The sequence below is a fragment of the Aptenodytes patagonicus genome, chromosome 3 (assembly GCF_965638725.1).
Source record: "Aptenodytes patagonicus chromosome 3, bAptPat1.pri.cur, whole genome shotgun sequence".
In the NCBI taxonomy this organism is placed as follows: Eukaryota; Metazoa; Chordata; class Aves; order Sphenisciformes; family Spheniscidae; genus Aptenodytes; species Aptenodytes patagonicus.
Window position 1 is genome coordinate 124585899 of NC_134951.1, and position 72089 is coordinate 124657987.

At 44.9% G+C, this 72089-nt stretch overlaps 1 protein-coding gene across 1 annotated transcript; it reads right to left on the reverse strand.

The window, feature by feature from the left end:
* Nucleotides 1–14887: 14887 nt before the first annotated feature.
* Nucleotides 14888–55062, reverse strand: ISM1 (isthmin 1). Its single transcript, XM_076335596.1, has 7 exons — nt 55053–55062; nt 53868–54388; nt 32058–32294; nt 23393–23660; nt 20190–20333; nt 17318–17407; nt 14888–15652 (listed from the first exon to the last, which is right to left on the reverse strand). The coding sequence occupies exons 1-7, from the start codon at nt 55060–55062 to the stop codon at nt 15135–15137; spliced, it is 1788 nt and encodes a 595-aa protein (XP_076191711.1). The 3' UTR covers nt 14888–15134.
* Between the last annotated feature and the right edge of the window lie 17027 nt (nt 55063–72089).

The following is a 72089-nucleotide window of genomic DNA, read 5'->3' on the forward strand; positions in this document are numbered from 1 at the left end:
CCTCACTGCTCCTGACACTATCGCAGCAGCCATTTCTTCATGTGGATGAGTTGTTCCTGAAAAATGCAGTTGGCACACACCACTCTTATTTTTCACACAAGGAATGCAGGTCTTCCTGTTCCACATATTTTTCTTCAATGAGAGTAGTTATTGTTGTCACTGGGAGGAAAATCCTCTGTCTGTCTGCTAAAATACTTGAGAGGGGGAGATAAAGCATGAAATCTTTTTGTTGTGGCTGAGGATTTCCTCTGCAAGCCTCCACTTCAGTGATTCACTGCTCTTTTCCAAAAGAAATGCAAAGTTGGGATGGGTATTAATTACGATTTGCAGTCCCGGGCTAAATTCTCAGCTGGTGTAACTCAAATGTTCGCTGGCACCTACAAAGGAGATTTAGGCTGGCCTTGGTGGTCAGAGCTCAAGTGTGTGCCACCTCCTCATTCTGCTCAGGGCTCAGGGTTGTGCCGTCATGCAGCCTTGGGAGCGCTGCTCGGTGCCGTTGGCGCTGAGGGGCATTGCCAGGTATGGGGCATCGTTTGTGCCGTCCCCTTCAGTGTTGGCATGGCAAAGCTCAAGGCGTTACCTGGCAAATGCTCTTTGGAAGTCACCTGCCAATCCGTATCACAGCATGGAGTCTGCTTTTGTATTTTTTGTCTTTTAGTGCAAGAAAACTACGCAGCTGATGGAGTCATAATAGATTTTGGCAGGGTTGAAGCAAAAAAATAGAGGCAAGTGTTCTGATTTTTCTCTAAAGTTAGAGCTATTGTTCATCTGGGCAACTTTTTCTGTATGAAATGAAGGCAGAGATCTGTGTTTTGGGGGAGACCACACTGTGGGTAAGTGCAAAGGAATTCTGCCACAGCTTTGCCATGAATTATGTGTTGTCTGAAGGACTTAACAATATCACAAAGTTCGTCAAGAACAGGAACACTCATTTTCCTATCTTTTTCTGCCAGCAAAATGAACAAGCGATTTAGCTTCCTTAAAGAAATTCCATCCGGTAGCTGTGCCAGCTCTGTCTTCCTCATGTTCATGTGCGTTTGCTTTGTTCCTGAGTCCCAGATGGATTTCTGAAAATGGCACAGGGTTGCCAAAATGCATCTGAAGACACATATCATCAGTATGCACAAATTGTAAAGAATGCAGCCCCTGGAGCGATGTGTGATTTCATCAAAAGTGACTTTCCAGCTACACTGAAACCTTTCATGTCTTTTGTGCAATCTGCAATGCTAAAGCAAACAATTCGAGTGCCAGATTGTCATAAGTATCAAATACTTCAACTTATTAAAGGGCCACAATCTCATCAAATCAGAGAAAATGTGAAATCTCAGAAAAGTTTAAGCTGCTATAAATACACCCATAGATATAATCAATTTCTCTCCCCTAGAAAAAAAACCCAAAACACCCAAACACTTTTAAACCTATCAAGGATTTTTAATTAAAGCACCAAGATATACTTGCCAAGCCTTTGGGTTTCTGGAGCCCTTGGGCCACATTTTTTGTGCAGTGCTGTGCTTCTGGTGGTGTCGGTGGAGTTTTTTCGGTGTCTCATCTGGGAAAGAGCGAGGAGATTTTGGATTTCTGATGGAACTGTATAGTGTTATTGCCTATGTTTTGGATATGGCGGCCTATATAATCTTAGGTAATGAAAATAATAAAAAATAACAGAGGAAAAAGTGGATTCTGGAAGAGTTATGGAAATTTTTGGAAAGGGTGGGTTGGCAGTAGGGAGGTGTACTCTGTAGTATACATTGAAACTGAAACCAGTGCAGGAGTTTGTTGGAGCTGGGGTGCACAGGGACAAAAGTTTGTGCACAAAAGTGTACCCTTGCAGAGAAACCCCCACGGGTTCAGGCACCACATTTCGTGGAAAACGAGAAGAGATGAGGAAGTGAGAAAAGAGCAAGAGAGAAAGCGCATGCCTAGGAGAGACAAGAGTAAGGACTTGGTGCAGTAACAACCTCCAGCTACGTAGAGGATGGCCGCGAGGAGAAAGGGAAGGTGTTGCTCTCCACGTCTGTTAGCCATAGAAAAGGGTGCATGGCCACTGAAGCAGAAAGGAAGGAAACTTATGCAAAAACCTGCTGGTGAGAAAGATAGCTTGCTCAGGTGTGGAGCAAAACCTCCATCAGCAGAAACTTCTCAAAATATATGGAACAAATCTCCGCTAGAAACACTGTGTATGACCTGCTTTAAGGCAGGACAAGGGACTGGTCTTCCTTGTGAGGGCTGCTGGAGCCCAATTTTCCTCTCATCAGTAGCACTGCTGCAGCCACTGACTGCTGTCGTGGTGCCTTTTTGTAGTGTCTAAAAGAAGACAACATCTCAACGCAGGGATTTGGATATGGTGCCTGCATTTCCCCCCCTCCCTTTTCCAGGCTTTGGGAACAAATCTTAAATGCTCGCCAAGTTTCAAGACAACAAATTAAGTAGGTCACATCATAACTTTGCCAGCTGATTTATTTTAAAAGGGTAAACCAGTGTTGAATTCCATACAGCCTGATGTCTCTTTCAGCAAAAGCACCATCTCCTTTTCAACTCAGTTTACAGTGTTAGGAGGTCGGTATTTTCATGGCACTTTTCTTCAACTTAAAAGGAGATTTTTGTGAAGACACTTCAGTCACTTTCTTTCTTTCTTCTATGTTTTTTTTTAAACAAATTAGGAAGGTTTTTGTGTTCAAAGGCAGTGCTTATATTCTGGATGGAAACTTCTTTTTTTTCTTGCTGAGGATTTCAGCTGGATCAGCTTCCTGAATTGAATTGCTGAATTAACACCAGGGTGAATGCAAGGGCTGGCAGGAGAGAGACAGTGAGCACATCTGGCTGGAGGCAGGGGGTAAGGAAAAGAGACAGTCTGGGTGAGGAGAACAAAGCCAATCCGACCCCTGGTCGCTTTTCCGAGGGTCTACCTACACCACCAAAGGACCTCACAGCCATGGGGTGGAAACTTGTGAGCGATGGCAACGTAAAGGCACAGCTGTCCCCGGAGCTGATTTTAAGCCATAGCTTTTGTTTTCCTTCCAGACCCTGTGGGGACACGAGCAGGTCCCTCTCTGAGGTCGAGACATCTCTGCCGCAGCAGCAGCAGCAGCACCCGCAGGTGTTTGCTCCCCCTTTCCTCTCCCCTGGTGCTGCTCCACAGGCAGCCTTGTTTTTCCCATGCAAAAGCCTGTTGCTCAGACCCAATGCAGAAAAGAGGTAGGATCCCGTCCTGGCGAAAGGCCGCCCGCCCCGCTGGGGCTCCTGTGGTCGGGCAGGTGTTTGGTCCTGGCAAAGGCTTTGAAATCTGCTGAGTGGGGGGGGATCAGAAAAATGCTGCCCAGCTTGAGCCAGGACATGCTGCAGCCCTTGCTTCTGTATGTTTTGCATCCTGCAGTCGGTGCTGTTTGCAATCTGCTCGCTGGCAAAGGTGTCCCGTGCCAGCAGCTTTTGTTGGTGGAGCTTTAGGGGTGCTAATCCCTGTTCCTCTCCCTTCCCTTTTCCTAATTTATCTTTTAAAAGGAGCTAGGGGACAGGGGCAGCGAGAAGGTGGGTTGGGAGCTGATGTGGCCAGCGAGGCAGGGGGAGACAGCACTGTATCCAAGGGAGGTAGACGGGACTCACAGCTCCCCTTTTTTTGGCAAAATCCTGGCTAGCAACAGAGAGCGCTTTATAGCTGGTGTTGCAGGGGAGGTTGCGTGCCAGTATGTCCCCACCACCGTGTCCGTACCTGCTGTTTGCTTTGTTGCCCTGTGGCTGGTTTGCGGCCAATACCTGCACATGCCATCTGCCTGAGCCCTCTCTGGCATCGGGTGGGAGGTGATGCACGGGGGCTATGCCCCAACCGCCCGCCCATGCCCATCAGAAGGGCTTTGCCAGACCCAAGCAATCCTCCGTGAAGAAAATGCATGTCCTCTGTGCTTTCATCATACGCGTGCTTACACAACTGGCTTTGTGACTCATCCTTTTGGCTTCTGCGATTGCATTTAATAAACTGAAGGCTGAGGTTTCACCCCACAGAGAACAAAGCCCTCCTGGATGCAGGACGGCGTATCATCGAGCCGCCCTGTGAGCAGCACATTCCTGAGAGCCGCTGAGAGCAAACATCTGTGCCGTCTGCACTGTCTGCATGCACCCTGTTTCATACTCTTCGAGGCGTGGAGGATTTGTACGTGTGCTTCTTTGAGGTGTGGAGAGTGTTTAATATGGGCACAGGCTTCTGCCTCACACAACCTGGTGGCTGCTCAGTTTCTGTCTAAACTGATGGTGGAAATGAGACATAATCACTGAAATCTTAGAAAATATCAGTATTAAACCCACTTACGTTCCAGTGATCTTCCCTAGTAGTGCTTATGCCTTTAGAAGTAAGATGGAGATCTATGGGAAAAGTGATTTACAGTCAGTTCCCAGTTTTGCCACAGCCCTTCCTCTCTGACTTTGGCCAGGTTAATTCTCTTGACACCATGAATTTCCCTAAAAATCATGAGGATAATATTAATGTTCACGCTTTAAAGCTGTGGGGAAAATTAGCTTATGAATATTTGTAGTGGCCGAGACTCCTGAGAGGGACTTAGAGAGGTTTTGCGTTGTAGCATAGAAACGTACTGAGTATGGAGAGCAATGCAAACCATACCGGGTTTGGTTGTGGTCCTGCTGCCTACGCCTGCCTGTCCCACCTGAAGGTGTGTAGGGGCTGACTATTGCTCATAAGAAGCATCGGCAGATAATCGATTTTGTTTTTAACATAATGCTCATGAGAGAAAGGCTGTATTAGCGGAAAGGCCCCAGCTCCTTCCCGTTTTGTCTGGAAATTCTGCCCGTGGTGGAGGAATGCTCTCCGGAAGGGGTTATATGAGCTTTGCTATATGGGTATAGTTAAGCTAACAGCTCGTAGTCCCCTGAAGCCCTTTACTTATGTGCCAATAATCTAATGAAGTTTGCATTACCATTGCCTATGGTTATGGGCAAGTTCCTTTGCATGGAAGTACTAAAAAGCCTCATCCATATGTGTTTGTGTGGGATCACCAAGAAGCAGCACAGCCTTTACGTTTGCTCAGGCTTTTAGCTCTTTGTCTAACAGCGCCAGTTACAACTGGCTTTTGCAGTGGGGCTGCTTGTCCATGAGAATTGAACTGGGACCGTCCCAATGGTCCCAGTTAGCCATGGTCTGGTCAACAATGGTGCCGAGATAGCTGATGCTGATAGCTGATTCTCCTGGGGAGAATCTGAAATGGTGCAAAGTGTGCAATGTTTCATCGGCCATTTCCTACTTTTTCCTCCCTCGATGAAATCATCTCACCTCTCTTTCCGAATTTCTTTCATTGCCGGGGCGCAGTGCAGCGTGGGTGTGCAGGTGAGGAGCTCCAGCGCCAGGTGAAGGGAAACAGTGGGTTGTCAGCAGACGTCTGCCCAAGGAGTGAAAGAGCCTGTGGTCCCGGCACGGGACGGGGAGGCCAGGTATTGGGATGCTGTTTTGGTTTTGTTATAGGCTCTTCTGTGACCAACAACAACTCTGAAAACTGCCCTCTATTTCCAATTCTTTGCTTCCTAAACCATTTGCTTTGCAAAACTGTTGCAGAGTTTGATTCACAAAAGTGCTCTGAGGCCTTGGGTGTGAAATATTATGACAAAAGAAGGCATTCCAGCTCTTTATTACATCGCACATTTTAAATCATGGAAAATTGGTCTAAAATACAATAAAATTAGCATAAAAAGGACTGCTTTCCAATTGCCTGTCAGGATCCCTTCAGTCTCATAACTGTTTTCGTGTGAAGCAACGAGTGTAATGCTTGTTGATAGTTGTTTGTTCCCTTGTTGTCTCGAAGTCGCTGGAAGCAATTTACAAGTTACTCTTGCTCAATGTCTAGGAACAGAAGAGAACGGAAAATGTTTACTTATTTCTTTTTGGTAAAGAGTTCATTCCCAAAACAACGGACTGGGCTGAAGATGATTTGAGCCTCGCCGTTGACTTTGGAGGGTGAAGGATCTGGCTCTTTGTATCCCCACCGCTCGCCATAGGTGGCACTGAGCAGAAATGTGGGTGTCGGGCCCATACGCCCATTGCTGTGCCTGCGTGTTTCAATGTTCATTTGTACCATTCCCATTAAGAAGGTTGTTACGGAAAGAGTCATTTTATGGGGGACAGGATCATTTATTGTTTGGTACTATGTGTTGGTAGAGAGTATCTTTCCCTCCAGTGTGCAATACAGTCCCATTCATCTGACCCGCTCCTGCGCTGGCTGGGCCACTGTCCTTTTACTGCCAAAACCAGCATTTTCCTCACCTTGTGCAAATCTGAAGACAGTATTCAAGCACTTTGTGATCAGTCAGGGTTCGTTTTCACACATTATTTTCATGTATGCATGCCTCTTCATTGAATGAGGGATGGCATTTGGAACTGCAGTGCAATGACATAGTTTCTGAGGGCATGTTAAACCGCACTCTCCCTTTGCAACCTGCCGGGGGATGCCGACCTAATGCCTTGGGGAGGAGACGTGATCGTCTCCCAGGGATTGCACGTCTCCCACAGCACTGAAAACATCACAGTTTGTTCTTTTTGACTTCCTGCAGACGGCCTAATTATATGAAAGAGCATCGCTCTCCATTTGGTCAGAAGATGTATTCTTAGCTAAGTTTACCTAATGCTTTCCTGATTTGTGTGGGTTTTGCTCTTTTTTTTTCCCCCCTTGAGCTGGACAACAATGTGATCTTAGTCCAGCAATCAAACATGAAAGAGAGCCCATATGTATAAAGTACCCTCCTCATGCTGGCACTCGTCCAGAAGAGACAAATTGTCTTCATGCAGGAGGTCTGGTTCTGCCTCTTCCCATTAAAAAAAGAAAAATCTGGCATGAGAAGTATCTTGGGATAAGTCAGGGCAATGCAGTGGCCATTGCCAGTGGTGCTGAGCTGCGCTGTCAGACCCGAGAGCTCAGAGATGCAGTGATGCCTCTGCCATGTGTGACCACGTTCCTGCAAAGGCAACACAGGGCAAGTTAGCGGTAGGAGGGGTGCTGTCACTTGTCCCCTGCACCCCAGGGTGAGCAGCAAATGTATTGGCATGGTATCTTTCAGAGGAGGCTTTCATACGGTCCTAGCTGGTTGCAATGGTATTCACTGAAGTCCAGACCTGGCTTTACCTGCAAAACTCAGCCAGTGGGTATTAAAACTGGGAGTGCTGGTACAAAGAAGGGCCCAGCAGCTCTTGGCATTTTTCGGGGTGCAACGATGTGGTAGATGTCATTTAGCTGTGTGTGGGTTGATAACTGCTGCTGTTCTTTTTCTTTGATTTGTTGCCAGACGATGAACCCCTCTGGAGCGCTTTGGCTTTAAAGAGGTCAGAAAGCAGCTATACGCCTGCTGAAAGCGGTGGAAAATTTTGCAGAAGGCAATCTGTGGGAGAAACAGGTGGATATTCTTGGGAGGAAAAAATCTCACAGTTTCTGTCAAATTTGCTGTCCCCTAATTAAGCTCTGGTTAAAGCGACTTTTGCAGCTCACGGTGTAATTACCAGCCTGGAAGTGTCCAACAGACCAGATAGTCCTGTGGAACTCCCTGGCCTTGCAGATCTCCTTTTCTACAGCCAGGTGATAGGGTCTCGTCTCCTTTCTAATGCAGGCCAAAGACCCCCTGACAGTGACTTAGTCATCAAAGCTCAGCTCTCCTTCCATGTGTTCCTTTGGTGCAGGGGAGGCCCAGCTCCTGCGTGGCTGCCTGGGTGCTGTGTCCTTCCCAGGACTGAGATTCAGCTTGGCAGCATTGGATCTTGTCATCTGCTGCACGGCCGAAGTACGTAGCTCTCAGGGCTTCAGACCTTCCTGCTCCCCATCAGTGCTGGTGACGGTCAGACATGGAGCACGTTGCTGCTGTCCTTTTTTCTCACGGACTGAATCCGTGGGGCAGTCCCACCGGCTGCAAAAACAACGCTGTATTTCTAACCAAGCCACCCAACCTAGCAATGACAGATGCGGTTGTGTTTGAGGTTGAGGTTGGGTCAGCATCCTCTCCCACCTCCGGCCTGTGCATCTCTGGTGGCTTCGTGCCTCCTGTCTGTGTGCTAGGAAGACGAGGCCGGGTCTCCCCTTCCTTGTGGGGATAGAGGATGGTTGCAAAGTGACCCGAGCCAATGCCCCTGCTCTGTTGTGCGGCCGGTGGTGCTGGGAGGGGGACAAACCCACTGTCCTGGCTGGTTTATATGGGCATGAGAGAAAGGGGGTTGACCTTTTGAGCAAAAGCCGCATTAAATTACAGGAATACTGACAGCTGTGCCGCTATGGGCAAGGGCAAAACATAGTTATTTGTCAAGGTTAACCACTGCCATCGACCTCTCGCAGACAGCTAAAAGGCTGTGGTGCAGCTACCACTGTGCTGTGGCCTCTGTGAGCATGAGGCCATGTGGGCTGTTAGTCGGGGAAAAAAGGCTCAGTAACTTTTCCTCCCCTTACACCTACCGGCTGTACTTTTTAATTTGGCTCTCCTGGTATTGTGTACCTAGTGGTGATTCAACATGTGGTGAAATAGTTGGGGAATGGGTCTGTGAGTGTATGGACAGGCAAGGGAAGCCCTCAGCCTGCTGGGGACGTAGGCACTGCTTCAGCATTTCCTTTGCTAGGCTCCTTTTCAACACTTGCTTTGTTCCTTCTGACTATCCCCTCTTTGAGGCTGTCCTCCTTCAGGATATCATTACCCACACACTGATTTACATTTTGGTGACCCTTAATGAGGCCACTTTGTAACTCAATGCACTGTTGTTTCCTCTCCACACTGGCCAGAAGTCATTTCCATTCCTGTTACTGCGTCCTCTTTCTCAACCCAAAGAGACTCTTTCTGCTCTACACTCTTTTTCTGTGTGTTTCCCAGGCAGGTTGTAAGATGAGGGTTGTGTAAGAGAACCGATGCATTGAATTCAGGTCACCATTGCCTTCAGATGTGGTTACTGTTGCAGAGGCAGTGTCGGACCTTGCTGTGTCTCTAAGCCATCACTTGCTGGCATGCCTGGAGGGTGCTGGAATAACGGGGACGTTTGCATGTAAAATGAAGCTGTGCTTTTGCCTCCCGGTGGGGGCTCGTTTTGGACGGAGGCGTCGTGCCAGGCTGGATCCCCTGTCCATTTGGGGGGTGACAGGGACCGCGACAGTGCTGGTAAGCTGCTTGATATTTGCCCTCACGCTTCTTTGGCAGGCGGGAGGTGTATGAAGCCAGGCAGTGCCGTGGTTTGACGGTGCTCCCCATTGCCTGCCTGACAGTAAAGGCTGCCGAGGACAGTGGGACACAGGAATCCCTGTGTCTGCATGATCAAGTACGTTTGCACCTTTCCCATCTTCTTACCTGACTCAGAGAGCCCTACTCAGCCAGACAGGGCTTTTCCCAAGGCCAGCTGTGCCCTGGCTCCGTTTTTTGTGGCTGAGCAATGTCCCCTCAAGAGCTGCCCCTGGGAAGTGGGGAAGGGGGATGGCTGCAGCTTGGCTTTGGGGACAAGCTGGGTTAAGCGGCAGGAGCCAGCCCGGAAGATGGTGCTTGGTGTGGGAGCTGGTTCCCAAGCCTTCTCTGCTCCCCAAACTTTCTGACTCACATCCTGCATCTACCACCATGGTGTGCAGATGCTGTCCCTTGCTTCAGGCACGTCTCGGAGTCATACCAGAGCCCTCCTGAAATCCATAGAGTGAAGCACTGTTCCACTCTAAGCGAAGCATTGGTCAGGCCCGTAATAAACAGCAAACTCTGACACTTAACACATGTAATGTTGTTTGCCCAGTTTTAAAAAGGAAGTATTATCTAAGTGCTCCTCTGAAAACTAGAGCCACCCACACTTAGTTTTGTTAGGTTTGGCCGGTTTGACCTGTGTAATATTGCTATCACTTCCAGAATATGATTTTCTGAATCCCTTATAAATTGTGCATTTTGCTGAATGAAAAGCTTCTCTGTATGTTTAAAAAAATCCTCCCCAGCTCCTTGTGGTAGAGAACAAACAAGGAAAAAAAATGTATAACTCCCTAACCTGATAGAAAATTAGCACAGTCATAAAAGGCGTATGTGGCGTTAGCAATGCAGCTGGAAAGGAAAAACGAATAAACCTGCCACTCGGAAAGTAAGAGGCAGAGCCGAAGAATGACTGCTGCCATTTCAGCTTCCCGGCCCTTCTCCCCCCCATGCAAGTGCAAAAAATAGCCTCATCCCCCTGTGCAGGCCTGAAGGAAATGCTCTTCTGTAGGTCTGTTCCTGCAGACACTACACTTGGGAACGTACTGCTATAAAGTGCATGACTAGAGGATATCCTAAATTAATTTACATAGATATATAAATATATGCATGTGTGTGTATTTTGTATGAAATATGAAACCAGTGATTTCTTAGCCAACCCCTTAATTTGTCTGAAGCAGTGCAGGCATAATGGAAACTGCCCACACATTTTTCCATTAAAAGTTACAAAGGGAAGGGAGGGGGGAGCTGGTGATAGAAAAACACACGCTGCCTCAGCTGTCACATAAATGCCATGCAGCCAGGCAGCAACATCCACTCACACCAGTTTGCTGGAAAAAGTGTCATCTTTATTCTGGTGCTTACTGCTGGTCTTCTTCCTGCTCATGCCCTCCCTCCTCAGCCCTCTGGGCTCCGCGTGTATGGAGGGGAGGGACATGGCCGTGCTTGTGCCTGTGCAGGTGCATGCAGTGAGCATAAAGAGATCCGAGCTTGTCCATACCTGTTTTGCAGGCTTCCTCTTCTAGATCAAAAAGAGAGAGCCTTGCCACGCCATTGCCCCTTGCACGGTGTCAGACGATTGTGCGGGTGACTGTATGGAGCCTGCAGAGTAACTTTGTCTGGGTGGGTTACAAACAGGCTCCCTGCCCTGCCAGCTTCTTGACTCTGCTAGGAATGGCACTCGCCAGGTTTCTGTGTGGTCTGTCCAGCCTGAATGTGAGCAGTTTCCTCCAAGGATGGATGAATGCGTGGCTCCGCGCTGCCGGGCCTAAGCCAAGGCAGTGCCGCCCAGCAGGCGCCCACCGCAGCGAGCCATGCTGGCTGCTGGGCGGCTCCGGGGGCGCCTTGATGCAGAAAGCAGGAAGGGGAGCAAGGGGAGGCCTGGGGGAGCACCGGCGGTTCCTCGGCCTCAGGCAGCTCCCTGGGTCATCACCACGTGGTGCAGGTGCTCCCTCGCTGCCTTCCTGCTGCCGGCCAGGGAGACCACCACAGGTAAGAGACTGCGGCATTAGGGCTCTTTGTGGTCTGGCAGGGGCATCCCCTGGCTAAATGGCTCACACATATACTGCAGTCCCCTGCCGTGAAGCAGCAGATTTCTTCAACTGGGAAAGGTTACTTTTCCCTCTCTCCCGCCTTCGACTCGCCTGACCCCACTCAACTGAAAGTGTCAGGTGCATCAGTTATTCATGGCAACCAACCCTACAATCTCAATGAAAATGCTATATATGGAAAAGGCACGCCTATGAACTCACTAGCGTTTTTTGAAAGCATGCGCCGTGTTGACAGTGCTAACCATTTTGCACAGCGAGGGGAGAAAATGCAGCTGGTAACTAATGCAGGACTGTGGGAATTCGTGAATGTATGTTTTTGTTTTTCGCTATATTGTCCTATAATCCATATGCATCACTGCGGGTTATGTTAGTGGAATTTTGCTGCTCAGCAGCTGTCCGGGCAATGTGAAGCCAGGGCCACTCATCCTTCTAACCATCAAAGGTAGGCATTCAATCTGTTTATGGCTACCTCGGGGTACTGCTCCACACATCTTTCTCAGCAGCAGTGCCAGCTTAAGGCGTTGCCATCAACTCGACGCTAAAGCCGTGCGGTAATCCGTATCTGTTGATGGATCGGGGTTAAAAATAACTTGGATGACTTGACTGGTTCATTTTGCTGCACAAACAGCTGTGCTTGCCCAAGAGGAAGGTAGTGCAGAGGAACAAGAGGCCAGGAGGTGAAAACACCCCACTCTGGCTTTGTTGATGAGAAATAGGTGAACGGAACTGCTCGGCTAGAGAGGCTGCTGTAAAGTCTGTATGTTAAGTTTCCTTTTGGGAAGCAGGATGGCTACCGGTGGGGGGGACTCTCTGAGGATTTCTCAGTGTTGAGACCACGAGCCCTGTTTAGTTCTGCTTCTTTCAATCCCCCTCATATCTTTGGTTGGGTCTTCCAATACGCCCATTCTGTGGTAACTTAGAAACATAACAACAGCTTCTTCTAACCACCAACCTGTGCCTAGGAACGTTAAGACCACAAACCCTTCCTCAGGTCTTATTCTAATACGAAGAGCTCTATATTTAAGAGACTGAGCCAAATTTGGCCACGGTAAACTCCTGCACCTTGCGAAGGACTACTACACAAAGTCATTCCAGGTACAATTTTAGTTGTTGGAAAGGCGATAAAGAAAACAGAAAAGAAAAAAAGCAGCCCAGCCCTGAATGGATCATAATTTATTATAAAATAGGACTGACTTTGTTTTTAATAAAGATCGTTGCTTAAGACTGCAGAAGTGCGAATACGCTCTTGATCTGTGCTCCAGGACTCATCCTATGAAAAACCTGGTAGGTCCCTATCAGCGGTTATTAGGCTCCCCCAGAGTTTCTAGCCTTGGCAAATTATGAGTGGTAACACTCAAAACTTTGTGCATCGTTTCATTTATTGGAATAATTTTTCCTCTTCCCTGACTCTTTATTTGTTATGATCAGTATTAATGGTGTAGTAGCATTTCTCACTAGCACCATAATTTACTAATCCATAAACTGCAGGGATGTGTTCTATATTTCAAGAATTGTAACCGGCCTCTCATCGCCCTCCCAGAGAAACCTGAGACTGTTGTTCCCCCCACACTGCTAAGTGAAGCAAAAAGCGGAGCTTTCTCCCCCATGTTGCAGCAAATACCTGTCTTCCCTATTAAATGACTGATCCTGGAGCTGCTTATGCCTTTCATCCATCTGCTGTCAATTTAACTGGCTCCGCTAGCTAGTGGCTCCTTCTTATGACCTTGCAAGAATTTACAAAACCTGGTTTCTATAAAAATTAAGGGGCGATCCCCATGTTTACCCTCTTGCTCAACTAACCATGTTTTGTTACTACCAGTTAGTGCTAGAATATATCCACGTCTCCCCCCACCTCCGACTCAAGCCTGCATCTGGGAAGGTCCGATGACTTGGCCAAGATTTCCAGCTGCGGAAGTTACCTCAGTAGATCAGTTGCTTTTGCATATGTGCAGTAGCTTTGCCTGGACCGTTGTGTTTATGGAAACCTGGAGCAGAAGTACAGCGCTGAGGCTCTGCAGCCTGTCAGACTAGGTCTGGCGGGCCCGGGGCGAGCCTTCGCAGCGTATGCGCCACACGTTTGGTCAGAGCGGGTGTCCAAGGCCCAGGCTCCTTTTTAATCCCCTGATCTGCACCACCTGGGCAGGCCAACACAAGCCTGACACTTCCCAGACTCAGCAGACTTACTTATTATGCTTACACTAATGCTGGGGGGACCGCACACACGTCTGTCTGGGAAGTCGCCCTCAACCGGCACCTGAAAGGCCAACAGAGCTAGAGAAACGATTTACAGTATTTATGTGTGTACGTATATAGCAGAAGGAATTGTCTTTCGTGGCTGTCTTGAATCTTTCAGCTAAGACTGACTACAATGCAAGATCGGCTTTACCGCTGTGTGAGGTTCCACATGCAGTGCACATATGTGTATCAGACCACATAACCCGAAAATAGGCTTTTCTCTAGTAACATTTAGCCTTAGTTTTCCAAAGGAAGACATTGACTTGCAGCAAGACAGCCTTTTACAGGATGGAACTGTAAGTATTTATTTACCCATGGTGTAATTTTTATCTTTCAAAAGGATGCAGGTATCAGCTGCTTAATTACAGGATTATGTATGTAAACTTGCACTTTGTAAAAATTTGGAAGTAAAACCCTTGCCTAACAACAGTCTTATTCTTGGCAATCAAGTTCCATCTACAGAAGCCGTTCATGTTAGAGACATATCCCACGTGTGAGTTATTGTTACAATTCAATAAATACTTTACAAAAATAATGCTAGCTTTTTTTAAAAATTAAGACATTTTAACTCACCAATAGTTCCTCCCAGATAGCTTCCTTAAAGAATAGCTTCTTCTGTAGGACACTGTGCACTCAGCATATGATAAACGGGGGAAAAGGGCTGGTGGCATGCTCTATCTCAGGGAACTTGGAAATGTGTATTCCACCTTTCCTGTTCTTTAAAAGAATAAACTTCTTTTTTCTTAAAAGAAAGAAACAAGCAGATCTAAACACTCTTCATATTAAAAACTGGGAAGTAACTGTGATTTTTTTTTTCTTTTTCCCTTGACATGGTTTCCTTCTCTGGCCTCCCTCCTCCAAAGGCTTACGGCATGCTTAGTTTACAGGTAGCTGCCCTGAAGATCTGCTCCCCAGCATAAGACGTAAGCCCTGACAACTGTAGCTCCGTATCTGAGATGTCTCCAGGAGTGGGCTGTTTGTAACTCTTGCAGAACCACTGCATCGGGACTTTTTCTGCTCCGTAGGAAAACCACAGCTACGTCTCCCTGCAAGCCAGATGGACTGTGAAGACCTGAGCTAGAAGGTAACAGGAAGAATTCCAAGAAAAAATTGCTAGTAACTGTCTATATTCACTTTTGAGTATTACCCTTCCCAAAAAAATATTCTTCCTTTCTGAGATATGACTAGTCATGAAATCAATTATAGAGAAAACTGATGCAGTAGGTGCATTAATCTTGTAAACCATTCCCATATGGAAGAGTACATTCTTCAATCCTATTGTTTATAACAACTTTTAAATATGTGCCCTCCTCAGCTGGGGCCTGATGGTGATGGCAGCTGCCCCCCCCCCTCCCCCCACCTCACACTTATGTTACAGTTGGGGAATAAAATGAAATGCACATTATTAAAGGAACGTTATTGCAGTATAAAATCCTACCAGGACAAGTTTTATGTATGTCTGTATGTAAAAATAGGTGTGTGTGAGATAGAGAGATATGTGTTTATAAATTACACACACTATGAAAAATACTTATGTATTATATTACAACTATATACATTCATTAGAAAGAAACTGATCAACCCCTGTCAAGGAGACAATGCAGCAGCCGTTATCGGTTCTTTGGCATCCAGGAAACGAATGCTATTTTGTGTCTGAAGAGGAAGCAAATCTTCTCAGTATTCCCTTGCTTCTTGAAATTGCTTGTAGTAGTCTTCGTCTGAAGGGTTTTCTGTACACTTCTGCCCATTGTTCGGAGGCCGTGCTTCATTGTATCGGCTCCAGTCACCTTTGCATATAATCCAAGGCAGAATGTCCACTTTGTAATGGAGTTCTGCTGAGAATTCGATGCTGATCAGGTTTGGTGTACCTGCCCCTTTCCCTCTGGTAATCAGCTGCATGTTATCATCATAGCAGCAGTGCTGTGCTGCAAGCGTTGTGCTTTCCAAAGAGAGCATGGAGCGGATGCAGTATCGTGCAGTGGGCTTATAGATCTCCAGTTTTTCCTTCGGACCACTTGCATCTTTCCAGCGAAAGTTTTTCCTCTTAATTCGATCATAGATTTCAGCAGTGCTGTATGCAACTTCTCTGGGGTAGGAGCATGGGCAGCTGGGAAGATCATTGACCACTTTGTGCATATATTTCTTCAAGAACTCGCTTTTGCAGCTCATCCATCTTTCACAGCTATCAGTATCTGTTTAAGGGCAGGAAATGGAAACTTAAGATACATTATGCAGCATCCCAGTTCGTATGATCAGTGACAACAAATGAGTAAAGCCTAACTGTTCAGCACCAGTGCTTTGCTTAAGAAAGAAAGGGCAGTCAAAGCTTGCCTCCCTGCCTGCAATGTGTTAATGTGCTGTCTTGTCAGATAAAGAAATCCCACGTGTGGCTGGCTTTAGAGCCTCAGGCAGTGCCAGTCTGAATATTAGTGCAGCACCATGCCAGTAAGAATCTCTGACATTTCTTCTACCTGGCAAACTCTAATTAAGCTGCCCGTATCCCCAGGCAGCACAAGAGACACTATCATGGGTTTACAAGCGACAGAACTGAAATAGGGAAAGCACACTGATTTGATGCCAGTCTCCAGTTTAAACCCCTAGTCCAGACACCCACCTTGTAAGAATGGCAGATTCAGATGTTGAAGGATTAAGTTTCTCATGACGCTAGAAATACCAAGATCGCAAGCAAGGCCTGGATTACTTTTTCTGAAGCCCTACTTCAGTCTTTCTTTTAACTAACAAATACTTTTTTCTGTTTGGTCTCCATCTTCCCAAAGGGGTATTTCAAGCAGCTGTAGTTCAAACATGGAGACTGACATCTTAGCTGGCAAATGCAGCCAAAAGTGATTCAGATTCTAAAAGGGCATATGTGACATAATATCGGAGTGTCTGTACGTTAGGAGGATTTAATGGCACCAGAGTCATGACTCATAGCTGGGATTAAAGAGGTTTGTAGACTAGTAGCATATTTAATACTGGCACTTTATTATTTTGCAAGAGTCTTGGGAGAATCCAGTTAAACATCTCCTACCTAAAACATTATTTAAGGCATCTGTATCATGCTACGGGCTTTCAAAAAAACCCTGCACATCTTGCTCCACACTTACTTAACAGGACTCTGGAGTAAGGCAAAGACTGGGACCTAAAACTCTTAGAGCAAACATGCTTGCAAGGTATTTACTTAGTGATCTGTGTCCTGTTTTTCTATCTCCTTAAAGAGTCCTATCCCGCTGTCATTAACTATTGTGCTCTACCACCATAGGAGGGAGGTGCTGGATTACATTATTTATCCAATTAGTCCAGCATCCAGTGTCTAAGAGTTGCCACACTATGGTTTCACTGGAGGGATGAAATCAGAACATTATAGAGGTTGGGCTGACAGATTAGTATCAAGTCATGCCCCATAAATTGCTTTGGCTAGCCCCACTGCAGCACACGCAGTTATAAAAGCTATGCATGCTCATAGAAATCATTGTAATATTTTTTTAATGTGACAGCTGTACCTAAAATGCTTTTATAGTATCTTCCATTTGAGGCTATTTCAGCAAAATGCTAGTGTGTGATTTTTTTTCCCCTCCGTTAGTGTGGGGCCTTACAGCTCTTTTCTGAACTAGGACAGAGAATCACCATTTTATAATGGAAGAAGCACAGAAATTTGCTAAGACTTAAGAGGAGAAAGATTCTATGACAGAAGCAAGCTAAGGTTCAGATCATAAATGTAAGCAAGGTAATAAATGGCCATTATTACTGACATTTTTAATGGTAAACTCAAAATCTTGGTCCCGCAGTGAGACTCAAAACAGGAAAATCTAAGGAAGCCTCTTATCTATTACTGAAAGATTGACTAGGCTGCTTACCGACTTCAAACAGTTTGGTAGCGTTGAAGTCTTCACTTCCTGCAAGTAAGCTCACTTCTGTGGCAGCTGTCCGGAAGGTGTCTTCGATCCCTAAGACAAACACGTGTTAGTGGTGGTGGTGTTTTCCTACTAAAACACAACGCAATCAACTGCCTCCCTGCCATCCCCTCCTTCCCCAGTTCTGCAAGGTGCTTCCGTTTGGCAGGGAGGTAATCTGGAGTTGCTGCTGGAAGGAGTGTTCATTTAAAAGTATAATGACCAAGGAATCTGTGGTGTTAGGAAGATAAAGCATTATCTTAGCCCAAAGTTTTCAAGTTTTAGAGCTTAGATTATATTTAAGCAACAAACTGGTCAGTTATGAACCCAGTGCAGGGACAGCAGCGAGGGAACCAATTTTGTTCCTCCTCTTCCCGATGCAAGGCTTGCCAGCTTCTCCCAGGAATTCAGCTAGGAGCTTTGCACACACTTCACCAACAGCCTTTCTGTGACCAGCATCTTCTCCAGAGCATGTACCACAGATGACTGACAGGATAAAAACAAGTGTCCTAATGGAAGCTCTAAAGCCCTGGGTAAAATGGGATGTCTGAAGGAGACGGCCTTTGTGCCACTTTCTACAACAGAGCGACATGCCTGAAGACAGGTGGGTAAGTCCATATCCATATGTGGGACCATTTTTCAGGAAAGACGAGGAAGAATGACGCTATCACAAGAAGACTGGCGCTTGTTGGTCTCTCCCAGTGCTAGGGAGTTGAAAGGTGTAAGTAGGCGAGAGCTAAATAACCTCTCCAATCAATCCTGTCCCCCACCACCTATAGCAATCAAATAAAATATCGGGATCTTGAAATATCAGGATCTTCCAACAACCTCCAGTTAAGTGTTTGCTATCAGTAGAGAGAAACACGGATTGCCAGAAAATGTATTAATTGATCTTGCCAAAGTAAACATCCTTTCGTTGCTGCTTCAGTTTGGCCTACCTACCAGCCTGACGTTTCCCTAGTGTTTCTGTGCCGTGTAGCCTTCAAACAAATGTCTCTTCAAAGAAGCATTTGAACAGGTTTGGGTTTTTTTTTCCCCTCTCCATTGAATTAAAGACCTCCAAAGAGAGCAGAAAGCTCTTTAATATGTGATAACTATATAGTTAGTAATGAAGTCTGTTCACCATCCATCTTCTTGCCAATGAACTTTCTCCTGATCTCCTGAACCGGGGCGTAATAGTGGCTTGCAAAGCTTCAAAACAGCCTCAGGCAGCTTTTCAATAAAATTATCATAGGGTTTCACCTTAACTCCAGCAGTAGATGCAGAATAATAGATACCCAAGTACCCATTACAAGGCAGTAATTCAGTGCTGGAATTATAAGCAGCAGAAGCTGAGCTTTGCCCTTGTAATTTTAAAAATGCCAGCGCAGCCTCAAAGAGTGAATATATTTTGCTTGCTGATCGTTGGGGGTCTGTTATATGACATAATATATTCTTTCAAGTTTGCCACTGTTTGATACTAGCTGGTAATAAATACTGGAGAATATAACTGCGGGCTACATGCTTTCTTCTGGAATTAACCCCTTATTATTGAGGTTTTAGGATGTATGAGAGCATCCAGAAACATTTTTCTCCTGAACTGCCTAGCAGCCATTACCTTGCAATGGATGCACGCATCTATCTGCGAGTGGGAAACTTCTCTCCAACTCTCTCAGCGAGGCTCCCAAGTCTTCTCTCCAGCACTGCTGACGTTTCACTTCCCAGTAAAAAAACCTGACCTCCAGTTTAAGAATTTCTGCCGTTCTGAGTCATGAAGTAAACTTGGTGAAAAGCATACCACGCCAGCATGTATTTTTATTTCTCTCTGGTCTTGGGAAGTAACAAAATTGCACCTATCCCATGCATTGTGGCAACTACTGCATCACTGCATTACAAATGTGCCTAAATCCAAACACGCAGCAGCACTTAAAGAACATCACGGGAAAGTTTTCCACAGCCGCTTTAAATTTTTATGATGTGGGTTTGAGTGCTCAGCCCTGCTTTCACCAAAGCGAAAACTGCACGATGGTAAGGACACCCCCGTCACTGGCATTTAAATGTCAATGACTGTAGGCGGGTAGGAGCTAAGGTAAGGCTCCTTGGCCCTATTTTCTGAATACATTCAAGCCAAAACTGTACTTTCCTTCATCCCATTGCGCACAGCTGTTGCAGGACCAAACCTGCTGGTTTAGAATTCTCCAATTATCAAGCAACAGGTAATGAAACAGAGGTGACGTTTCCACCTTAAGATTGACTTCCTAGGACAGGAAATTGTGTAGCTTAATGCCCAATGAACCCAAAATCTCTGGAGTGACAGGCAAAGCAGGTATTTAAAGTATTTTTTTTCATATTAATACACATGGAGTCTTAAAGCAACTCTGTATACATTAGGCACAAAACCTAAAAGTCGTATAACTGGCGGGGGGAGCTATTTGTTCCCAACACAGGCATGCCCATTCACTGCACAGCAAAATATGAGCTCGCTGAGGTAACAGTCAGCACAGCTGTTTTGAAATTCTAAAATTAATACACATTTGTTTCAAGAGAGTAGATTACACCCTTTGGAATACAAAATGTACCGTGCACAAAAATGACTGCCGTAACCTAAAAAAAGCCTGTATTTGTCTTTTATGTCCCAGGGGATAGCAGACTGCATCTAGCAGCGTATTACTACTAGCAAAGAACCTGCCATTTCATAAATGGCCTTGAAAACCAGCGTGTCTCTTCCCGCCGAAACTCCTGCCTAGCCAGGGAACAAACGGGCCCTGGGCTTTGTGTAGAGGAGGGCTCTCCTCCCCGGCCTCGACCGCCTCTCCCCACTCCCCTCTGGCAGCAGTTCACGTGAACACGCTCACACCTGGGCAGTTGGGCCTGTCGCAGGTCCGTGACTCGGTGGCAGTGCAGGCGTACCCGCAGGACCTCGTCCGCTTCTGATTGCCACTCCCGCAGGTGACGCTACAAAGGGACCACGGGCTCCAGTCTCCCTCACCGTCAATATAATCTGCGTAAGAACAAAGATGAGGAAGGAAATGAAGAAACGAAACTCCTACTACCCAAAACTACTGTGTAGTGTTTTTTATTAAGGCGGCAAAACAAGAATGGAATCCAGATGTCTCTACCTGAAGCTCGGGCTAAATGCCAGGCGTAAGCCTGCTGTTTAAATGGTTTTCACACTTGATGCTCCTCGGGGAAATGCATGCAACATTATTTGAAAAAATATTTCCTTTCTCTTTTGACCTTTTGGCAGCTGACAATCCTCAGCTGCAAAGCTGGGTCATGAACTAACAGTACACATCTATTCCCATAATTTCCCTGTATATAGGAATATGTTTTGTGACCACAGACTAATCAGGCACAGGATAAATGAAGTGTTCTTTTTCTTCTTTTCAAAGCACACAGCAACAGCACCACAATACTCACTTAACTAGTTTGTAGGACACAATGAATGTTGGACTATGGGTCATGCGTGAAAATTGCAATTTTGATTTTCAGTCCCTTGAACAGGAAACAGATATTACAGGAATATTGCCATGAATATAGGGAACCACATATGCATCTTGCACCCAGAACAACATGCAATTTGTAGTGTTTCATGTGAATTATTACATCAAATCTGACTGTTTACTAGCAGGAACCTTCTGAAAACGAGACACGACTTTATTCTCTTCTGGTAGATAGCCAAAGGCAAATGATACCAAGTCTGCACCACCGTGGCTCGGTGCCACTGTAATCATCTAAACCCTTAGAACCGGTCTCCTTTGTTTGCTGAGTTAACTGTTGCACATCCCACCTTGTGAAGGCCACCAAATGGAGTCCGTGAACCAATCCCAGTTTTCTTGCCTTCCCACTGGCCTCCCCAGCTGAGTGTTGTCTCTCGCTAGGGAATGTCTGGCTTAATGGATTTCTCTGCAACCTACAGGAGATGTTTAACTGACCCTGTGATCATAACTTGCAGCCTTTGCTCATTTGGGTTAAACCAGCACTGGTAGCAAAGCAAAATCGGGTTTAGTGATGCTGAGCCAGCCCTGCTCTATAGCTATATGCTGAATGTTTATGTACAGGCAAGACACGGGGAGAGATCCCTGCCTGCATTGGCCTCTGTGCTACACGCAATTCCCGGCCCCCCCCCCCGCCATGCTGTCTGTGGGCTTCCTGAGCTGGTTAGTAGAACACGTAACTTGATTTGTACCATATGTAATGACTGACGACAACTCTGTGGGGTGCTATTAAACATTTATTGCCAGGAGAATGGGAAGGTTATATATCTCACTCGTAGCAAGCTGCCTAGATGCAAGTTCCTCGTGGCAGGGACCTTATGTGCTTTTCCTCCTTTTCTGCCGATCGGGAAGCCACCGCACTTGAATCAGGTGTCCATGGTGTGACGTGGGTGGGAACATGGCTACCGTCTGTGTGCAAAGACCCGCGATTCTGGGATTTGCCAACGGGCAGGCACTACAGCTGTCTGAAGAGGCATAAGACGTCTTAGGAAAATGTCATCTGCCCTCCCTCCCTGGCCCTGCCCTCCTTCCCTGCTCTTTTCCAACTCTGAATTTTTTTCTGCACATGGCTGGCGAGGAAGAGGGAGGGTGAGCAGGGGCAATGCTTGTCAAAGAGCCCGCCCTGGGAGGCCCAGGAAGGGCAGGCAGAGCCGTGTGGTGCTTTTTGGCGGGGGCAGGACGAGGGAGATGATAGAGCCGTGAAACATGTGAACGGGTCAATGGGTGGAACTAGCACAAAAGCCCCATACGGGCAGGATCCGCTGCTACATCCTCCTGGCCAAGGCCAATGGCACACGACATTTTAGGTTAGTCAGAAGGCCAGGAATCTTTTCCAATTAGTAGGGTGCTCTGGTGTACGGCAGAGAGCTCTAGGATAATTTTGAGGCCTAGCTACCCAGTGTTTATACTGCACTATGAAACACACAGTAATCCACTATTAAATATACGTTAGTTTTTCAGCTGGAGCTCAACCTGTTCTTCCTATTTTTATATTTGTAATTCTTATTTTTTTTCCGACCACAATTATTTGTGAAAGCAATTTTATTTTACCTAAATGAATAACTACCTCATACGTGAATTCTTGGCAATAAAGTGTGCCCACAAATAAATGCAGGTGCAAAAAAAAGGGATAGACTTTAATCTTCTGGCCACGAAATTTAATACATATGTATGTGTTTAAATACACCATTCCACGAAAAGTCTTTCTCAATTGTTAAGGCTCTAGGACTTAAAGTTAACCAAAACAGGGGAAAAATAAGACTGAATCAGTGCGTGACAGCCACTCTGCAGTATCTAGGGAAGGCAACAGAAGTGCCAGGGTAAAAGTACCGTGGCTTTGAACCCCTGCTCTAACTAAAAATGTTCTGTATTTACATACAACTCAAATCGAGAGGCTCTGAGCTACCTGTGGCACGTATTAGTTCACCTCCCTTGAGTCATTCCCATGCGGATAGTTACAGCCCGTTGGGGCAGTGAGTAACTGTAGCTCCTCTCTGTTTCTAGTTTCTGCAACTGCTTCATACAACAAGCTGAAAACAATTGTTTTCGCCATGACACATCTGGAAGAGAATTAAACACGCAAATACACAATGTTCCTGCTGCATATGCCACTCCCCACACATGCACCAACATAATTAATCTTATTTGTGTATCCACCAAATACTACCACGCTTTAGATCTTGCTTATTTATCCAATAATTATATTTTGGTTTCCAAACCACCACACGATTCTAAATTTGTACTTATCCTTACTCTAAAAATAAATATGAAACCTTATTTCCTTTGCTTTTAAAAAAAGTACACTTAGGACTAAAAAAAGGTCCTCTTATGGGATAACTGGTATGATTTTTAAGATTATAGACTTACTAGTGGAATGCAGCTACCACAGTACAGCTTGTGCATCTGCACAGATTTGTATTTAAAAGCTGACGAACAAAAGCCACATGTTGAAAAATTCTATTTTGCTTGGCCTACTTTCAGCGATGCCTCACCATTCTCATTTCCCCCAAACTCGTTTTTACAATCCCAGGATGCCCATAAGAGGCCTGGAACGCAAGCTTACCATACTCTGGCTGCTCCTTGGACTCAAATGTCCGGTGACTGGGTACATGACTATCCCACCCACCGAGAGGGTTTAGGAAGTTGCTGTCCTCAGTAGTGCTGTCATACTTGTAGTCCTGGTCACCGCTGCTCATGCGAGTCAAGGTGGAGGACCTCTGCCACCAGTTTCTCCAGTCAGGTGACGGGACCGGCCAGCTAGGCTTGCTGCTCTCTTTCTGCAGATCCTTGTCTGTCTCGGTGTCGGGGCCATCCACCACTTCAATGGTAACCTATGGGATTCAAAGTAGACCAGCCTGTCTGTCAGTATCTCCTCCTAGCCAGTGGGAAACCTTCTATACAGTGAAGACAAATGGCTGGTGCTGCCTTGCAAAGGGGCTGTGTAATACTGTAGGGTCCACGTGTTGTAAACCATATGCGGATTACTGAGCCCAGAGATATGCAGCGGCTGAGCGATTCCTTCTGCTACCTCTGCTGAATCAGACCTTGGAACAAAGGCTAGGAAAAATCCCACACAAAATCATAACCCATGGTGTGCCTAAAACCTTTGCAGGCCTTTGCTGAATTGCTGCCTTATGGGGAAAAGATGTTTAAACCCAAACATATATGACCAGGAAAAAGAAAACCGAATCTGTTAATCTAGTTACGCCGAGGCTGAATTTGAAGCAAGCATGAAGCACACCAGTGTGCAGGGCCTGTTCCAAGGACTTGGACTGACTCAAGACAGGGTTTTGTAAGTCCGCGAGTGCCAAGGTGCAAGACGCGGAGCCTGGGGTCTCCGCCAGGTTTGCCGCTGCCTTGCCCTCTAGCGGCAGCTCAGCCCATCCCCTTGCTCGGCCACCCCGCAGCACCAGCGTTTCCTTCACACAACGGCGTGGGCTGTCACCGCTGTGTGAAACCACGCTCTGCGGTGATGAGAGCCAGCGGCTCTTTCAACCATCGCCGAGTAAGTCACCTGCTGCTAAGCCCTCTGAAGCAGGTCCTCTTCCTGTGCTGGAGAGTATAATGATATACAACCCATTTACATATACAACCCTTCTACAGAAGCCCAGAGCCAAGATTCGAAGTTTGCTGCCCAATTCCCTCACGGACATCATGAATGTAAATATAATTCTGCACAGGAACAATCCTTGATTACTCCTTTTCTGTGCTGAACAATGTGTAATTACGAACCTCTTGGATAAATACTGTGTGTGCATATAGGTGGCTATTTAGGTAGAAATAGGAACTACCCATCAGAAACCTTGCCTCTACGAGTCATGCAAACATAGCGTGCCCACAGAGAAATCATGAAATGCTCTGATGCTTCACGCTAATGTGGTTCAGTGATTACACTGGACTGGCTAAACAGCCTTGATAAAGAAGTGACTATATCAGATATACCTATAATGTTTAATAGGTACGGAGCTATTCTTCGTGTCTTATAGATCTACCAAGCAGTCTTTCCAGACAGTACTCCATGAAAATCGGGTTGTGCAAAACCAGGAAAAACAGAGTAATGTACTATTATGCTAAAAGTCATTTACTCTACGGATTTGCATTTTGGATAAAAGGTTTAGTTTTATACAATGGTTATTAGTAAAATCACAAGACACACAAGAAAAAGAAAGAAAAGAGTGTCTGTGTTTCTTCAGCTACCTGTGATCCACAGCGGAGTGTGACATAGGAAGCAAAACAGAACTGCTGCCACAGCTTTGTAGCTGCAGACACGGCTGCACGGACAAGGCAATGCCCACAGGTCTTTTTTTGGAGAAAGGCGATTTTGCATCTATATCATGCTTTGCATTTGACCATAGACCAAGCCATTGCAATGAAACAACTTTGAGGCTACTAAGAAGCTCCACTGGGAGAAAGAGCAAGAGTGAGGGAAAGTGCAGTTGTCAGCCTAATAGCATCTTTACACAAGAGAGATTTTAGTCCCAGACTAAATACAGAATTGGAATGATTACTTCATTAAACCTCAGTTTCTACAGACCAAGAATTAAAATGGATTTCATAAGTTTGAAAACATCAGGGTTAGTTCAGGGATTCAAAACTGCTGCATCTATCCAAGCAAAACAGAGTTTTCACAATAAGTGAAAGGAAATAGCGTTACTGAGCGGCTAACACTGTGCACTGCCGGCCAGTCTCAGGGCTTTAGTACTGCCCACGTGAAAAATAGTATGACTCTAGCACTTTAGTGGCAAGTATTTTTAAGACCACATTAACTCCGTAAGCAATGACTCAGCAAAGTGAAACAAAAAACCAACTGACCAACCAACCAAACCCCTCTCATAGAAAAAGGCAGGGGGCACTTGATAATCATGCCATTTGCTTTGGAAATCTGTAGTTACATGACAGGGAATCAGCATGAACTCACATTATTTCAGCCAGGTACAGTCTGAAGAACCACAGGGATTTGATTTAAAATACCTATTCAGGACGCCAAGTCAGTTTAAGCAAAAGAGGGTTTGTAGGGACAGAGAAACTTCTGTTGAGCTGTGTGCTGCACCGGGGAAGAGAGGCAGGTGTAATGCACCAGCTTCCAGGGTCATAAGACCTCATCAGACCTCCAACCGCACTGCCACTAACTTACTTTCAAGACACATCTGTGCAATCAGATATCCCTCTTCGGTCTGTTTTTACTACCGAGGAGGCTTGCTACAAAGGCCTTTAAAATGAGTTTTCCAACACACAGCCTATTTAAAAAACGAACACAACAAAAAGCAAAATCCAATGTGGTAGACTGACACACACCTATATTCCTCTCGCTGCTGTTTTAAGCTTTGATTACCAACTTGTTTGTTTAACATGTGGCGTAAAAACCATAGAGTGAAAGAAATTCTATAAAGAAGCCTGGGATTGTCTGAACTGCCACTCTTGGAAGCTAAAAAAAGGACAGCTTCAGTCGACTCTAGTTTGTTTTCAGGGACTTGGCTATGCTCTGCCCAGCCCCCTTTAACACCTTCCATGGGCAAGGGAGGAAATCAGTGAGTAATCCATCCATCGTATGACCCAAAAGTTAGGGCAGAGGTGTGAGAAGAGGCTGCTGCTTCGGGTGAGCAATTGCTCCCCTGTCCCAGCCTAAAATTTTGAAAAATCAGCATTCACTGAATTCTTCCCAGTACTTACAGATAGACTTAACAACATTAGGCCACGACTATACATATACATGGTACATACACATGATACACAAACACGTATCTTGTTTGATCGGTTTCCATACTGGGGGTTGTTTATAAAAAGGAAAAAAGAAATCAGATCTAGAACTAGAGTCATTAAAAATGGGCATTTAAAGCAGCTCTGGAAAAGCTTTCATGCTGTATAACTATTCCAACGAAAACATGTTCTCTCAAAAATTAAAAAATAGACCTGGCTTAGTATTTCTATCTGGGAGACTGTTTTAGAGACTTCATTTTCTCTGATTTCTTCTTCCAGTGATTATCAAAACTGTAAAGATTATTTATTTTTTTCTCAAGCTTCCCAAAATGTCTGTGGTAACATGGTTCTTGTATAAATCCACAACCGTCTCCAGAAGTATCCAAACCTAAAATGAAGGCACTTCTTTTATGGTTGTGTGAGCTATAAATAAGGATGTTCCTCTAATAATTGTTAAAAACAATTGGCATAGGTACATTAAAACAACAGATTTGCAGTCAATTTCTAATGAAACAAATGTATCAAGCACAGATGTCTTGAGACACCAACATCCAATTTTCTCCTGGCTGAAAATACACAGAAGATAAATATTATCCCCGCCTGTTGGAGTGTACAAAAAGTTCTGTGTACTTCGTCCTGTTTACTGCGACAATGTTTCTGAATTCACTTCAATGGTGTAAACATTGCCCTAAGCAACTGCAAGAACTACATTTGCAATATTGTGCAAGCAGTGGATTCGAGACATTTCTATCCTCTGTTTCCTTCATGCAACTGATGCAAATTTGCAATGCAGAACTTGCCGTTCCGTAAAGGTGGATATGTGCAAGTCAGCAATGAGGTAACTGTAACGGCAGAACAGATATTAGTTCATTGTAAGACATTGAAATGGTAAATTTAGGTTTACACCACATAACAACTTCAGCTCAAATGGTATCAGCAGTGACAGCAATTTACTTCTGGTTACGTCGTGACAGCCCACTTTTAGAACAGTTTTCTGGACTTGATGAAAAGAAAAGTGAAGGACCCTCAAAATTTGCTGCGAGCAAAGATGACAATGTGACTCAAAACCTGAAATTTGTGTTTAATGTTGCCAATCCTACTTGCACTCTCTGATGGGCCTAACTGAACCCCAGAATTAAAAATCTGGTCTGAAACCTAGCTCTGAATTTTGCACTCTGCAGTGAGCTCTCGTTACACCATGACATGAAGAAATACGTGCAGAGGTAATAACAGCCCTGGTATTGAAAGTGGTTTAACCATGGCCCTCTGGTACCCTGCTCTGCCTAGACCAGTCTCTCTGGCTTGCTACGAGGACTAGCCAGTTCCCGGCACGGCTACGCCGTGCTTCCGGTGCTGCAGCTAGCTCAGCAAGCAGCATATTGACCGGGGAGATGGTCTTGGGAGCAGGGAGTTCTCCATGGTACAGACCCAGCCCAAGGACCAAGAAAATGAACACGTGCTCTCTGCTTTTCTGGGTCTTAGTTTAATGACAGGGGCAATTGCTTTGCTACTGCCTTAAACTCTTAAGCCTTAAAGGCATTACAAGAAATAAGCACTACCGGAGCCCTCCGGTTCTTACTGTGCTAGATTAGGCATGAGATGGTACTGGTCAGAGCTCAGTATTACAGATACCGCTGAGTTGTGACGACACCAAGAGGGTATTGCTTTCTGATGCAGTGAAACCAGCAGCTTCAAATGACAAATATAAATGCTACCTAAAAAATGCATCTAATAAAACGTGTTAAAAGTGACACGTGATATAGATGGAGTTGAAGGAAACGGTCACGGATGAACCTGGAGAAAAGTTGAAGTCTGCGGTTCTTATTTAAAAGCAGATCACACAGCCTTGTTTCGCTGTAGTTGCGTATGCTCCTAGAGTGGGTGGTTCTGTGTAGATGTTTTTTTAAGAGAAGGTAGAAACTGAATAGATATCAAAGAGAATAAATAAAGCTAACACGGCAGCACTGGAGCGGCATGACTGGTGGATATGGCCCACAGGCCTCATGCAAAATAACAAAGACAACACATCACCAAGCAGGCAGCATTAGCTTCTTCCAGCGTAAAATTGCTCCTATCAATGATTACCAATCCTGTGACTCAAAGCGAGGATAGTAATCACAACAGATTTAAACATATACTGACTTACTTCAGTTTTCCAGGGCACATCAACACATTTTTAGGACAGGAATCCTACCTAACTCTGCACAGTTTCTACTTGGAACTCGCCTCCTCGTCCAAAATGTTTAACACATCCATCGCAACAGGAACTCACCCAGCTGTGTTTCAGGTATACTGGTTGTGAAGCTTGATCAAGATTCAAGTTCTCTAAGAGCATCAATAGCAACAAAATGCCCTTGCCTGACAAACAGTAAGGAGTTTTCCCTTTTCTGCTCATTTGTCATGGTGTCGAGCACTGCTAGGAAAGCAGCAAAGCAGTGCGACGACAAGCGCACTACCTGTTACAGTACCCAACCCTGGGAAACCAGGACTAAAAAGAAAAGGGGAGGGAGAAGAGCAAGAGTTCAATTGCAAGTTGAAGCATCTGGCTCCAAACAGAGGATCGGCTGCAGAGAAGAGCTGAGAGGTTGTAGAAGGCTGGGTGGAACAGACGAGAAAAACCCATCACGAATGGAAAATAAGCAGGTTCCGATACACCTCCCACGTGACTTCATTCTGTTACTCAGGGGTAAGAACAATTCTGCCTTACTCCGAATACTAACCCTGCCCAACTACAAGGTCTGCATAGGCATTCCTCGGCTAGTTCATCAAACGAGTGCAAACCTACACGAAAGGGATTTTCCACTTGTGAAAGGAAATCCAAAGAAAATGTATGATCAGTTTTTGTACTCACCTTCTCGTCCAGAAGTCTTCCAGGCATTGACAGAATTGTTAAAATGACAAAAAAGAAGAAAACAAAATACCCCAAACCAAACAGCCAGCCTTTGCTCAACAGCAGCTACTGCAGTTACTCTCAAACAACCAGCGTGGAAGCAATGTTAAAGCATAAAATGTCCCTTGAAATGATGGGAGATTTTACAAGGCTAGAACGCCACAGAAAGACCAGTAAGCGTCGTCCTGGTCTTGCATGCAAAGAGTCAAATTGCATTTGGATTACTGCAGCTCCGACTGCTGTTTCTGAGGTTTTTCTAGAAGACAGTCCACTATACTTATATTTGGTTATCACCTGATAAGTACAGTAGTACCTGGGGACATGTTAATTTTCTGAATTCCTGTGACGGCGTTCTGATATCCACCACTTCCTCCCTGAAAGAACACACAACCAGGGCACGATACAGCAATTGCCATCTCACAGGAAACCAGAGAAGGAATGGCCGTAAAGAGAACTCACCGGAGTATCTTTTCGACCTGCTTTTTCAGGCTGAGTTTTATGTCTGTTTATTAGGTTTTTAAAATTTCCAGGTATAATTTCCCTTAAAAATGTTATTTTTGGTCTATGCAGGTTTGTACTAGTAGAAGGGAAAAGAAGTTGTGGGTCTTTGAGCAGTAAATGTGGCCATTGTGCTAGATTAACACACAGGCTTTTTTTCCCCTTTCCAACCTCACTGTCCTAGGAGGACTTTTAAATTAACACCCCCGGGGATTGTAATTTGCAGAGCCCGAAGCCATTGTGCAAAAGGATAAATGAGTATCGATTCTGCTCTCACCTGCCAGACAGCTGATGAGAAATTTGCAAGTCAACAGGTGTCATTATTTCCATTCAGGTCAGTACGGTACTGTTTAACGAGCAAGAATTCACTATAATCCTGTTTTTCCCGAAAGAGTAGGCCACCTTTTACAACCTTTAGGCAAAGAAATAAACTTTCATTGACACTGTAATGAATTAATGGGAGTTTTATCTCCATGAGGCCTAAGCTGCTGCAGGACTGTCAACCGGGAACTTAAAGCAGCTTTGTATATCCCTATTTATGCACCTAAGTAAGCAGACTAAACATAATGCAGAACTTAGGGAGCCTGTTTCTGAAAGAGCTGATCCTTGTGCACAAGAGCTCTGGGATTAACGTTGCCCAATGTTTTCCAGTTCACAGGACTAGGCTTCCCGGTTCTCAGAGTCCGGCAAAACTGCTGACATAGTTGGCTGACACGTTTCTAAGATCAGGTGGTGGAAAAAGAGGTCATAGCAGAAGCAGTTACTGTAAAGACAAGCCAGGGAAATGCTTCCATCTCATTTATCTATTCCCTGGGCCTAAATATTAAATGCTGTTACCAATCAGAGATGTTTTTTGTTTCCTCCTGTCCTCCTCCGCGGTTTACATACTGTTTGAACAATGATGTTACACTATCTACCTCATGCCACAATCTGGGGCCCCTATAACTCCTTCCTTCCCTTCCTAAGGCTTTCTGGAAGGCTTCTCCTAGCGTGAGGGATGTGTACAGTCACCACATGTTGAGCATGTTTACTACCTTGGCCCGTCAAGTAGTGGACCCGCACTTGATCCAAATCTGCTGGGCTTCTTAAGGTTGCAAGCCATCTATGACGTAAGAGACTGTCAACTTGGAGACAGCTTGTTCTTGCCCGATCATGTTGGTCTCTCACCAACAGATCTACGATATCTTTACGTGCGTACTTCTTAAACATATCAAAAGGATGGTAATTTTGTGGGCTGGGGGACTATAAGAAGCCAGGAATTAATTTAACCAGAAAACCAGTTCTATTAGTGTATTGTTTTTATAAGCACATCTTAGGCAGAACAACATTTCAATTTATTGTTTTGGTTGAAAAAGACTGCTTATTAATGCCAATTTTGCTTTAGGGCTCTGAATTAAAAACAAATCGCTCATTTTTTCCTCTTTCTAATCCTTGAAGTTTCAAGATGCAAGTGGCTTGTAAGAGGCCATTCCAAACCCAAGAACAGTTTGAGGAGTAACATACAACAAAGTTTCTTGCAGACAACTTTTTTCTACTCCAGGCAGCTGCTGCAGAAATTAACTTTAAGTCTCGGTTTCATACAGAGAACCACATTTGGAACTGAAACTTAAAGACTTGTTCTCTTATGACCTTTGGGGATGGCTGCATTTTATAATAGCATACCGAAGGAGAATCTGTTCACAAACAAATTTTGAAACAGCGAATTGAAAACAGGATTTAAAATACCCATTTAATATCAACGAAGAGAACATGTTCTAAAATGGCAACAGCAAAGAGGGCTTAATATCATAATATAGGTCTACACTGATACCCACACTTATGCAATCTACACTATCCAAAGAGAAATTCAGAAAAAAATTGAAATCTGTGCATTCACTTAATAAAAAAATTTTTCTATTCTATTCTATTCTATTCTATTCTATTCTATTCTATTCTATTCTATTCTATTCTATTCTATTCTTATAATATTATTATTATATTATATTATATTACATTATATACATTCCTCTCGGTGCTACTGGTAGAGACAGGGTGTTCTGACTGGATGTCATGGAAACCAGGCTGACAGTTCTCTTGGTTCAGTAAAATAGTTTTGTGTAGCTCATAAAAAAAAAAAAAAAATCACGTTAGCATAAATTTGTACCTGAATGTTGGGATTCTGCCCATTAATATCTGCTTTTGACAGGTCAGGGAAGTTTGGGAGATCCAGGAGGAAAGATCTGGGTCCATCTCTTTGCAAGGACGTATGCCCGTTTTCCTGCCTGAATCGCTGCTTAGGGAACGGCCGGTGGGCAGCCTGGAGATCAGGGTATTCTCTTCTGTCCTCGGGGTTCAGGGTGAAGCTGTCTTCAGGAGAACGGTCATCTGCAGTGAGTGTGTTCTGGGGAAAAAAGCAACGCACTATAACAACTGAGAGAGTGTGCAGTCCTGCCAGCGTCCCCGTCTCCAGCTTCCTGCCAATGACGGCTGCAGAGTGCATACAGAAATCCTTACAGCACGCAGACCCACGGCTCGTTACTGAAACACACGGGATTTGTGACTGGTATTTTCTAGGGTGCTCATGAGCTTGGCATCTGACTCTCACTGAAATATACTTAGTTACAGCGGTGCAAATCCGTAACCAGCTGACGCAAGCTAAAACTGGGTCAGACTTGGGCGCTTAGCTCTTTCAGGTTCCTGTAACATTCCAGCCTTGCAGTGAGCACCTACACACTGACACAAGCATCTAACTTGTAGCAAATGGGGAAACATGAAGCTCTGAAGCAACCCCTGGGAAATCAAATTACATCACATTAAATGTGTCCCTAAAATGGTGAAAGGTATCTTTATTACAAATCGGTTTAGTTTGCTTTGTTCCAAAGTGGAGCAAAAACGCTGGCTGCCAAGTGCATGTTGAAATTTCTGGTATTAAAAGATCCTACCGCTGAACTGGCACCCTCCCCCTCTCTCTCCTCAGTCTGCAACGACTTCCATCTCGTTGTCTGTGTTCCTCACCCAGTGGCTCTGGTCTTGAACATCTGAACCTTCCTTCCTCTGGGATCTCATTTTCATGTCTGCCTAATGGTGGGATTGAATTTCACCAAGTTGTGGGTCAGCGGTTAATGCTTTTGTTATTGTTGAGCGTACTTTCGGGTTTTGTAGTATATTGCAGCAGGCTGCCTTCGAACCAGTAGCACTGCTGCCACTGCCTTTGACCTCACCAAGGAGGTACATTTAGTATCAAAACACTCGCTCCCTGGGTTAGGACTGGCCTGGGGACTCGGGGAAAAAACCCGCAGAGAAGTCCAATCTTCTTATGGCTACAAAAAATGTGTGGGGCAGATTCAGCACAGGTTTTGCTTTTGACTCAGCTGAAAAACTTTAGGCTTGAGGTCTTAGTATGACTGCCCGGGGAGCTTTTATTTTCAGTTCATAAAGAGACAGCAAGCATGGAGAGGGTAAATGTTAAAGACCTATCTTTTAAAACAAGCACAATTAAAGTGGAATGGCCACATGTGGTTCTGGCTCCACTGAAGCATATTTTTGCCAGCATTTCTGGTTAAACGCAATCTCCATCCAGCTCCCCTGGCTCAAATTAAGCTAGCATACCTTTTGTTAAGCTCTCAGATAGATATGCCTTTCTTTTCCAATGCCTTTTCTTTTATTATTTCGTGTTTATTTGCTTAGAAGGTTCTAAATTGAGTTTTGAAGAGATTTTACCATAAAATCTGTGCTCATTACAGGAAAATATTCAGTGAGTTAAATAAACCAAGATTTAAGAGTTAAGCTGGGACTAAGTGAAATCATCTCAAGCGAAAACTTAAGGTGGTTCTCTCCTCTCCCCTTCTTGCTGCGCTGCGTTTGTAAAGAGCAAAATCAGATTTAGCAGAACTAACGTTGTCTTGCTATTTTCACGATCAGAACGGTTACACTCTGAAAGTGCCAAAAAGGTATGATACGTCTATCTACGGCACAGATGCGAAAAGTTCATTCCGAGTTAGTGCACGTGTGCAGTGCTAAAAAGGTACGTGCTCCTGACACTCTGTATTGCTTGAAGGCTGAAACAAGAACGCTCCTCGTTGTTGAAGACCAGGCAGGACTTTCAGATGCCTTTGGTGGGCCACCCATTAACACACCCCTTATTCAATATAAAGTAGAAAGCAAATCACACAGCAGCAAGCTCTGGGAAACAAAACTGAGGGCCACTCGTCTAACTTTAGGTTCCGTACCCATGTGCTAGTGCTTTAACTTATCAAACAGAATTTAACGGCAAACTTCTCGGCGCATGAGGATTAAATGGCGTCTCAGTTATGTCTGACTAACAACAAGGTGTAATTGTCCTGTTATTAAATTACTTCAGACAGGAACCAAAAAAGAATGTGGTACTTAACTACTTTTTTCTGGGGTATCAGGCCCATAATCTTACCTTTATTAAAAATAAAGTGAGATTTTATTAAAAAATAATAAAATTCTCACATACAATTTCATACCTTCCCTATCTGCTTCCCACTTCAGGAGCGTCTTGATTCTCCACATTAACATACCATACAGCTAGATCTGGCCAAGGACTTTAGAGACCTACATTTAATTCTCTGATAAGACTCGCTGTGTGATCTTGGCAGGTCGTGGTCTCTCTGTGCCTTGGTGGGGATAACAGCACTTCCCTTCCTCACTGTGATGTTTGCGGGGAGCTCAGCAACTACAATAATAAGGGCTATATAAAAAGTTTTTAATAGTGTCAGACAGATGGAATATCACATGGAGTTAGTTAGAAAATTGTCATGGTGAAGTAATGACATCAGGCTGATCGGGCCCACTACCAAGCTGCTTGGGGCAGGGACTGTCATTAATTACAGGCTGAAGGAGTTGGGGTTGTTTAACGTTAAAAAGGAAAATGGACGGGGACATGATAACTGTCCTATACCAAAGGCTGCTGCAGCGAGGAAGGGGATGGACCACTCCGCTTGCTCAGGGTGGACATGACCAGAAGACTCCGGTTCAACGTTAGGTACACATTTCTGATGGCAGTGACAGCCAAGCTCCAGAGCAGACTTTGGGGGGGGGGAGGGGGAACGTGGAGTTTGTCTTTAAGAGCAGGGTTGACTAATGCCTGGCAGGAATGACACAGGTTAAATACTGTGTCCTCTGCCTAAAAGCAGTGTTATCTCTTGCAGTCCCTTTCATGCTAGGACAAGCCCTCGCTGTCCCTCCTTGGGGCTTCTCTGTCATGCTGCAACATAAGCCAACAGAAGTGCTCGATATACACGATCGTTTCAGTTATCTGCTCATAGTACCATGAGCGAAAGACCATTTGTTTCCAGTTACTAAAATGAATAGAATGCCTATTTTTTGGGGGTAGATAATTCTTGGTCTAGTGTCTAAGCTGATTTGCAGTGATTAGAAATGTGTATTTCTGGTAAAAAGATAAGAGGCTGCCATCCCTAAAAAGTGAGCTTAAACTGCATGTGAAGAGAAGAATATGGGCTCACTCTGTTCTACTGCACTAACTCAGGCAAAGGATCTTCCAAGGCCAACCGAGCAGGAAAAAGTGTGTCCTTACTGCAATGCCAGCATCCTTTCTGAAGAAAACAGGGTTTGTGTTCCAAAGCTAATAGATGAAATCTAATTTCTTTTTTTGCAGGGCGAGATACTCTTCTTATTTCTACGTTATTTTGCATGTTTATACTTCACACTCTTTATTTTTAGGTGTACACAGTTTGTATTCCCGATTGCTTTTGGGAAAGCAGTGTTGCTTGCCTTCCTTTAAAACCTATGTCACTTCATTCTGAACTACTGACTCAGTTTCTTTGAAGTTACGACATTTCTAATTCAGGCACATTGGTTTCTTACTCAAATGATGCATCTGCTCTAAATATTTTAAGATAAATCGCTTTTTTCCCTTCATTTAACAGGATTATTCACAACTTTTAAGCTTTCCATTAAGATGATTTTGAGGGGTTACTCATGCTTGCTGTCAGCTACAGTTCTGCTGCCCCACGGGATCAGATATTTATAGAAGTTCCTAATACAAAAACAGCTTAGGATTGCTGAGTGTTCTAAGTGTGGACAGTCTATAAGGGCAGGAACACATTATTCATAGCTGTGTGACAAGGCAACAAAATAAACCCTAGAGAGAGAGAGAATCTGCCGTATTGTTTGTATTACAGAATAACACACCTCGCCACACCCATCACCGAAAAAGGGAGGGCAATGGTTCAGTACATATCAACGACTTTGTGTCCATCTATAAAGCAGAGAAGAAGAGCAATTCAGAGGGATTTTGTGAGGGTAACTTTAAATGTCGGTGATGCAGGCGGGACTTGCACCACGGCAGGGTTTAAGGCATCAAGAGACAACCCTGCGTGCAGGAAAAATTTCCTACCTGATCCTGCGGTTTAACTTTTCAGTAATCAAATGGGTATTTTAACTCCCTCCACTGCCTTCCTATTTTGTTTCTCCCTCTGTCACGTTAGGCATTAGCTGCAGGGAAGTGCACCGTTTCTCTTCCCCACAAAGAAGTTAAACAGAAATGGGAACTTGTAAAAATACCAAACTAGGGAAGAAGGGAATTTCTCTGCATTTTTAGCAAGTGAGGAATCCATCTCCCTCCTCTCTTCCTTATTTTAATCCCATTTCCAGTTCTGGAAAAACAACCAAGACAGAGAATGAGTGAGGAATGACTGGAGCTACAGAAACTATTCTGGAGCAGCTGCTCTTTCTCTGTCCTTCGTATTTCTTACCTTCCTTCATTCCCTCCCCACTTGCCAAACTAAGGGCCCATTTGCAAGCACTGCTAATTATGGAGTTGAAAGAATTTGGGAAAACTGATGCAACTTATATCCCTAACAGCTCCCAGACAGCAAGGGAATCTATTACTAAATCCCTGCTGCAGCTACATTGCTTTTTTATTTCTTGTATACTCCTTTGAAATATCTTGTAAAATGATCTTGACAAGAGGTCTTGAATTGAAACCCGACAGTCTGTCAATGCACTTTCATGATGCACCTGTACAGCATCTTCAACCACCAGGAACAAGGAACGTTTATTTATTAGGAAACTTCACAGACGCTATAAAAGATTATATTGCTATCAGAGACAAAATGAGGCCTGGGGCCTTCACAGAAAACCATTATAGCCATTAGGACTGGTTTCATTTCCCACCTGCCTAAACAGATTGTTTTGATTTTGAAGGCTGTCGTGTGTTTCCAGGTTAGTGCTAAATGATCACTTTAAAATTAACCGGTCTGGGGAGGCTGAGTAACACACCAGGATACTACATGAGACTTTCACCTCTGCAGATCCAAGATCTGTAATGAACTCGGGTGATCTAATTCCTGGGTTTTATTTATTTTTCTGTCTATCATGAGTATAAGCAGCACAGGACCTAGCCGGAAGAGGTATGAGGACAGTGTTAGGTAAGCAGACAGTGAAGTTAACAGCTGAAAAGCATTACCAAGGATACATGGAGAAAAATTTCTTTTACGATTAATGCCACATACAGTCCAGGCAGTCAGAAGACCCTTGTTCTGTTCTTAGCTCTGTCTTGGCTTTCTCATTTAACAGGCAAATCACTTGGGCTCATATTTAATTTCTGGGTGACTAGCTGAAAGCATGCGGTGGTACTGAGCCCCACAGCTCCGGTTCACTCCAAGGAGTCACTGACGGTTCGTATTTCTGGAAGAAGTCAGACCAGGAGGCTGTCACATCAACCACTCAGTTACCGAGACACTCTCATTTTTTCTTAAAATGTGCTTGTCCCTCACGTTGACATATATCAATGACGTGAAAGGCCTTACTTATCTTTAGAAAGCCACATGAATTAATTGTTGCAATAATTAATAGCACGTTTTAGATAATCGCTGTTCATAAATAATTTAAAATAGACTACACTGGCTTGCATGTACATAATCGCTTTCACTAAGGGGCTCCAAAACAGAGCATCTGCTTTAAACATTGTGTAAATAGAAGATGAATCACTGATTACAGTTGGTAATAAAAAAAAAACCAACAAACCAAAAGAAGAGTGCTGTTTACCAGGGTCTATTTTTTAATAATTCTCTATTTAGCCCAGCAAAATTAGTAAAATGACATTGTATCCAGTTCTTTCTAACTTGCAGTACATCTGCATGGATGACTAAGTGGCTATGCAAAGACCAAAGCCAGTCACCCCACAGGGTACTGCTATGGGACACATTAGCTTCAAGGGCTGTGCGGCTCTTGAAGTGATTTTCTTTCTGTGGAGAATAAGATGGAGTCGCAAATACCGTTGCAATTAGGACAGCAGAAATTCAGACTAGACATGTCGATCCGCAGTCACTGTTGGAGCAGAGGTCTTCTATAGAAAGCTTAAAGGTTGGGTGCCAGTGGCAGCACAGTTAGGCAGTGAGGTGCTTGGGACGCCCAAGTACATACCCAGCCCACCACAGCTGATTTTCTGGTGTATGCCGGAATAGCTCTCAAGAGCCGCGTAGAGCAGAAGTGAAATCTCAAAGCAGCTGGGCATATTTATCTCAGAATTACAGCTTCTGGATTTTAGGGTTTTTGCACTAAAAACTTCTAGCCCTCATAGTTACACAGAAAATCTTGAGCACTGAACATGTAGCCAGGACTTATGTTATGACTGCAGAGATCCTAGGGTGGGAGTGTTGAGGCCCCCTTCATGTCTAAGGTCTAGTAAGTCCCAGACGACTCTTTCGAGGCACGTGGCCAACACTACGACAGCACCCTCCGCAGCAGAGGAAAAGGCTGTTGCCTAGTTGAACCATCTGAACTGATACATCCTAAGTGCCGGAGCAGCCCTACCACTGCTCCTCCCCAGCTGAGCCTGTTTATTCACTTGCGGTCGTCAAGCTTTGGTCCATCCTTCGTTCAGAGTCTGGTTGGGAGTTTCTCTCACCAAGCTCCCTGTCTCTTCCACACAGTCAGTAAACAGTGGGTGCGCATCTGAACTGCTCTGGCAGACAATATGTTTTCCTCAGAGCTTAAGGAGAAAACCAACCATATTACACTCGGATCTGGCAACCTTTTGCTACATGTTGTGGACACACGTTTCACAGCACAGCTATTTTTTTATGCTCTGTTGTTTGCTTGTATTTCATGTTTTCCTTCAGCTGGAAAATACGAACTGTATGGTTCAGCTTGGAGGTGAAGAACTGCCAGTTTGTATAAACACTCTGATAATAAAAAGGCCTTGGTGGTGATTACAGTTCAATGTCTGCTGGAAAAAACAGAGGCCCTTCAGCAAATTTTCTAACATGGTACACACTGGTGCTTTGTTCTTCAGCAGATACTCAGCCATCCATGGGACGGCCAAGCGCACAGAATTAAAATTGTGTAGGGCTTTGACAGATGTTCAGTGCCAAGTTCTCCTTGCAGTTAACAGATATTTTCAGTTGCCTAAGCTGGTGGTGAACATTCAGTTGTTCTTCACGACTCTGAAGATCTTCCCCGTAATCACTGCCTGGCTGGAGCTCTCCATACAGGACGCATTGATTTAGGCAATTGAACAGGCAAATGTACAACTGAAGAGTAGCCCAACTATTCCACTCCAATAACCTGTGGTGCCAAAATGCAAATTCTTTCAAAGTTCCAATTCTTTGTAGGCTTTATTAAATACTTGTATAAAATCTGTAGTATAATAAAGCTTTAAATAGAATCCATTTATGCCATGGCTCAATTTAATTGAACGAGTCTAATCTCACCCATCGTTTGAAATCTGCATCATCATTTACACATCAGATTCCAACAGAACGGGAAAATCTGCCTTAAGCTGCAATCTAACCCACAAAAGCAACGGAAATCCAGAATATTAATCTTTTTTGTACACAACTTTTTGGTCAGGCTTTGCAGGCGAGCACACACAAAGTCAGTGTAAATGAAAGAGAACAAACATACATCCGAAATTATTTTCATGGGTTTTAAAGTAGGTCCTTTTGCAAGTTTATTCCACTAAATCACTACGGCTAGGATTTCACTAGGTGAACCAGCTTTAATAAACGAAGTTTTCATCTCTCCCTAGCCAAAAAGTAACCTTACTTGAAACTTTTTCAATTTTCAAAGCTGCCTTCAGCTGTTAGTTTCCAAGAAACAGCTATTCCCAGCCTCTGCGTCTCCCTCTCATATGCCACTGCATATCTACCCTATGCTTTCAAAAGTGTCTATGACTCTGGCTGTGTTAGCTGGCAGATGTTTTTAGAGACTAGAAAGTGTTTAGTCCCTGTGGACCAAAAGTTACATGATGACTTCATCACATAAGCAAAAGCTAATAACGGGAAAGCAAGAAAGCAGACAAGTGTTATATTCCAAAAACATGATGTTTCCTGTGCTTCTGGCAATATTACTTCTGTGCCTGAAAAAAGGCAAATCACTTGAGTCTTGATGCTCAAAACATGCACACCATCGAATCACTGCGAGATAATTTACTTGACCCTCCCTTAGCTGCCTTCCCCACCAATACTCGTTTTTCTTGTGATGGAAGTTAGAGGGTGAAGGCAGAGGAAAGGCAGTGTTTGTCTGCATTCAATATCTACGCACCAACTATATGCCTCACAACACTCTCTGGAAGGGCTTGTTACTACACCCAGGAGTTTACAGCAAAACAGCAGCAGAAATCTGAGCGGCTGCCTCAGGACCACGCACCTCTGCTCCTGCAGAGAAGTACTCTTTCAAGCCCGCGCGTACACTTTTCCCCTCTCCATTTAGAAAACTTTGGAGACTGATACACGAGCGACTGGAAGTCATTAGTATAAATGGCATCTGTACACGCAGTGCAGTAACTGTCTTATTTTTGTATCAGGACATCAGCAGTGGACATTATGCCCTCTCTCTACATCTCTGTGAACTGCCCTAATGACAGAACAAGAGAAAGAAACAAGAGGAAGCAGATAGACAAGAGAAAGGCCTCCCTCCAGTGACATTATGGGGAAGAAGACCAAGTGAGAAGATACGCAGTACACCGTGACAAGGCAATGTGAAGACCCTTCTCTGTTTAAGAGGGGAGAGAGAAAGGGTTTGCCCTGGAGAGAAGCGTGGGCTTTTTGTATTATGAATTCTATGCATGTATATATAAATTTTCTTGGAACAGTAAGGGAGGGGGGCTATTTCCTAGAGCTGATTAAAGAAGCATGACTCGATTTTCAATTTCAAACGACTCGGGGGGCATTCCAATCGACTGCAGACAGGAAATGAATACCATACATACACTGAACAAGGCAGATGCTTTTGAAGCTGACACTTACGTGAAAAGAAAATATCTTCATTTCTGTCTCCCCTCCGCCCCATGATCACTAGTTAGTTCTGAGCTATTTTTAGGATAAATGGTTTTATATTTCAAACTTCTTAGCATGTGCCTGAAGCCACCCAGACGCCACTGACAATAAACTGTATGGAGCAGGCCAAATGCATCTTTAGATTAGTCCCAGCAGCCAGACGCAGCAGCAAGGTAGAAGAGGAACGATAAGCAGTTCAGGTTTGAGATATCCTAACCTCCTCTGTTGAGGAACAGAGATGAGACCTTAGCTGATATGCCAGACCCCAGGGAGGGAGAGCTGCTTCTGTACAAAGAGCGATTCCAAAGCGTGTACAGCAGACACACTGCAGAGCAGGTTGGAAGAGCATTTCCTCGTAGGCTCTGGCACAGAACTCACTTCCAGCTACTTAACTGTGCTAAAGAGATGAATATACATCTTTTCTCCTCATGTGGCTCTTACAAGTAAACTGCAATAATTGTCATGGGAGTGTTGTGGGGTTTATAACCTGATTGCAACAATTGTGGCTCCTTTTATCAATGGCAGCAGTGCGTATTGGGGAATTGGCATATACAGCTCTTCTCCCCCACTTAGTCCGTATGTGTGCAAACACACGATTTCAGCTGCAAACTCCGCTTGTATTTTATTGTGGGAAGACTTCAATAGGATGAAGAAAAAAAAATCAGAGGGGTGGTATTAATCTGGCCTTACTCGGATGTTATGCAAATAATTGGTTCATTTTATTTTGATGTTAAGACTGCCACAGCTATATGCCTAAGAACATGAAAAAATGATCCTCTTGGGAGAGAGACAGAAGAAGAAAGAGGGATGGGTAGGTGAGAAAGGCAGCTCTGATTTACATCATTCAAAAAGCCATGAATGCTAGATCAAAGAAGAGCAAGAATCAAATTCACTGCCACTGAAGTGAATTTCAGCAGCTTTTTCAGAGCTATTGATCCCTCAAGGGCAAACTCTTTTAAACACTAGGTGATGCCTCTAACTTGCCGGAACTCCCACCTTATACTGGCTAAGCCTCAAGTAGTTTGCTTTCAGCAGCTGGGGAAAGCAGAGACAGCTAAGACACTGCTGTATCTGGGCTTGATGAAGGAGACATACAGCAGAGCGCAGAAATAGCATGTGTGCATTTTCTGCACCAGATGTTGCCTTTTTAATGGCCATCATAGTAGATGTTAAAATAACAGATTCCTCACCGAAGAGCTGTGTGTTTGGTGACCACCGATATCGCGGAGTGCTTTGTCCAAGGACAGAACGCAGTCACCCTGGTGAGAGCCCTGGGCAGGGTTTGTTTGCTCAGCACTGACTTGCTGATAGATATAAAATCACCTCATATTTTGTTGTGGGATGAAGGTGGTATAAGATATCTAAGGAGCTACCGCAGCTCAGCTGGCAAGCGGTGACTTGTTCATGAGTTCCGATCACAGGTCTAACCTGAACACCCAGAAGGCACAGGATCCAACCCTAAATCAGGTCCTGAACTGTCAAATGCACTACAGATGGCATCTTTCCTCCCCCCGCCCCCCCTTCCCTTCCTTGGGTGAGGTGTCTTTGGAGTCTGGTAGAGAAGCTTCCAGGTGTTCTGCCTTCTCGGGACACTTCAGGATCATGCCTTAAGCAAGAGCCACTGGAATTGGGTGCAGTAAAGCAATTTCACCTGGCGCATCCCCAGATGGTCCCCTAAGAGCTGCCTTTGGGCTTCTGATACAGATCCACTTGCACCGGGCTCATTGCTGCTGCCATCGTCGCATCCCTGGGAACGCGCCGTTCATCCTGCCTTCCACATCTGCTATGTTACGCACACGGCTACAACAGCGCATTACAGATTATTCAGCTCTTTCCAAGCTCTGCTCACAATTCAAAGTCTACCTACTCCCACCAGCACTTAGTGTAACTTGGTACCTTACACGTTTTCATGAAATGGACAACCCTTTTCCTTCTGCATGTTTTGATCAAGAGCTAGCGCTGCTGCCATTTAAATGCATATCAAAAGCTCCAGGACTCTATCAGGCTAAATAGTTCATTTGAAACCTTTGGTGCTATTGTTCCAGTACGCCTGAAGACACAGGCTTAGTGTGGCTGCCCTAGGTTCCCTTTTGATATACATTTTCACAAATGTTAGACATATACATATCAACCCCTCTATTCTTTCCTAATAAAAGCTTGGACTCTTAAAGCACAAGATGAGGAATAGATACTCTATCGGCCAGCTGCAGCAAGCCTTTCATAAATAACACGATAATCAATCCCTGTAAAGGAAAATGATACTCCAGAAGCTCTATCCTGACATACATCTGTTTTCCTACTGTAGGAAGGAATAAGAAGATAGAAGAAGTTAAACGCTGAACGCCTAACCAAACTCTGAATGGAGAAGAGATGGCAGTAGTAATGATGGATGAATTGTAAACCACCTGCAAATGTTAAGATTGCTGCGCTCTTCTGCAGACCATTGAGTCTATACCGCAAACCTCCAACAGACATGGACTGTGCTCTATAAAAATCGTGATGAATGCAGACTTGTTTTTATATTATGGAGGTCCTAATCCTCCTCCTCCTCTGCCTTTGCTCTATTGTTACAACATCAAAGACCAACTGCTGGCCGAGATACAGTCAATATGAAAAGGGCGACCAGCAAATTTACTGCTTGACTTCATTCCCTTTAAATGGAATAGGCACCGTGGCCCTTTTTCAAAGTCCAATCACAGACATATATCTTTTTTATTGGACATCATGTACAATAAAGTGAAGCTGTAACTTGGAAAAAAAATAGAACACCTTAAAAAATCCCATGAGGTGAACATTCCTTTATAAAAATATCACTGTGGTTACGTGTTTTGAAAAACTCCGGGTACTCTGCAGTGCAAAAGGCATGGACTGGCTAGGTTATAGTTTAGCTAAGATGCATACCCATGCCTAACATCTAGTTGGTTTCAAAAAGAAAAAAAAAACCTAATAAAAAGTGATATATTTAAGACAGAATGCCAGTGTCATTCAAATAAACTGAAATGGCAGCATTCATGTCACAAGAATCATTAACTGCTTTGTTATAGCCTGCTCTGTGCAGTGAACCTTTACAGACTTCTTCAGTCCAGAGAATCTTAAAATCAGCGGCACAAAATGCCTATATATACACTGCATCTTAAACAACTCCCGTCTGATTACTGAGGTAGTTTCAAGAGACACTTTCAGATGAGAGTTGTATCTGTAGACATTAAAGACAGGGACAGCTTTATTGCTGTTGTGTTGCTAAATAGATGCTAAATAACTTCTTGCTATGAAATTAAATAGTGTATAAGCAACTCATACGACGTAGGAGGTGAGTGTATTGGGGTGTTATAGAATCCACGCTAGGTAGCTATGTTTTTTATTTTTTAGTAAATTATATGTCAATATCGTGACAAGTTTTTGTTTTAAACTATTTAAACTATTAATCCTTTTTGTTTCTTTGGGTAACTCGTGCAAACAGACATTAGTAATTATCTGATTACTAATGTTACATCTAGATCAAGTCCATATTAATTTTAAAATCCCACACTGATATATGTGGCAGATAAAACCAAGCAAATTTATGTTTTGTTACCCCTATAGTAATCTTCAGCAGCTGGTTCCAGTGGAGTAATCATGGTTTCCTCATAGCAAAACCTGCTGCTGCTGGGTTACATCTAAGGCGAGAAAGATACCAAAGCTATGTGATTAATTTTTGAAGCACTAGCTTCAAAAAATAGGCGTCTTATCACTGGATCCTCTTCGCTGCTCTTTCCCTTACATCATGCTCTGTTGTCAGTCACCTCCTCTTTCCACTGCAGCCTACAGCGCAGACCTTCTGGTGCAAGAACCTCACCTCCTACTCAGCCTTCCCGGGCATGTACAGGAAAAGGTGTTTCAATGATAGTGTTCAATTGTTCAACACCTGAACACCCAACTCAATGGGAACGCAAAGGCAAGACGCCTGAAGGAAGCTTTCTGGAAGTTAAAGCTGACCCATGGACAACACTGACTCAGTAACTGTTCCTTAGAAAGGGAGGAATCCACATTTTTTTAGAGCTGTACTGTAAACAGTGGTGGAAAAAGATGGGGCACATTATGTGGGTGGTTTTTACAGATACTTACACGGTACTCATAATGGTATTGTCACAAGTATTGATCTCAATAGCCATGCAGGCAAAGAGGAAATTCCAATCTTCCTGAGGAAGAAGAGCTACTGCAGTCCAGGATTTTTCAGAGCGTATGAAACTAACAATGAAGCATAATGGATAGAAATGAATTCATGCAATCTGAAGAAAGCCACACGCCAAAGCCCAGCTTGTCTTCATGGATGGAGGTCCAGATTATGTGTGTTATGTGCATATCAGTTCTGTAGAAAAACTGAGCTGTGAAAGATTCAAATCCAAGAGGAACTTCGGCCGACACAAGACATTGACTTGTTTCGCTTTGTGAAAGTCGGTGGAGCAAGGTCAATTTAAACACACTCAGAATGTAGGTCTAGCACGGAGGCGTAAAAGCCAAGGACGTTTGAATTTCTCCTGCCTTTCAACATGGACTGACTCCACCAAGAGTGGCGAGAGAAAGATTTAATCTCTGATTTTCCTTTCTCATCTCTGTGAGCACCTCCGTAAGATTAGAAGCACCCAAATAGCCGCCACTGTACAAGAGCTTAGAGGTGAACAACGCCAGGCCTGCTTTCATCTCGCTGACTGCTAAAAGGGAGGAATAAAAAAATATGACCCACTGCTATGAGTTCTCCAAGCACTGAAAAACAAGGGCAAAAGGATAAAGGAACTGCTTACCAGTACCGCCCACACCAGCTCCTCTGACCAAGTATTATACTGCCACACAACTGACCGCTGTGGCAAGCCATCACTTATTACAATAATAAGTTACATTTTACTTTGTTTTCTTTCTTTTTCTGGTATTTCAAATCGAAAGTGCATGGAAATACCGACACTGGAAACATTCTGCTCTTACTGATGTATCAATGAGCTCACTACTCTATTTCTTGGAAATGTTACTCATCTCTATGCTTTGGACTATGAATTTAGCCTGGCATGTTCTGTCTTCAAAACTTGTAAAATCGGTATCCTGGAGGCACAATGGTCTTAAAGTGCAACAGTAATCACTGCATCACTCAATGCTTCCTTTTGCAACTTACTAAAGCACTTTGTATTTTTCTGCTCTGAGTTATCACTTCATTATTCGTTTGTGACAGTGCTTACAGCCTCCATTCAGGCCTGGAGACCTATTACACTACCCATTGTACACAAGCAACAGCACAACAACGGAATCTCAACCTCAGAGAGCTTGGGTTGAGATATAAAAAATAAAATGCATCAGGGACCTAGCTCTGCTACCACTGAAAAATAATGCTTTGAAAAAGTCATCTTTTATGGAAACTATCATTCAGTCAATTCAAAGAGCTTTTAAGTAGTGTAGTCTTAAAGCAGACAGCAAGATAAGACTCATAACAAAAAGGCCAAACAAGCCTAAACAACACTGTGAACAGAACAAATGAGGCACAACTGGGTACTACCACATTTGTTCGCAAGGAAGACTGGCAAAACACACAGAAGAGCGGAAAGCAACCAACTTAGACAATTAAACCTGCCAAAGCTGCTAAATCTTGTCTATCGCTATACTTTCAGGATATAAACACAAAGTAAAACTACATTGCTTCCATTTTTTAGTTTATGTTTGTGTAAGGAAACATCTAAATTGCCTGCATATATATTTTAAGTATGAGTGCATTTCAAGATTTCAAAATGATGACTCAGAAGAATGTAAGCATAAAAGAAAGTATGGCAAAATAATTTCCTACCATTACCTGCATTCTGTGCACTTTTAAATACCGATGACTGGGTTTTCAGAAGTCGTGTCTATCTGTCACACATTATTTTAGAAAGCTTTTTCAAACATGACTAGTACATTTATGTATTAGTTTGGCAGGCAGAGACAGCATAGTCTGCGTCATTATCAATACTACTATCTCCTGCACTTCACTTTCTGTAAAGTTTTCAGATGCTGCGACGCAACACAGCCGGAGGTTTCACCTAATCAATAATTCTTTCATTGTTCCTTGTTTCCTTTGAAGAAGTTTTCCACCATTTTGGAACAATAAGGCATTGATTATTAATATACAGACATAATAGATATGAGTAGAGACAAAAGAACAACTGCTGAATTCAAAACATGGTTCCCAATTTATATTTAATGTAACCTGGATTGGTTAAACAGATGTCTCGCTGGCAAAAGAATTCCACAGCAGAGCAAGGTGTCGAAAAGATTAGCATGCTGAAGTACTAGGGCTGGATTACCGATTAGCAGGTCATAACATGGCCATTCACAAGGGAGTACACAGTGACCAGCTCCGATGAAATTGTTGGGGTCATAAAGACCAACAGCAGAGCTTCAACTCTAGGCCTCCCGTTTTTGTGGACAGCTGGCATTAAGAAAGGACAGAGCGGGGAATTGTGACGGAAGCTAAGAGCTGACAACCGAAGCTGGAGGAGCGAAGGAGAGATTTTTGTGCCAATCAGATAACAGCGAGGGGTCAGTAGCAGTGTGGTTGTACCACTGTTACACTGCTGTTACAGCTGTGATGGACCACTTCTCTTTACATGATCAGTGAAGACTGCAAAATCAAAGCAACTCCAAAATAAGTGCTGATTGTCCAAGTTAGATGAACCAACATGAGAAGTACCAACCCAACTCCTTCCAGGATCTCTACGTACCCATGCCTTGTCTCTCTGCTCTCATTGTCACCAGGGGTGATCATTACAGCTCTAGATCTTCTCAGGAACCAGACTCAAACCTACCATTCCTTTCACTACCATGAGTCAGCCGCCTGACCACCACAGGGCTCCGAACCACATGTTAGCAGGCTTCCCTTTAACTACTCTCCCTCCACACAGGGCCCCTGAGCACAGGTAAGGATGGACTGAGAGAAGAGAAAGGCAAAAGCAGGAATGTCCCTGGGGCCTTTGCCCTGTAGTAGTCACTGTGGTTTTTGTCTGGCTCCAGGCCCATAAAGTCACCGTGATGGCCCAGAATGAATTTAGGATTACATACACTGTTTTTTTCATACAAATAGCCCAATACTATGAAGAGCTGGAAAATGATCCTAAATCTTGCTCAAAACAGCAATAAAGTACTCCAACAGACTCTTTTGTATAAGGCACCAGGAAAAAACTGCTCTGAGCTGTAGTTGCAGAGACAAAACTGAGAGGCACCCTGCGATTTAACGCCAGGTATTTATCAGTGATGATCCAAGATGAGCAGTACGGTAATTGTTAGCTGTTGAACTGAAGAGAAGTTCAGCAAAATATGCCTCATCCAAACATCTTGGTCAAATCTAATGTAGGAAGTTACATTACTGTAACTTGTAACTTGTACTGTTACAACCTGCCTAACGTTGCTCCTTGCAGCCATAACTAAATATAACCTGGATCCCTGTTCAAAATTATTGCGGTAGTCTTAGACACTAAAAAGATTGCCACATCCTACCCTGAAGGTGTGGTAGCTCTTTTCCACCAGGGATGCTTTAGTTTGCTAGGAAATTAATCGAAGTGATAGGTATGAAGAGAAGCTTAATTAATACTTTCTAGAGTTTTCCTGAAGCCAGGTTTGGAAGGCGGAAGAATCTCTCCTGGGAGCCGTGGACAACAGCAAATGCTCCACTCAGAGCAGCGGTCTCACTCCTTCACCCTTGTTTCCTGTTTTATCCTTTGCTTCCACGCACGCAGCAGCAGCACACGTAAAGCTAATCACCCTTCCTTCCCCCTAGATCCTGGAACAAGCCACAGCCCACTAGCAAAACCACTAAAGAGCACACATAATTCTCTCCCTTGGGAGATGAGAGAATGAACTGCACATGGTGTAAGTCATTCATAAAGCTTAGTGCGTAACTGGAAGAACATATGCTAATGGTAAGGGTGAGCTTTAGCTAAGAACCCATACAGCAAAGCCTGCTGAGAACAGGCCGGTTTTACTATCACTGTCAAAAAGCACGAAACAGCATTCTCCATGATGAGTAACAACCTCACCAAAAGAGGTTTTGGTTTTCAGAGAATCAGCCTGCTTCATTCACAAAGCCACCTGCTCTGAAAGTTATTTGTGTAATGTCTAAACCGCTCTTAAGGCAGAGAAGGATTTAGTGCTCCTATGAAATATATGATGCACATCCAGTTATTGGCATCTTATATAGGCTAAGGACAGACTGGAAAACATGAATGCAAAATGTTGAATCGGCAGTTTTTCAAAGACGATTTAGACGATCAGTTCCTATTAGAACTAACCACATGTAAAGCTCCAGAGCTCGAATAAGCTTTAAAAAACGCAGCCTAAAACTCTCCCAAAGAAAACAGCTTGAGTCCTGCTTAACCTGGGGAAGGCAGAAAGCTGAAATGCGCCACTGTATCCGACTGGAGATCATTTTGCAATTTGCCTGAATCCAGTACGAGGGGCAGCAGGAACGCACAAACCTTAAAAAGACTGAAAGGCACCTTGGCAAAGGTAGCAGACAGCACGCCATTTCTGAACTTCTCATCGTGTTGAGCTGTGGATCTTAGGAGAAAATTAAGAGCTCAGCCCTGTAAAGGACTCCTCACATGGCTTGGAGAGTGACTCTTGTGCAACTCTCTACAAGCAGCAGAATGTGTTTCTTCTGGTAGGGCTCAGAGAACATTTCCGACACGCTGTAATTGCTTGCATGCTTATTGAGGAGGGGGGCAAGGACAGGAGCAAGGAGATTAAAAGTAAAAAGCTGTTTACAGCATTGCGCTTCTTTTCAATTTACGTTCTCTTATACAGCTCCAGCTTTATGCACAACTACTGAGTTTCATGCTAATGTAATACTGCTGCAAGTACCGCAGTGGAGAATCTGACTTCATGTGCTATGGCGTATATTGTTGGTGGCTCTGTTACTACATTTTACAAGGTCATTTTTCTTGGTGTGGGAACACTGTTTTTCTTGGTGTGCAAGGCCTGCTATGGAAAAATTAGAAGTGATGGGAATGAACTTCTCGATGAAATATTTTCTCTCAGAATGAAAGCACAGATTTTAGAGCATCGTAAAGTATTACAAACATCTTTCAAAATTTATGTTCAAGCCTTCCCTTCATTTTAGAACTATGTAAAAAGATAAAAACATACCCAAGCAGCATTTTTCCATCTCTTAATATAGCTTCACTTGCTCTTATTCAGAAGCAAAAGTTTGTACTTATTTATTTCATAAATATACTCCACAATAGTTTCTGGATGCTAATTAAATTATACCTAATAGAGTTCTCACCAGTAAAACCAAAATCTCCCCGCTCCCCAATTCTCCTTTTTTAATTTGGTTAGAGATGGAAGGCGGGAATAAAAGCTGATTGAGAAACAAAAGGCTGATTCCCTCTCGTAACTCAAAACTGCCAGATATTTTACAACTCCAATCTGGATTTCCCATTTTGCGTTAGTTTACACTACCACAAACCAATTCTAACAGCAGCATGAAACTGCAGCAATGCAGAGGTCCAGTGCCTATTTCTGCAGCAGGGAACCGAGGAAACCTGTGCCTGTATCTCACCCATCCCGAAGAGGACCAGCAAAGGACATCGGGATTTTCTCCTCACTGCTGCTTCATTACAGCCGGTCACAGCGGCACAACATGATCCCGGACATCTGGGAACTCTAGAGACGCGCACACTACGGGGAAGGGCACCAAAAGTAAAAATAAGAAGGAGGAAAAAAAACTTCTTTAATGTTAGGATGGAAGTTTTTTTCTGGATTTCTTTCACCTATCAGTCTAATTAATTGCAGGGGTTAACATAATTGAAAGACCAAAAGAAATCAAACCCTATCCTCCAAAATCCTTCCTTCGTTTGAAGGACCAAGGGATGGGAGAAAGGGGATGGCTCTTCCTCCCTTAATGAATCAGACTTCAAATGCATACAAGCTTGTATTTTAGGCTATTTAAATCTCCAACAATATTTTAAGATTACTAAGGATTCCTCCTGAATCCGTTTTATGTAGAAAGGCTCAAGTACGTGCTAAGTTTTTGGGGTTTGGGGTTTTTTTCTTTTCTGAACTACGGCTAACACTCCAGATTTTCTTTCAGACATGCAGGACCAAGTTATGACCACTTTATTTGTGCAAACAGACCGCCTAAGTCCTAAAATCCCGTACCCTGCATTTGATAATAGCCAGTTTGTTTTTATACAAATTTGCTCTGTCAAAATACATCTATAAACAGTTGCTGCAAAGATTACTCTTTCCTGGATTTGCCACAATGTGCGCAACAGACTTCGTCAAATGAAATGTCGTCAAACGAAACACTGACCTAATCACTTCTCACAACCTTTTCTCTCCATAGACCTACCAAGACAGAAAAAACAATAGGGTTCTTTTCAGTATAAGCGATAGCAACCTGAGAGATTTCTATTTGCTTATACCAACAAATCTGGGTTTGTGCAGTTTTGCTTTCCACACGGATTCTTTACCTGGCAATGCGATGCACTAGGATTTTGCATGTCACTTCAGTATGTGCCACGATAACAGCCCAAGAAACCCCAAAATCTGAAGATCCCAGTGCAAACTTGCCATCGAGATCTATATTGTGATGCTCTGAATGGAAGCATCTGCCTGTCAGAGTACAATTTTCTAAAGCAGGTTACAGTGTTTTCCAGCTAGCAATAGGATCCATCCAAGTTATAAACCCAAAAAATTGATAGACTTCCATCTGTTTAACTGATTGCTCTAATCAATATACTTTCCTCCCATAATGTCTTGAACAGCCACACTCTCTCAAATACACAACTGCAGAATCAATTCAGTTGGGAAGTATATAAAAATTTCAATTCTACAAATGGCAAAACATGATGAAAATATGAACTGCTAAAGCTATCATGATGCTTAAAGGCACAGTTTCATTAAGTTATCTGTAAAAAATCACCAGAGAGAAAAGATTCTTGAAGTCAACAATCAACGGATTTTCACAAGACAGCCAACTGCAATGATAATGCTCTAGGATAATTATCTGAAGATGATTTTCCTCTTGTTTCACCCTAACCTTACAATAGAGCTCTAAAGAGAGCTCCCTGGGGAAATGGCATCACCCAGAGCTCCCACTTGCCCAGATGTTTCCCTCATTATGTTACAAGCCTGTCAAGAAAAGGCAAATTCAGGGTTATTCTAATGATAGCAAACACCTCATAAAAAACCTCTCCAAATTTACTTTTCCAAGGAACATCATTTTAAAAGGCATTTCAAGTGCCCATGAGGAAAGAAAGCATCATTTATAAAACATTATTACCAGAAATCTTGAAGATATTAAAAAAAACCATCCTGGAATGTCAAGCCGGTGATAAAACTGCGGCTCAAAGAGAGACAGCACCGTGGGGCCTTACCCAAAGCATGCGGCCGGGCACTCCCAAGCAGGACTCCCACCAAGTTCAACAGGAGGTTTTCTGAGTTAGGAGGGCCTGATTCCAGTTTGTGACTGGGATGTTGAGTCTGCAGATCTGGGTTCCCTCCTGTAGCTAGTGGTTTCGCTTTGTGGACCACCAGCCGGGGATCCCATGCAAACAGAGTGATCGTTACAGCCTGCGCTCTCCTTATTTTTCCTCATGCTTCATTGAAATGTGCTCTGCTGAGACCGTGATTCTTTCCGAGATGATAAAGGGGTTTATGTAAATTTATGGCGATAATTATTATACATTTTCCGTCAGTTCTTTGCACGATTTGGCGGTTGATTTTTCTTTAACGCTTGGCTACTGGGGAAAAAAGCTGGTCAGGGCACGTGCAACTGACCAGAGATTTACAAGCTTTGCCTGGGGATTTTGACGATTCTGCAGCTTTTATCACTGTCTCTAACCACTTTAAATGAATGGTGACACGTGATGCTGAATAAAAAAGAACCACCTGCAAAAATAAGGAAACAGAACAAAAAAAGTCCTTTACCTCTGCCGGATGCAATTCACCGGGATCAGAAGATGGGAACAGACTGGCTGGGTCACAAGCCCTGTCCTTCACGGTCACAAGCGTCTACCGCTGTGTTTCTTGGCTATTTCAGGACTGAATATCTCTACCTGCCTCTTGACACTTTCCAAGGAAAGCCATGCATTTTGTTCCCGTATTTCCCGACGCCACACCCCTGTTTGGTCCCCTCTCGCCCTGGGGAACGCTGCGTCCTCACAAGGGAGGCCCTGGGTGGGCCACGCCGTGTCTGACACGGCCCGGCCTGCCTCCATCTCTCGCCTGCCCCCATACGCGCTCCCCAGGTGAGACGGCCGTCGTCTGCTGCGACCTGTCCGCGATGCACCAGCAACGCGCGCGGGAGCCGCCCCGACGCCTCCACCACGGCGTCAAATGTGGCGCGGGGAGCCTCTTCCCGCCTCTGTCCCCCGAAAGAATCTAAAACCAAGGGGGGAAGAAGACACCCCCAGGCGCCCCGCAAGGAAAGCCCTCGAGCGGGCGAATACCCGGCGGTAGCCGGTGCCTCGGGCTCGGGACCGGCGCCGAGCGGCGGAGGGAGGCCCCCGGCCGAGGCAGGTGCACGGCGCCGGCTCCCGTCAGCCCGGCCGGCCCCGTCCTCCTCAGCCCTCGGGGGAGGCGGGTGGAGACCCGTTGGCCGCGCGTGAGGGAGCGGCCGTTGGCGGGGCGCGGGGCGGCCGCCGGTCGCGCGCGGGCGTGTAGAGAAGGGGGGGGGGGGGGGGGAGAGGGGGAGGCGGGGCGGCACTCACCTGCCGCTGGCTGTGGTTGCCGGCGCCCGCGGGGGCGTGGGGCTCGCCGCCGCCGCGCAGCACGGTGATGTGCAAGGTGAGCAGGAGGAGCCCCAGCAGCAGCAGCAGCTCGGCCGCCAGCCGCACCATCCTCTTGAGCCGGGCGGCTTTAGGGCCCCGCGGCGGCGGCGGCCGTGGAGGAGGCGGAGGAGGAGGAGGAGCCGCGGCGGCCGCCGCCGCCGCCGCCGGGGCCGCCGCCGCCGCCGGGGCGTCCCCGGCCCCAGGGCCGGCCGCGGCTGCCGCAGGACGGGCGGTGGGGACCGCGCCGCTCTCGGCGTCGGCGGGGCGGGCGGCGGGCGCGGGGCAGCGGCGGCAGCAGCAGCAGCAGCAGCAGCAGCGGGGGCCGCCACACCACGGCGGAGCCACGTCGGGGCGGGACGCCGCGGCGGCGGCGGCGAAAATCCCGGCGCTGCCCGGCTGCGGCGGGGGGCGGCAGGTAGCCGCGACGGGGCCGCGGACCGGCGGCGTCTCTGCGGGCAGCCCTGCAACCCAGAGTCACCGTGGGCCGTCGGAGGGAGGGAGGGAGGGAAGGAGGGAGCGGACGGGCCGAGCCCCCGCCGCCTCGGGGAGCCGCGGGCCGGCGGAGAGCGGCGCGGTTCGGCTGCCGCCGGGAAGACGCTGCGAGGACGGGGGGAAGCCGGGAGCGTGTGTGCGAGTGAGAGGGAGGAGGGAGAGGCGGCGGGGCTGGGGACGACTCTCACATGGCGGGGAAGCCGGGACGCTCCGAGGGGAGGAGAGAGCTTGGGGCTATCGCCTCCCTCCTCGCGAGGGGATGGGGGTGGCCCCTGGACCAGCTTCCCCCCTCCGCCGTGTCCTCGCCCGCCCCGCGGCTCCCCCCCTCCCTTCACGACGCCCGTCGAGGCGTCGCCCTGGCCTGCCCCCCCCCCGCCGGGTCCCGTCCCGTCCCCTCGCCGCGGGGGTGTGAGGGAGCGGGGCCGCACCGCGACACCCGCCGGCTCCCAGCCCTCGACGGGGCGGCTGCGAGCTCCCCGTGGGGGAAGAGGGGCAGACCGCTGCTTCCACCCCGACCCCCTTCCTCCTCCTCCTCTCTGCCCCCCGGCTCGGCCGTGGGGAATGGGGGGGGGGCGCGGAGGGCGAGGGGCTGCAAAAAGCTTCAGCTGCCTGCCCTCCCTCGGAGCTGGATACCTGGCTCCATCTCTCCTCTCTCTTCCCTCCAGTGGCCCTAGGGCTAGCAGGGGCAGCTCCGCACTCTCTCCTGCCACCGTGCGTGCGTGTTTGCAAGCGGCTGGCTCTCCTCCTGGCTCCTGCTGCTGCTTCCAGACCAACTTTCTCGCCCCCTCGCTCTGTGTCGGGAGAGGTGCGCGTCGAATGCTTTTATACTTCCCTGCCTCCCTCCCCTGCTGTCCTCCCCCCGCCTCGCTCCCCCCCCTTTCCCTTCTCCCTCTCTACAGCTCCTGCTGCAGCCTAGCATCGCCCCCCTGTCTGCCCTGCTCCCCTCCTCCTTGTGCCGACCTGGCCCTCTGCAAACCCTGGTTTGCCAGGGCACCCTGCTGCGGCACCCGCACCCCGTCCCGCTCACGGCTGCACCTTGCGTAATGACTTCCACCCTGCTCGGCAGGGACAGAGCTGTGCTGAAGTGTCATGTCCTCTTCAGCTGGTCCGTGCATCCCTGGCAGGGCGCGAGGCACGGGAGGACGCTGGCCACTGGGGTTTTACGCTCCTCACTGTTGTTTCCCTTCCTCTTGGTTGCTGCCTGCGTAATTACAGTGGAAAAAACTTTCTCTCTCGGGTGGGAGGCCCCCAAATTTAAAATTAACGTGAATTTGAAAATGAGGGTTGGATTTTCACTTGCTGTAAATCAGTATCTTTGCATCGAGTCTGATGGAGCCAAACCTCTTTCCGAGTGCTGAAGATGCAGCTCAGTGTAACAAGGACAAATACAGCTCAAATAAACTTGAAACATAAATAAAGTCACCTAACAAAAAAAGGGAGTTTTGGAATCTTTGTTGTTGTTCTTCCACAATTGGGAATGTTACGTGTAAAAATGCGGATACAAGCAACAGGGCCTGTGTGAATGTGTGACAGCTGGGAGGCTGAATTGGTATCAAAATATCTAAATGGGGAAATCGGGGAAAAAGTGTTCCCCATCCGAAACATTCTCAGTCTGAGACCAATGTCCTCAGCAGCGTTCCTGCGACGTAAAGGTGAGATGCGCGTGCGGTGCCAGCAGGGGCCGAGGCGCATCGTGGGAGCCTCTGCCCGCGGTGTGCCCGACCCGGGAAGCTGGCAGATCTGGGGCGCGAGCAGAGTCGAAGCTCGTGGGAGGTTTCTTGCAGGTCTTGGTGCATCTGAAGGCTGTGGTCGTGAATGAGTCGGAATGATGTCTCGTACCCTTCCAGTCAGATGGGTTTCCCTTCCAGTGATAACTACTGTAAATGATTAACCATCAGGCAGGAATATGGTTAAAATAATTGCTCTGGAGTATCGTTAAAGATGTGACCAAAAGCCACAAAACCAAAACCTTCAGATTTAAGGATTTTTAATTTGCAAATGTGTTCCGTATTAGCACTGCAGTAGGAACGATTGGCGCAGATGACCGTGTAGGATAGGGACTCCTGCTGGGCTGCCCTGAGCGTGTTGCAGCGAGGTATAACCCCTCTGTCTCGTGAAATCACTCATTGATAAATACCCGATATCGCACCGGTGCTCTTGGTTACATGGCAGATCATACAGAGCTAGTCAATATTGCATAAAGCCATAACAGCCGGTGGGACCGTCACGTGGTTTTTAAAAAATGTGTTGGGTTTTTTTAACCCAAACATTCCTTGGACTAATCAAAATATTGAGAAGATAAAAACACTGATGTACTTCAGCTGTCCATCGCTCGGCCTGGGCTCTCCTCCTGCCGCCATTGCTGTGATCCTGGCAGCCGGCGGCTGCGCCCCCGGGCAGGCATGCCTGCGGCAGCGAGCACAAAACGGGGCGGCTAAGGAGGCAGGCTGGGGGAGGTGGGCAGCGAAGAGGCAGGAGAACTGTCCTCCAGGTTTGCCAAAGTCTGACCCTACCTAGTGGCTGTCAGTGGATCCCGGCTGTTGAAGAAAAGTGGAAACTTGGCACGTGAGCTCTGTATTTCAGAGCTTAATAGTACAAATCGACAGCCAGAGTGAGACTGAAGGCTCGTAATGCGAAACAGTCCAAGTGACAGCCTGGTGAAAAACACACACATGGATCTGCCGCTGAGCTCTGGGTAATGTAAGTTCTCCCTCGCCTTATGAAAGAGACTGAACCAAAAGACATCTTTAATCCAGATGAGATGGGCCTGTACTGGTGCACGTTTCCTCGTGGGACATTAAGCTTTATGCATTAAGCTGTTGTGCAAAGACAGCGAGGGACAGAGCAATGCTACTATTAGCAGCGAGCGGATGCCAGCGAGAAACCGAAGCCTCTTCCCCCTTGGAAAAGCCAGCGTAAAAGCGGCACTTGGGTATGGTGATACTGCCTGCGTGGCTGTGCTGGGGACAACCGGAGAGGAGAGTGTGCGCACGCGTGCACTGTAGATGCCAATTTAAATTCACAAACACTGTTAAATCAGCAGATGACTTCATCGATGAATCCAGATGACTGAATCGCAACCTGTAGGGGAGATGGACTTAAAAGCAAAGCTCTCTTTTCCTGGCTGGGCGAACACTTGCTCCAGCAGCTACTGTCTAGTCCCTGGAAAATGAAGCCAGGTTTCACCTGGGGGAGGAGATCCATCGGTAGCTGCTCCTGGGATGTGGTTATGGGCAGCCAGCAGGGAGGTAAATCAGAAAGTGGGTCCAACGGTGGTGCTGGGGTAAGGAAGGTGTGTTTCTTTGATAGCTCCTTCCCTGTGAAGGTTCACAGCTCACACCTCGCCCCTCCACCCCCAGCTTTTACCTTCCATTTCTCTTCCCTCCATCAGTAAAGGCGGAGACTCAGCTCCTGTGCACTCCCAGCCCCTCGCCAGTGCCAGGGGAAATGCACTGAGCCCAAGCTCTTCGAAAGAGGGTTAAATTCACACGTTTTGTGCAGCGTTTGTGATATGACAAGCACACTACACAGTCAGGTAGCTCAGCTGACGTGTGAGGAGTCAGTAAGCCATGGTAGCTCATCGTCTGATGTCCCGACCTCTCTCGAGCCCCGCAGATCCTGCTTTTCTCATTGCACAGCTTCAAAGGAGGGTCGTAGCTGTCCATGTCGCAGCCTCCCTCAGGTGGTGAGGACTCTCTCCTGGGAAGGTGTTTCAGGGATCCGTTGGCTCCAGTTGTGGTGCTGCCAGGTGAAAGGCCCCATGATCTCCTTTACCCCAGCCTGTGGACAAAAACGCACAACAGTTATCCACAGCCACCATGCCACCTTCAGTGCTCAAGGCTGAAAAATTGTGTCTGGGGCTGAATTTGCGATGTCCTCGCTGGCACGTCCTGCTGGTGGTGTTCCTGTCTCCTGCTGTGGCCATCTCAGTTGACCACATCGCATACTGACCCCACCACATTGCCATGCAGGCACCTACACTTGGTGTTATGAGTCCTGAAAAGCGAAGCATTGCCTAACTGAGACACAGCACTTTGCAGAGTCTGGGTGGTCATAGTGATTGAAATGAATAGTACGCCAATGGTACCTGCTCAAGTGTGAAAAATCCTCATTTTGGATGAGTGCCGCCAGGTGACATCCTTCAAGGCCAGTGTGAGAATTGCTGGAGAGGGAGGGGTGGAGAAAAAAATACAGTATGACATACTATAACATAACACAAGTCAATTGACATGCTTTATCTCAGAAGTGTGAACGTAGAGGTGGGAGCAATAGATTAACTGGTGTGAACGCCACTGGGTTTTTGTGTCAGAGCACCATGGCTCACTTGGGTCCTGCACCCCAGTTGTCCCAGCGGTTAAGACACTGGTGCTTACCTGCTTGTCCACTTTACCCCTTTATTGTCAACCCTGGTATTGCTCCAGGACTGTGGAGGCGTCCTGTCTGTAAGATTGATAGCTTTTCAGAGGAGCGTGGCTGGTAGAGGCCCGTCCGCCCTCCTCAGCTCGCTCCTGCCCGCGCCCACTCCCAGGATGCCGTTGTTTTATCTTTAAGCCTGGGGGTTGCTTGAAAATTATCTGGGATGAAAACCTGGCTCCACTGAAGTCGTTGGCAAAGCTCCCATTGACTTCAGAGGAGCCAGGATTTCACCCTAAGACGCTTTGTAGATTATTGGTGAATGGAAAGCATACGTCTGGCTTCTCGAGGGTTATTATTGTTGGTGGTGACCTCTGCTCTGGCGAGCATTGAGCAAGGCTGGGTTAAGACAGATGGCTAAAGCTTTCCCTGCCTCTTCCCCTGCTTCCTCAGAGGGGCTTTGCTTTACGGCTCATCATCTTGGATGCTGCTTATCAAGGAATACCTTCATGTCGCCTGCCGGTGGAATTTAATGCCTGTTTGCCCACATTCCCCTTCCCCCAACGCCAGCAGATCAGCAGATAGGAGACAGAATGGCTGATTAGCTTCTAGCTCCAACCTCTTAGCTATAAGCTGCAAATGCACGCACAAGGGTCTTCTCTTAAAAAAAAAAAAAAAAGGGAAGAAAAAAAGAATAACCTTCCCCTGCAGGCAACCTAAGTCTGTCTGTGATGCATGGTTCCTTTATCTCAATAAATTACAACTTGAATAGTAACCACCCTCTTTTTAAAAGAACTGATTAGCTTAGAGTTCTCCATTTTCCTGCTTCTCCTAGACCAGTGCTTTCCTTCCCGCCTACATATTTTGCCACCAGCTGGGCCTAACGGCCAGGTCAAGATTTCTAAATTCTGCAGCGCCTTGCGTGACAGACTGGAAATTCAGTGGCCACTTTATTAAAACTTGAAGCAAAAGGCGGAAATGTATGATGAGTAGTCTGAATGATGGAATATGGAAATGGAGAAAACAGTCCAGCCCAGTTTCCCACCTGTTATTTATTTTTTTTTAATACTGAATTCAGTTTATTTTACACTACGCCACATCTTCACTTTTCAATATGCTGCACGTTTTTGTCCTGATGATGTGCAACTGCACTGCAGCATTTGCCAAGATGCGGCAGTACAGGACTGTGGGAATCAGCACGCCGGGCAACATTTTTCAAAAGTGCCCAAAGAGCCTAAATTCTGCTGACTTTCGTAAGAGCTTGCCACGAGGCAATTTTTGCCTCTTTAGAGAAATACAGTGAAACCAGCAAACCCCTTTCCTCTGAACACAGTTTTATCGCTGTAGAAGTGCCCGGGTTGGTGTAGCTGAGACGAGTGCTACAAATGGAGTTAAGACTCAGACACCTGATTGAGTTACCTTGGTTCAGCGAGTCGCAGCACATCAGCTGAGGCAAGCACTTTCCTGGTGGTTTTTCTGGCTGCGGTGCCAGCCATGTGGCAGAGCTGGCCCCCTGGCCCAGAGCAGGGAGGCAGCCCCGCGTTTCGGCAACATTGAGCCATTAAAGTGGCTCATCCATTAAATTGGCTCAGCCAAATTTATCATTAAATTTAAATTATTACATATAATAACGAATAATGTGGCAGCTCACCCTGTGTGTACCTACGCAGGCCGTCTGCGGGTGCACGGCAGTAGGTACTGCAGAGAAGGAGCTTTACACAAACACGTCTGGTGGGAGCTAAGAGCAGAGTGAAGTGGCGGCCCTGGCTCAGCTGATGGGTGAAAAAGTTGTAAACCACCATAAGGGGTTGTGTGACTGAGGCTTGAGTTGGCTGATCACTTCTGACAAGTTTTGTCCTATCTTCAGCAACGTAGCAGATGAGCAGCCTTTCTGATAGTTAAAAATATAAAGAAATAGAGATAAACAGAGCAATTCACACCTTCCACACGTACGGTTTTCAACCCTTCACTTCCCCAGGGAACATATCACATTACTGGCTTGCAATTGACTTTTTTCCAAGACTACTTTTGTGACTCTGGAGATCGGGAACTTAATTTAAAAAAAAAAAAAAAAAAAAAGACTCCAAAAGCCAGCTGAGTGGCTGAAGGACAGCTCTGCAGCAGGGAAAGGAAAGGAGGATTTCACAGCAAATGCTGTGATGGTGGGTGAGATGAAGGGCTGACTGTCTCCTAAAAAAAGTTTACCTGTCTCCATTGCAGGGAGGCTTTCATTCCCACAGAGAAGGTAAAGAAAACATAGCTCATTTCTTGATGGCTTCAGGTGATAAGTGTCACCTGGATTCACTTAGGTGATTTCACACGGCTGGAGCACAGCTTGTGCAAGGCGACTCAGACTCCTGCTAGTGCATTGCTGCACTGGCACCGATAAGGATCTCCCTAGTCTAGTTATGCCTGCTGGATAGGGGCTTCAAGGGTTTTATTTTATTGTTCTTGCTAAATCAGTTCCTCTACTTGATAGCCGATGCTCTGGATTTCCCAATATCTTTGTGCAGTGCTTTGTCAAGTCAAAATTATGCCACATCAATGAAACATTCAGTTTTGAAATCTGCATATTCTAATGCCTGTAATACTAGGGTGTTGAATTTACACTGAGGTTTCTCAGCTCAGTTTTGAGCCAGTGCTTTAGGAGCTAAATAGTATTAGTGATAAATATCCTCCTCTTTTCCATAACGGAACCTCCAGCGATTGTTTCCAGATAAATACTCCACACCATGTACCAAAGCAAGTGGAAAAATGCCACGCTCCTGTCATTACAGAGACTTTGTTCAACAAAGGTGGCAGAAACAGGGAGAGTGAGGGCAGGGTTTTTTCCCTGCCATTTACCTCTTCCTCTGAGACCCATCGGGTACCCCAAATGTGAGCCTGATGACAAATGCTGTATTCCCTGCAGAGAGGTCTGAATGATCTGCAACAGTCTTTTAAAACATACATGTTTGCTGAGATGCAGGAAAAAAGCTCTTATGGGAAGTAAATCTCTCTTCTGTAGGGATTGTGACAACCTGCTCAGTGAAGGCATATCTGTTACACAGCCATTTGGCATGCTGTAAGGGAACAGCGGGAATAGGCTCATAGTTATTACTGCAGGTGAAGAAATCATTTAAACTAGCACGTGTCCCTTCTCTCAATGTTTTTTATTAAGTTGCTGAGGTCTCAAATTCATTTGTGCTGCACTAAGGATGGGCAGTTGGATTAGATGTTCTTTCCACCAGTGTTGAAGTACAGGCTGGTTTTTGTGCCCGCCCTTAGTGCAGCTTTTAACATAGCCGTGCCCATGTTTGCGATACCCTAGAACCTACAATGATAATCGTAATAGCAAACAGTGACAGGGTTCCTGGGGAACGGACAGGAATCATTTGAAATGTGCCTTTAAAGGAAGATGATATTATGTCAAATTAAAGTAATGGAGAAAGAAAACAGAGAATCTGGGGCCTCTCATCTGAAGTATTTAATTCTAAGAAAAATGTTCTCTGCTACCCAACTTCAAGCATGCTGTCTGGCAAACAAATGTGCACATCGCTGGTGCTCTCAAGCGCAGTTTGGATAGCAAGAGCTTCACGTGCTGTCCACAGCGGGATGGTAAAAGTCTCCGTGGATCTGGATGAGATGGTCAGAGCACAGAGCTAAGCTGGAGAAAGGTGCTCAGAGAGCCTCTGCAGCAGACCTGACGCCTGGTGCAGACCTGCAGCAGGCCTCTCCTGCCAGTTAAGAGGTGGGAGAGAGCACCCACCAGTGCCTGGGGAAAAGACACGAATGTCTTTCCTGGTCCTGCCAGAGGCAGAAGTTCTGGAGAAATTGCTCTGGTCGGCTGGAGACACAGGGCTGAGCTGGCTGGAGGCTCCCCTTTACGTGGCTACAGCGGGTTTACAGCAGTGCTCAGCATTTGTGAGAGAGGGAGGGAAGGAGGGAGGGAAGGAGGGAGGGAAAGCAGTTTGAACATGTAACACTGGTACATGCAACCGAGGAAATCACTGAAGCTCAAAGTATGTGTTTATTCAAGGCAGCTGACCTGTCTGTAGGAGATTTTTGCTCCTCCGCTACCCTGAAGACAACAGCAAGTGTGAAACAAAACAGCATGGAAAAAGCAATACCTGGAGCTCCACCTTGCTGCCCGAGACAGTTATTTGCTGCAAATCAACAACTGAGATTTTTCTTCTCTGTTTATCAATAACATCCCAGTGCAGTGAGAAGAGTCTTCAGGAGGTGGTGCAACCCTACACAAACCCTCATGGGAGGCTTTAGAAAGACTGGTACAAAAAAGGGGCGAGCACCACTGAATAACCACTGAATAAGAACGCAGCCCCATCTGATCAAGCTCAGACTTTATCTTTCCATTGCGCTGGCTATAACGGTCGTTCATTTTATGCAGTTATATCACGACACAGTTTATACATTTCCAGTGCATTTTCTTATACATAATGTCATTCTCTTAAAACGCGGGATGTGTGGGCTTATTGTTGCTATTGAAGCTGCTGCTGGTGGTTTTTTTTTCTGGATAGTCCACTGGTCTGATCAAACGGCAGGGCATTCGGGCCAGCCTCTTGCAGTTTAGTTCCAGTTGCCTCTTCACAAGGTTAAAAACACTGAGGCTATTTCTAGCGCTAGATCCACAAAGCAGGTGGTTGATAAGATTACTGGCTCAAGAAAATAGAAAATTTGTGGCTGGGCCCACAATAAAAGGAAATTCTTTTAAATGATTTACAAATAAATGAACTTCAGTGCAGGCAGGATCAGACCCTTGTGTATGAGGAGCCTTTTTACTGTATATGGAGACACTAGAGAGATCTTTTTTAAACAAGAAGTAACTTGAAACAGAATGAGAAATGGAGGGGGGGGGGGAGCAAATTAACCCTTTTTTGACTTCTGGCACTCAACCTCAAGTAGCTTTTTAGTAGAACCCTGGGGGAGTTGGTCGGTAAAATACTGCAATTTACAAGTGGGTTTAACTACAACATGTTGCTTTTCAACCACAGACAGACAGGAAAAGATCCAATTGACACCTGCTTCAGACAACAAATGGGACACAAAAGATGAAACTCATTTCAAAGGATCTATTTGTTTGTCTCTTGTCATGGATTAAACCAGGGGGCCACCATTTCAGGATGGATTCTGCTCCCATTCCAGTCAATGGAAAAAAAGTCTATTTGTGTGAATAATGCAGAACCCGCCCTTGGCGAGGAAACGAGTTGGTTGTTGCTGAAGTTTTACTGACAATTCTGTAGTAAGCGAGGATATAGTATTTCTGAAATGCTCGATTTGCAAGCCAGATGTTTGAAATATGAATATTCACACTTGCAGAACTTTAAACAGATCGATGAAAGTTTACTGAAAAACAATTGGGAATACAAGAATTTTTTTAAGAATGCAAAGTACCACAGTGCTTTTTAAAAATAGGTTTTCATTTATTTGATTCAAGTCTAACTCAATTTAGAAAATTCTTCCTGTCTAAAGCAATTTCTGTGTGTGTGTGTAAGAACAGAGAAAAATTGCTGAAATTATGCTTTTTAGAAATTCAAACCAAACGAAAAAAAATTACTACCTCATTGCCAGTAGTTTCGTTAAAGGACATAACGAGAGGCTGAAGCAAACACTGCAAATCACTAATATACTTTAACAAACCCCCTGCACACAAACTGTTACAGGGCTCCCCTAAACACGTGCATGCCTAATAAACTCTTTGGACTTTCTGTTTTGGGCTCGTGCTCTCTGGGTGCGGATGAGGCTGTGAGCAGCTCGGCTGCAACCCAGCTCTGCCTGCCCAAAGGAAAAAAAAAAAAAAAAAAAAGCTTGACATGAACATTTTGGCAGCTCTTTTTTTTTTCAAAGAGAACAGAACTTTGTCTACTGCTTGCTGTCCTTTGATTTTTCACGGATGCAGTGGTGGATGGGGTTTCCAAATCCCTGTCCCTGCCAAACAGCAAGCCAGATTTTGTCCTCAGATACCTGCCTCTAATCCCCTGGAGTTGCACTGAGTTTGGTCCACACATAAGCTTTAGCTTGTGTATTTAATCACTGGGGGGGTTGTGGTAGTTAGAGCCTAGACTGTTACCCACTGTTCTGCTCTTACGATTAATCTCACAATCACTTTTTATTTTTTCTTAAAGCCTTCAAACTTCGAGCTACAGAGTATATTAAATTAGTGCGATATTTTTTAGACTTGCATCTCTAACGCTGACATATATAGAGGAAATAATGAAGTCAAAGAGGCTCCAAAGCAGAAGACAAACCCCGGCAGCTGCAGGTTTTAACTCCCAGCTCCTCAACTCTGAGCGCTTGCAGCCAGCAGTGCTGGCGAGCCCGCCTTGAAGAGGCCTAAAACCTCCATTTGAGAGTCTTGCCCACGGTGGTGGTTGCCGCTGCAGAGCACCTGTAGTTCGGAGGCCAGTACCGTCAGATGGGGCTGCAGCAACTAGCCTGAGCAGACAACCTATGAGCGGCCAAAACCCACAATATATGGGGTGTGTAGCAGAGCACCAGTTCCAAGGCACACATGCGAAGAAGGTGATGGTGCACAGGGCAGTGTGAACTCTGAATTTCCTGCCTTTTGTAACAAGTACCGCGCCTCCTCCGACAATGTTAAAATTCCATTAACAAATAATTTTGTGTTAAATGCTAGTTTTCAGCATGCTTTTACCGAAATGCTTTAAATCTGATTTCTGCCCTTTTAACTCCCGATGGTTCCTTGAGGCTAAAAGACACAGGGTTTTTGTGTCAGTTTAACTCTTCTAATTTGAAACTGGGATACTTAAATACTGTGGTGCAACTGCCCTCTCTCTGCAGGTAGAGACCATGCAAACACAAAGTGTGTTCCAATCTGCAGGAATAAGCACCTTTTGCTGTTAACCTTGCCTACATTAGGGTTTTCACTAATTTAATAACAGTTTCAATTAAAAAAAAAAATCGTACCCCTTAACTGAAATAGATAGAAAAATCTATGTGTAAAACGTGTATGGGATATAAAAGGGCTGGAAGGCACGGTCGTTCCTGGCTAATAATACAATTAGAGGTATTAGATCTTAAATAGATCAATTGGATGTGTGTAGAACTAAAAGCTGCTGATTGCTGGTGCATTAGATGACAAAAATTTTAGCAATGGTTAAGGGTGCTGAGCCTGAACCTCTGCCTGGAATCCCAAACAAACTTACATGATTGCCCGATAAACTAATTTAAACCGGACAGCGTTTAGGATCTTGGGGGAAAATGAATGTGTAAATGTTTAAATTGCTCTGTTTTGTCTCCTTCTTGTGATCATCAAGGCTGCAATATCTTTTCAAATGAGTTGAGTATGGCAGCTTTAATTCTGTCTCTAGAAAACACATGGCAATCCTCTTGGAAGCAGTTAGGCTACAAACAGTTCTGGTTCATGCAGTGCAGTGGTTATAGCTATAATGGCATCTACTTATTGTAGACATCAGTACCAAGTAAAATAGTTGATATGATCGTTAAAGAAATAGAGGACTTGCAAGCATAACATGAGAAGAGATATGATACCTCTCCAGTCCACTAGCATTCTTTGACTGTTTCAGCAAAAAAACAGACAAAGCCTACTTGGCCTGGCAGAAAGACTCTTACTAGAGATTATTAAATGAACTGAACAGTCATGGTTGAAAAGACAAAGTTCTGCCACTGACTGAAAGTGATTTAAACATTAAAAATAAAAAAAAAGAATACGACACACATATATATGTGTGTCTATATAAATGTAATATAATCTAATATAATATATATAAATTACTCTTCAGTTTGGAGCAAGGCTCTGGATTGCCACGCCTATTGACAATTTGGGGAAGAAACTGAGCAGTGATGTGCTAAATTTGGCAGATAATAGAAAACTGATAAATCTAAACAACGCTGAAGGAAAACAGAAACAAACTCCATTCCAAATAGACAATGCAACAATGAAGAAATTCAGAGTAGAAAAATGTAGCAGGAATGATGTTGCAAAAATACTCTTAGGCATTGCTTGATGCTAAGGGAACCCTACTAACCTGGGTGCCAGTGTGGACGATCAACAGTTGCTTGGGGAGAAGCACTCAGAAGAAAAAGCTGTGAAGGATGAGGAGAAAATAATGCTGAAAATATTCTCTTGCTGTTATTTCAGATGAGTTAGTGTTTTAACTGATAACGCTATATCAAAACTAGAAACCAGTAGATGAAAGATTCCACATGACAACCAGGGTCAAGGGAGCTTTCCCACGTGAGAAGGGATGTAGAAGGAGCAAAAGGAAAGAAGGGAGCAGGCATACCAGTGAACAGAATAATGTCTAGTTAAAATAGCAACTGGTTTACACAAAGGGAAATTACCTTTTCCATACTATTGGACAGAGAGAATGCAACATCATTAAATGACATCACTTCTGAAAGCAAAAAGGAGTATGCTTTTTAATAAATAATGCCTAGCACTGTAGAAATGAGTAGTGGGATTCAGACAGAAAAGTGTTGAAACCAGAAGAACAAAGAATTTCTCCGCTAACCTAAGCATTTTTATGAGACCAAAATCTCTTCCACAGGTAGCATAACATTAGCAAAATCCATGGTCTTCCATCTAGTTTTTAATGGGGACTGCTTCATTTTTTTCAGTAGACATGGATCTCTGTACAGTTCCTGAGCCTACTGACAATACATTTGCTTTTCTTAGCTGCATGTGGCAGCATAGATTCATAAGCTACAGGCTGAAAAATCTCCTTTCTAAAGGATTTCAACCCTTGGAGCTCAGGACACTGTCATCTCCAGACCAATTAAAACAACTAATGATGGGAATGGAAAGATTCTCCATTGGACTTAATTATCTAGGGCAAGGAGAAAACATCCCTTTCATCCAGGGATTGCATAATTGTCTATTATGGGCTACAGTCTTGGCTTTAAAATGGGTGACAAAACTCATATTGAATTAAACGGAAGAAGGATTTGACCCATGAGGGTTCAGATGTTTTGAAGCATCTGATCTGCCGATCGCTGACAAAAAGAACCTGGAAAAAATAGTTCAGTACTTAGACAATACACTTGCAATGTCTGATAAGCTTCTTTCTCCCTCAAGCCCCGCCCCCCCCCCCCCAACCCAAACAAGAAACCTGGGCTGATTCTGCCTGTCTCCACAATGTACGTGTGCGTTTATGAGAGAAAGTAAGCTTGCCTGTTGCCCAAGTGGAAGTCCAGGCCATACAGAGAAAGTGTTGTATGTAATTTGGGGGTTTCCTTAGGCTCAGGAATGTGTGTGTGTGTGTGTTGCTATATAAAATTAATATAATTAAATAGAAGTAGAGTATAAGGAAATCCAGAAATAATCAGCACTCAAAAGACTGGTCAAGGCTATCGTTCCAAATAAAGAAACCAGGTTAAGAGACCAGTTATAGTCTTGTGTTAGGCTGACAAACTGGATTTTAAATTAAGTTTTAGCTGGAATGAGTTTCTAAAGTTATTTTTAGCCTCAACCATGTGAGAAGCACATGGCTCCATAAATACATTCCCCTCAAGAATAAGTTAATGGGGGTGGGGCGTGTGGAAGGAAACAACCTAAACAACTCATTTAAAGTTAATAATTGAATTAAGAGTTTTATAGCTTTGTTTTTAAAACATTTGTCATTAAAGCGTGATTCACTTTTGCAATAACATGCATGCATATACCAACAACGCATGGGACAGCAGACTGATGGGAGGATTCAAATGGATTCCAATGAGCCTATAGCATCCCTGGGTCCCCCTGGGAGCTAAGTGAGAGGGGAATGATTCAAGAGAGGGTTTTGGTGCAGCTGTGGTAGGCTCTGGCTCTGAAATGCCCCACAAAGGCACCTGCCTTTTCCTCTGCTCATTCAGAGAGGGCTTTGGGAGACTCAGCCTGTGCGAAACCCTCCAGGAATCATTTTGGAAAACTGTGCGCAAGAAAAAAAGTAAAGAACAGAACAGTCAAGCAATAATGCTCATGTGTTTTAACCAAATAGAAGGGGAGGGACCCACTGGATGCACTAAACATGTTTGGCCTTCCAGTGGAAGAGGGACCTGAAAAAGGACTTGTGCAACAGAAATCTAGTCTCTTGTCCCAGCTACATCAGCAGATCTTACAAAAAGGCAATAGTTCCTCTACAAACCTCCTCTCTCCTCTGGGTAGAGATAAAGATGACAAAGGGCTTGTGCAATTAAACAGTATCATTATGTCCTCAGTCTGCAAGCATTTCAGTTAGGAGATGTTCTTTATCTTTAGGGGAAAAAAAAAGGGGGGGGGGAAAAGGGGAAAAAAAAAAAGAGATAAATGGGGCTATGGGGCTTGTTTATTTTGGTTCATTCCCTGACCCAAGGGGTCACAGGCCAGTCGCTTGGGTGCTGCAGCTCCCTAGGTCTGCAGGTTGATGAGCAAATTCAATCCTGGTAGGAGAGCAGACACACAGGACTTTGCTGCTTCTGCAGGACAGAGGCATTTTGGTCATTTTCTTAAATTGACATAGGCACCAAATTGCTGTTGCGATGGTGAATTTGGCTCCCAGTCTGGAGGGAACCCTCTGAAGGGTCTCTAGGACCATCTGTGGCCAACAGGGCCATGGAGCGAGGGCAGCTGAACCCCTGTGCTGGTGAAGGGCCTGGAGGACTTCGCTGTCCCTTCCAGTTTGGGAACTTTACTATTTATTTTTGTCGTGCTGGATGGAAGGTGTAAAGATTTTTCACTCATTTTACATGACTGCTTTGTTTCATTGGATTTCCTCTAGTAGATGATCCACATAAAGGTTAAAATAAATGCAGTCACTATGAAATCCAGAAAAGCTGGATTAGCTGAAATGGCAATGAATTGTATTTTTTGGCATGCTGGACTCTGGGTTTCACCTCCCCGCTGTATATATCCATGTGTGTATCTCTGACTACGGACTTGATTTTCTTAAACTCTACAGAGAAGTTTGGTTACTGTGGACTACTGGCTTTGTCTCTTTTCAACCTACAGATCAAAGACGTTATGTAAAAACAGTGCAATTAGGACTAAAATAAACACTTTAAACTCTGTTACTGTGATTTCATCCAGATTTTTTTTCTAGGTTTGTATTAACACTCATGTGACTCAATCAGCATTGGTAGCAATAAAATACACATGATAATCCCCTGCTGATCCATCATTTGTATCCAGAAGACTTAAGCGCTGCAGCTTGTATTTTATTTCCTTTTTCTAGCCTCTGTCAAAAGTACATGCCCTTATGAAATGTACATGTGATACTTAGAAATCAAAAGAACAGCTAATTAATTACATCCCACCTCCTCATATGGAAAATGGATCTAAACTAGCATCTAAAACACAATGTGTTTGCTTTAAATAGCCAAACGCGGAGGGACCAGAGAGATCTGTGGGGAATTTTTGGCACCATATGAAGATTCTTTCAGACCTCGAATCCCCCACCCTTGAATTCTGTGGTGGGTTAGTAGGGAAAGGATATAAAATTGTGGAATTTTTTTTAAAGGCTTTTCTCTTTGTTTTCTATTCTCCTTGGCTGCGCTTTTATATTTTAATACCGTATAATAGTAAGGAACAAGGAGGGTCATTCAAAAATATTTTTTAATCTTTATTAAAAACAGAACTGCCTTTTGCTGCCGCTGGACCACATTTACCTACCAAGTCCTAAAATGGCTGAAAGGACTGCAACCATAGCTTCTACTTAGGGGTTTTGAGGGGTGCCCACACAAGTCTGAATGACTGTTGGCAGTGGAGAATACCCGTCTCTCGCTAAGTTTTTACATGGTGCTGACCACTTCGGTATCAAGGCATTTCCCAGGGGTCCAAAATTAGATACCAGCATTGCTCTTTTGCTTCTGAACAAAAAAGATGCTTTGCTTAGGCCTTTTTCCACTTAGCCCCCCTTTCATTAAGGCATATTTAACTTTAATTCACCATGATGGGACAGTAGGATGAATGTGAGGGTTTTGGTGAATGAGGAGGGGATTGCTCATGTATTAATAGCTATGAAGTGCCACAACAGCAAGAGATGGAGTGAATACTTGGTCTCAGCTGTGATGTGCTTTAGTTCTTTTGCTTCCAAGGGTACATGTACATTTGAGCTTTTTATATGGCCATATACATACTTGCACTTTCAGAGTTAATTTTACTGTCTGCACCAGAAAAAGGAATTCTAAAGGCCTGAAGGAGGTTTCTGGAAGCAATAAGAAGGGTATAGGGAATATGAAGGTTTAGAACAGAAGGTTTAATAATTCAGAAGTATTAAGGCTGGCCCAGCCTATTCCAGTACAGGGATGAAGTGCCTATATTTGCTTTTCCTTCCTCCTGCATGCTCTGCAGTCCCAGCATCTATTGCCATTTGCACAAATCAGCAATAAAGCCTCAAATCACTGGAATTAATGGATTTCTTCCAGCTGCAGGCATTTCTATTTCTTGCCTGGTTTGTAAAGGATTTTAAAGCGTGTTCCCCCCCCCAGCTTCCATGCCATGGGCAAGACCTCAAACTTCTATATAAAAGAAGTCAAACTCACTGCTAGTACTTATAAAGACTGATCAGATAATCCGAGTCCCTTGCTTACTCACACAGGCACAGCTACTGGGAATTGAATTGCTGACTCGATCTCATATACTATGTGCAATGTAACATGGAACTATTAGGAACACAAGTATCAATTAGCAGTCATACTTAAAAACAAGTAAACAAGAATGAAACAAACATAAACATTAGAAACAGGTAATTTTACAAGGAGGCGAATTTAAATTTGTTTACACACAAAAAGAAGAGCAATATAAGAAGAATGGCAATTTGGCTTGTATAATGCATGAAGACGTCTGGGCTTCTCCATTTTATCTTTGATCTTGAAAAAAAAATCAGTCTCAGAAGATTAGAGAAAAAATAATTAAAAAGAGTAAAATGCCATGTTAAAAATCACATGAAACATCTCATTAGAGTGTACACATCCTACCTCACACTCTTTGATGTAGTTACAATGGAATATTTTTTTCTCATAAAGAATGTGGGAAAGACAACTTCAGTAAATCCTGTGTACCTACCAAAATAAACGGATCAACAACATCTCATCCTGAATTATCTTGGTAAAAACATCCAGCAAAAATTACAGCAACATCACAGATATGCAGACCAAGTATCTTAGACCAGTCAAAGCATCCATTATTGCTTGTTTTTATCTTTCTCTAAAAGGAAGCTATGTTTGACCTCTAAGGAAGGTCAACAACTTAATTATTGTACTCAAGACAAAGCTACTCTGTGCACAGGAAATGAAAGCTAAAGAGAAGCACTTTGAAAAGAAAGACGTTTTACTCTTAAATAAATGAGACCTGCAAAATTCAATATTGTTTTCATCCTGACC

Excerpts from the sequence above, each read along its gene's own strand:
- ISM1 (XM_076335596.1), bottom strand. Across the intron at positions 32,295-53,867 it reads GCAACCACAGCCAGCGGCAG|AACACACTCACTGCAGATGA; the intron begins GTGAGTGCCGCC and ends TTTTTTCCCCAG. Across the intron at positions 17,408-20,189 it reads CGACAGGCCCAACTGCCCAG|GGATCGAAGACACCTTCCGG; the intron begins GTGTGAGCGTGT and ends TGTTTGTCTTAG.